The sequence below is a fragment of a genome, unplaced genomic scaffold (genome assembly GCF_019419815.1).
Source record: "Pyrus x bretschneideri cultivar Hongxiangsu unplaced genomic scaffold, Pyrus_bretschneideri_v1 Contig25, whole genome shotgun sequence".
Taxonomy (NCBI): Eukaryota; Viridiplantae; Streptophyta; class Magnoliopsida; order Rosales; family Rosaceae; genus Pyrus; species Pyrus x bretschneideri.
Window position 1 is genome coordinate 279,774 of NW_025999557.1, and position 64,395 is coordinate 344,168.

At 37.7% G+C, this 64,395-nt stretch overlaps 5 protein-coding genes and 1 long non-coding RNA gene across 8 annotated transcripts; 2 read left to right on the forward strand and 4 right to left on the reverse strand.

Annotated features, from left to right (window-relative positions):
* The first annotated feature begins 1,386 nt into the window (after positions 1–1,386).
* Positions 1,387–3,386, forward strand: LOC103966965 (CBS domain-containing protein CBSX5). The gene is made up of 2 exons (XM_048587035.1): positions 1,387–1,851; positions 2,165–3,386. The coding sequence occupies exons 1-2, from the start codon at positions 1,493–1,495 to the stop codon at positions 3,039–3,041; spliced, it is 1,236 nt and encodes a 411-aa protein (XP_048442992.1). The 5' UTR covers positions 1,387–1,492; the 3' UTR covers positions 3,042–3,386.
* Positions 3,387–6,963: 3,577 nt separating this feature from the next.
* Positions 6,964–11,835, reverse strand: LOC103966963 (ultraviolet-B receptor UVR8). Of its 2 annotated transcripts, none has more exons than XM_048586775.1 (7): positions 11,383–11,835; positions 10,713–11,059; positions 9,801–10,010; positions 9,120–9,230; positions 7,969–8,337; positions 7,771–7,878; positions 6,964–7,539 (listed from the first exon to the last, which is right to left on the reverse strand). In XM_048586775.1, exons 2-7 carry the CDS (start codon positions 11,049–11,051, stop codon positions 7,198–7,200), a joined length of 1,479 nt encoding a protein of 492 aa, XP_048442732.1. In that variant the 5' UTR covers positions 11,052–11,059; positions 11,383–11,835; the 3' UTR covers positions 6,964–7,197. The 2 variants fall into 2 exon arrangements, with proteins under 2 accessions (XP_048442732.1, XP_048442733.1); XM_048586776.1 differs by having other exon boundaries at positions 10,713–11,034; positions 11,561–11,834.
* A 687-nt stretch (positions 11,836–12,522) lies between these two features.
* On the reverse strand, positions 12,523–20,325 carry LOC103966964 (general transcription factor 3C polypeptide 6). Its single transcript, XM_048586777.1, has 5 exons — positions 19,991–20,325; positions 19,816–19,866; positions 18,722–18,773; positions 12,962–13,145; positions 12,523–12,855 (listed from the first exon to the last, which is right to left on the reverse strand). The coding sequence occupies exons 1-5, from the start codon at positions 20,090–20,092 to the stop codon at positions 12,816–12,818; spliced, it is 429 nt and encodes a 142-aa protein (XP_048442734.1). The 5' UTR covers positions 20,093–20,325; the 3' UTR covers positions 12,523–12,815.
* Positions 20,326–29,528: 9,203 nt separating this feature from the next.
* On the forward strand, positions 29,529–31,329 carry LOC125478582. Its single transcript, XR_007259395.1, has 3 exons — positions 29,529–30,522; positions 30,644–30,764; positions 31,158–31,329. It is a non-coding gene; the product is annotated as an uncharacterized LOC125478582 (long non-coding RNA).
* A 1,426-nt stretch (positions 31,330–32,755) lies between these two features.
* On the reverse strand, positions 32,756–42,138 carry LOC103966961 (plant intracellular Ras-group-related LRR protein 6). Of its 2 annotated transcripts, XM_048586884.1 has the most exons (22): positions 42,039–42,138; positions 41,771–41,930; positions 41,546–41,609; positions 41,294–41,430; positions 41,127–41,213; positions 40,104–40,179; positions 39,738–39,812; positions 39,519–39,588; positions 39,348–39,425; positions 39,174–39,234; positions 38,920–38,998; positions 37,932–38,022; positions 37,331–37,391; positions 37,181–37,248; positions 36,799–36,869; positions 36,457–36,594; positions 35,754–35,858; positions 35,380–35,504; positions 35,119–35,215; positions 34,232–34,306; positions 33,781–33,836; positions 32,756–33,154 (listed from the first exon to the last, which is right to left on the reverse strand). In XM_048586884.1, exons 2-22 carry the CDS (start codon positions 41,833–41,835, stop codon positions 33,079–33,081), a joined length of 1,755 nt encoding a protein of 584 aa, XP_048442841.1. In that variant the 5' UTR covers positions 41,836–41,930; positions 42,039–42,138; the 3' UTR covers positions 32,756–33,078. The 2 variants fall into 2 exon arrangements, with proteins under 2 accessions (XP_048442841.1, XP_009378474.2); XM_009380199.3 differs by lacking the exon at positions 42,039–42,138 and having other exon boundaries at positions 41,771–42,002.
* Positions 42,139–44,424: 2,286 nt separating this feature from the next.
* LOC125478460 (uncharacterized mitochondrial protein AtMg00810-like) lies at positions 44,425–45,445 on the reverse strand. The gene is made up of 2 exons (XM_048586638.1): positions 44,756–45,445; positions 44,425–44,520 (listed from the first exon to the last, which is right to left on the reverse strand). Exons 1-2 carry the CDS (start codon positions 45,443–45,445, stop codon positions 44,425–44,427), a joined length of 786 nt encoding a protein of 261 aa, XP_048442595.1.
* Between the last annotated feature and the right edge of the window lie 18,950 nt (positions 45,446–64,395).

Sequence of the window (64,395 nt, forward strand, 5' to 3'; positions counted from 1 at the left end):
TATGTATATGGTATTTATATGGGAGTATTCCTCTTTATTTATAAGTGAGAGATTTTATATTCGATTCTTATAAAAAATGAATTTAAATCATATTATTATTAATTTATTATGAAACTTAACCATTCTTCCACCTCTCATCGGAGATAATATCCATTAGAGTAGAGTTTTCATTTGATCAATGACTCAATATCCATTTAGTAGCCCACCCTCAAACCAAGAAGGAAAACGGTGCTGCGTGCTTGGAAAGTGTTTTTTTTAGTACATTAATTTTTTTACATTAAAGAGAAGAAAAGTTGGGTAAGCCACATAATAGATAGTCTAATTTGATATCAAATTTCCTATTCACGAAATTCGAATATAAAAACTTTCACTTTTAAGTAAAAAAAAATACTACCTAACAGTAATACTAGCAGTTTACTTGAAAAGTTAAAAGTGATGTTTTTAAAATGTAGTCGTCTTCTTTCTAGTCAAGATCCGTACCGACTCAGTGTTCTGTCAAAAATTTGCAGGGCCCATGGCCATGTGTCATGGACTGGACATAAGAATTGTGCTACCATGACACTTAGGAGTATTATATATAAGGTTTGTCAGCGTAGGGGCAAAGTCCCGAGGAATCAAATTATGCGAGAGATTATAAGTAATTGAATTATTTTTTATATAACTAATTAATTTTATGATTAAACAGAATCTCAACTTTTTCAAAGTAATAGAGTAAGTTAATTCGCATATAAAGTCTAACAATTATATGTACTCCACTTCCCTATATTTGTCTGGTTCACAACTTAAACTTAAAAATTTGTCACACATGAATAGACGTGTGAGAATAACAAATTCCCACATTGAAAAGTGACTAAATCATACAAGGACTTATGAGTAATTGAATTACATTTTACATTATCAATTAGTTTTATAATGAAACCTTAACTTCTTCACATTTAACCGTGCAGTCAATTCCTATCCCCACTTCAAGCTCAGGGTCAGCTTTTAAGCTTAGCATACTTTCTGCCCATTAGGTTTCAAATTATACATTAGTTTTTCATTAATTATATCGTGGTCTACCGTGTCATAATAATGAAGAAATATACCACATGATAAATACTCGTCACATAACGTTACGATTTTATTTAACTTATATTACCCATACTTATTTTTCATTCATACATTAAAACATGTGACATATGAATCATGTCATTTATTTGAATTAAACATATAATTTAGATACTCATAAAAAGTATTAATAGAGTACAGTATTCTAGATTTTCGATTTGATTTATTGAACTTTTGTGTACTCTACTTTAATTTATTTCTGTTGTAAGAGCACCCCAACATTTTCCTAACCAAACTATCTCCACACGCCTACCCCTGTCCTTCTCTTATAAATACTTTCGTACCCACTTCACACCACCTTCACCACAAGAGTTCTAAAAGGTTCTGCCTCTTTTAGCTCATCCCTCCTCCGCCTCTCAACCATTCTCACTTAACTTGTACTTGCATGGCAGTGAGCTTCTTGAGGTACGAGGTATCCGACCTCTGTCTAGCCAAGCCGGCCCTGAGGTCCCTCTCTGCCTCCGCCACCGTCGCCGATGCCTTGGAGGCCCTGAAGACCTCCGACGACAACTTCATCAGCGTCTGGGACTGCAACCACTCCAAACCCAAGTCCCTAGACGGCGTTGGTGGTGGTGGTGGCGGCCAGCTCTGCCGCTGCGTTGGCAAGGTCTGCATGGTTGATGTCATCTGCTATCTCAGCAAAGATGACAGCTTGACGTCTCCATCCGCCGCTCTCAAGGCACCTGTCTCTGAGATTTTAACCAAAGTTCCTGGCCATGTTATGCACGTGGAACCTTCCTGCAGGTACTGAAAACCAAAACCCATGTCTTGAAATTTCTTATATTTCTCAATTTATTTGGGTTTGATTTGCGTTTTGTGATGAACTTGGCATTGGATTTTCTTTATTTTTCAGTTTTGTTTGAGTAATTGACAAATTGGAGCCAAAGTTTGGTTAAATTTCACTTCTTGACAAACCCATCGACAGAGTGTTCTAATTATTTTTTTAAAAAAAATCCCAGATCAGATAAATTTTTCATCTGAATTTTGTTTGTTACTGTGAATTAGCGACCAATTTACCCAAATACTTAAATCCTTTTACTTTACTCTTTATTTTCAGCCTGCAAGCAGCCATTGATTTGATCCTCGAGGGAGTCCAGAACTTGGTGGTCCCAATCAGAACCAGAAGCAATTCGAGAAGAAAACAGCACCCAAAACCCATCTCCGCCACCTCCGCCACCACTATCCACAACGGCCAAGAGTTCTGCTGGCTAACACATGAAGATGTGATCAGATTCCTCCTCAGCTCAATTGGGCTCTTCTCCCCTCTGCCAGCCATGTCCATAGACTCCCTTGGCATCATCAGCACCGACATCCTTGCCATCAACTACCACTCCTCCGCCAGCTCCGCACTCCAGCTCATATCCCGCTCTCTCTCCCAGCAGACCTCGGTGGCGGTTGTCGACACCGATGGGGTCCTTATTGGAGAGATCTCACCCTTCACCCTTGCCTGCTGTGATGAGTCAGTGGCTGCCGCCATCACCACCCTCTCAGCAGGGGACCTCATGTCCTATATTGACTGTGGTGGGCCCCCTGAGCACCTGGTAAAAACTGTGATGCAGAGGTTGAAGGAGAGGAAGCTGCAGGGGGTGCTGGAGAATTACTCTCTGAGCTCATCAAGTAGCTATGCACATGCATTGATGATGACATCATCTTCTTCCTCCGACGAGGAGTCATCGGTGTCTCCGAACACGGCTCTGCGGCCGACTAGGTCCGGGAGGTACACCCGGTCGAGCAGCTACTCGGCGAGAATGGTGAGGAGGGCGGAGGCCATTGTCTGCCACCCGAAAAGCTCACTGGTTGCTGTGATGATTCAGGCAATTGCTCACAGAGTAAACTATGTGTGGGTTATTGAGGATGATTGTAGCTTGGTGGGAATTGTCACTTTTTCTGGGATGCTGGAAGTTTTCAGAGAACATTTGGAAACCATGGGTTAGAAAGTAGGAAGGGCCTGCCTCCGCCCGGCCCCTGACATTGTATCATTGGATCGAGACGTCACGGATCATTGGAGATCTGAAGGATGTAGGGGGTGTATTTTCTAGAAATGTTTTCTGGGAGGAGTTTGTAAGTGTACAAGTTTTGGTTTTGATCATAAAATGAGGTCGGAATGAATAAAACCATGGGGTAAAAAAAAATATGAAAAAAAAAAAAAAAAAATTGAGGTAGTGATGTGAATAGGAGGGGGAATCTTGTGCTCTGAATTTCAAAGTTTGGTTTTGTAATGTTTTTGGCACTCGGAGTTTGTATGATATCTGAAATGTGATCTTTTCTTCTTTTTACAATTTGATGTTGGAAATTGTCTCTTTTGGCATTGGCATGGAGTTTTGCAATTTTCATATTTTACAAATAATATTTCACGTTAGAGAGATTCGAATTCGAATGTGATTGAGAACACAAGCACACAACTTTAGTCTACTAAAACTTGAACGTAGAGTGAGAACACAATCATACTACGTAGTGACTCGATTCAAAATATGTGTCAAAAGTACATGTTCTCGAACCCTAAACCGTAAATATACATTTTCAAAATATGTGTCAAAAATACATGTTCTCAAACCCTAAACCCTAAAATATGTGTCAAAAGTACATGTTCCCGAACCCTAAACCCTAAATATACATTTAGTTGATGGGAATGATTTGTCGAACTAATAAGAAGACAGGTCATATCCGCACTACGCATACTGACGTCATGGCATGTTATTTATTTATTTCTCACTGTCGCTTTTTAAGTACCATTTCTGTATGCATTTACATGTATACCAACATAGCAACACAAAAGCAACCATGAAATTATCAGTTTTTATGCTCTTTTATTTATTTATCGACGAAAACCAAAAACTTTTCGATTTGCCACAAAAGGTGCTTTGGTTCTTGACTCAACCCATGACTTGTTTTTGTTGATTAAATTTTCACTGGGAGAGAGAAGAAAATTACAAACTTGGAATAGTTGAAAAAAAAATACATCGTATTACTGATTGTATATTATTATTTTAAATTAAATAAGTCTATAAATACAGTGCGTTATGCAATTGAGAATAATTATAATTTTCCTGATGAAACTAATAATCGCATATGAACAACTCGATAACAAGAGAGATTAAAATTCTCTGTGCAGAACGTAAGCAGATTAGGATTATGACTTTCATGTTATCTACAATCTTGGTAAATCCATCTCTGTCAAACTTATCTGTCACCAAAATTGGCATCAGAATATCATATGCTTATCCCCTGCCACATAACATGTAGAGCATATGCCATGCTGATCCAAATTACAAGGGTGTCCAAAGTTCTACTGATCATTTCTGCTTCTCCACTGCTTTTGCTTTTGGCTGGTAGCCGGTACAGTAGGCAGGCTTTCACTGATCCCTACCCCAAAACCTGCTTGTCAGTCAATTCACCTCTTTCCATACATGCTGTCGAATATTCAAGCATTTATTTACATCCGTTTAAATTTGGATATGTTTAAATATCATCTATGTCCATATAGCCCGTTGAAGGCTATATGTCAAATTCACCCAATTTTGGTAAAATGATCATTTGGGAACTGTTTCGAAAGCAAATAACGAAGTATTTTTATCGTAAATAGTTTTTGAAATTAAAAATCAATCAATGTGATCTCTAAAAGTTGATAGCACAAATTATTATCATCATTCTGTTTGAATTTCGTTAAAAAATCTGTTAGTATGCTGACATGACACAATATAGGCTCCTCACTTTATGTCGTGCCACGTCAGCATACTAACAAATTTTCTAATGGAATTCAAACAGAATGACGATATTGATTTGTACCACCTATTTTCAAGAACCATATTAATTGATTTCCAATTTCAAATACTATCTTAATAAGCTGTGTCAATTTCAAAAATCATTTGTGATAAAAACCCAATAACAAAAAGTGCATTTGAGTTACGACAAGAACTCCACGTGCTTTTTAACAATCACTTACATCTCAATTAAAATTATCATGCTCTTTTAATAAAAATAAAAATAAAAGGTTTATGAACAGAAGTATCTCGGATGTGGTTGTGGACCTGTGGTTCCAGAAGAATTAAAGAAAATGTTAAAAGCAGATGAATGGATAGGAAATTAGCAACTCTTTACTGTAAAGTATAAAGGGCATTGCAATTAGCTTAAAAATTAAACAAATAAAAGGGCAAAAGAACAAATTAAGATTTGCAAAAATGGGCCAGGGAAAAAAGTCGTCCTTTAAACGCGGTTTTGTTATGATTAAGTTATATACAATAGAGGAATTTTAATCATCCACTTTCACGTTATATAGTTTAAAAACATAATTTTTTTAGCATTTTTCTTTAAAAAGATAAAGTGACCTGGAGTCCCATAACTAAAATAGTAAATAAAGAAAGAAAATGGTGATTAGTGGTTAGAAATTATTTTTGAATTTTTTTATTTAAAATTGAACACAAATAGTACTTGACAAAAAAAGAACACACGACGAACATGACAAAGTGAACTTCAGGATCCTCACAAAAAGGATCCTCATCCATAAACTTGAAAAAACAAATCTTTACCAAAAAAAAAAACTTTGGGAAAAAACATCCTAGCATTTTAGTTGGCAAAAGAGATGTGCCACCATGATCAGTATTATTTATGATATTTCCAAGCTCAGGGTACAGAAAGGGAGAAAAAATGTGTGTTAATAAATTGTCACGTGATAAGAGATAGTCACACATAAGTATTATATTTGGAGACAGTGTAGAGACACATGTACTAGTAGAGAGACTTAAATAAAGTGGGGGCGTTAAGTTGGTCATGTTTCAAATTTATCACGTGACGTGTAGCCATAATTTTAATTTTCTTACATAACAATGCATAATTAGTTAAAACACGACCACTTTGACGATCTTATTGTATGCAAGTTTTTCTTATATGCAGTAGTGGAAATAGAGCATAAGTTGCACTTTTGTGGTTGGAATTTAGAAAGGAGGAAAACATAGCTTGTTCTCCTCTTTTGATAAAATTGAAGCAAAGTTCCTGAATTTTGGCCAAATTGGATCTTTGCACCTCTAACTAAAAGTCAATAAAAATTGGTGCTTTAATTTGTCACAATGTGAAGCACTGTGTTTTTTGAGGTAACTCCGGTAAAACTTCCGTCCAAATTATGATATTTGAAGCGAAAAATCTGGATAAAAGTTGTAACTGAACTACCTTCCGCGTTATGACAAATTCAGAGATCAAATTTTACGTATTTTTTGTTTAAGGACTCAAACTCCAATTAAGCCAAAATTGAAGACCAATGCTCCAATTGTCTCTTCCTCTTGCAAACTTCCAACTACTTAACAAACAACACAAAAGGAGGCACGCTTGTCACATGGATCATATCTTCTCATTTCACTCTGCTTCCAACGTCCCATTTAGAGGAGGACAATTGACATTAGAACGCTGTCAGAAAAGATAATAAATATTTCAATTCTTTATAGTTTGATGAAATCTGGCAAACTTAGAAAGTAGGTAGTGTCTCGTACTACAAATATATTAATGTTGACCTGGACTGCCAACTAAATTTGTACCCTTACTAATTCAAACCTCAAATCCAAAAGACGTGACTATGCTTCGAGAAAGTCCGTTCAAACAAATATTGTCCACCATATCGGTAGGTACGATTTTTATGTTACCGACACGGCTACGATGGACTAATGATTATTTTAAAATCCCTGTTGGCTGGCCGGCCGGCCGCACGTACTTGCATTCTACGGCATAATGACGCTTATTATGTTAGCATCAGTCGTGCATGAATGGTATCACAGTCCTTGATTGATGCTAGCATAATATGGTATCAGAGAAGTAGGCATAATTTGAAAGAAGCATCGTTGACAAGGCAACCTGGAAACTGAAACAAAATGAACACACAACGTAGCTGTACTTCTTATATTATACGCAATCTAATTTCCCACAACAAATATCACACACAAATTATCATGTAACGCCTTCAACATTTTCATCTCACAGATACACAAAAGCTATTTACCCTATACTTAACAAATTCGATTCAAATTATGGCAGGAAATCTCATGGTGTTTGCTAAGGTCATAAGAAATCATACAACTCCACAAAGCAGATGGTTTTTCCCTGAGGTCAGAGGCATTCTGTAACACGATCCATGTCATCAGCCGTTTCTTGTATGAAGATTTCAGTTGGTTCAAGGCAACATCGCAATGTGTCGTGCCCGAGTTGTGCCCTTTCATTATCTCCAAATCCAAAGAGTTGTCCGCGGTTAGTGAGAACAACAGTATGGTACAGCCCAGTGCTAATCTGAGAAACATGATGAGCTCTTAAGCTATCGAGGATTCGAGGGCTCAAGATCTTATCAGATAATCCCCTGTCGGGAAATCCAAGGCTACCAAAGCTCATCCAACCACAACCATATACTGAACCATTGTCGCAGAGGAAAAAGGTCTTCCGCTTTCTAGCACATACCTACAGAGTACAGTAACTGTTATAGCACACCTATGGATTAAAACGAGAAGTTCCACATGAAAAGGGAAAAAAACAGGAGAAAGATGCACAGATTTGTATGCGAGTTTCACAACGCCAAAGTTGTAGTGTTGGAGCATTGCATCTACTCTTAACAATTGAGGGCAACATAGAACAATGGACTTAAAAAATCATAATTTATTAGAAATGATAAGATGAATGAAAAATCCAAACCTGCACAGCGAGGTGGCTTTTGAGCTTGGTCAAGAGTTCTGGGGTGGTCTTGTCAATCTCATCCCCATGGCCTAATGCACCGCAGTAGCCCTTACCCCAAGTATGTACCTGCAATTTCCATGGTTTTTGACAGAAGTCAAATACATGCCAAGCACAACAATAAAATATTGAAATTTTGTCACCGGTTAGGAGACTAACAAATCCATTGGAATCAAGTGCCACGGCATGCTCATCGCCTGCAGAGACTCGAACCACATGAATACCCTGTCTTTTAAATTTTTGGATTGCACGTGGCTGAAACTCATCATGCTGCTCTCCGTGGCCAAGACAGAAGTTAGAACCTGACCCAAAAGAGTACACTAGTCCATTGTCAGTTACAGCTAAGACGTAATTCGGACCAGCAGCAATCTGAACAATGGAACCAATGCCCTCGGGCATTTCAATCATTTTGGGAGTTGGGCTATCTATGGTGTCTCCATGACCAAGTTGACCATGTGTATTGGCCCCACATGTATAAACACAACCTTGTCTTGTAAGAAACACGGTAAAATTAAGCCCTGTAGCAACCTGAAACAAGTTCCAGCTATTTAATGTCCAACTACAAGTTGTATAAATAGGCAAGGAAAAAAGAATTGGAGTGAAACAAGTTCCAACAGATAACTCATGAAGATATAGTGATACACATCGACATCAGAGAAGATAAAGAGTAGAGTAATTATCACCTAAGAATGGAATAAAGCATAAGATCCATTTACAACAATGGAGAACGAGAACTTGGGCCATTCATATCTATAGTTAATAGTTTTTCTCGATGAAAAAGAGGAATGTATAATTGGAAGTGGTCCGAATCAGACCTCTAAGACTGAGCACATCATCAATCAAAGTATTTAGCTTCAAATTCCAGAAGCCTTCAAAAGGCTTCCTAGTTTTTGTTTTCTTGAGCAAAGAGTTATATTTCTATGGTAAAGAAAGGTGATGTTTATTTTAACCTACAAGTAGAAGAATCCAATAACTAGACACATCATTTAAAAGTAATTCCATAATCCAGAAATCATAGTGCAGGGGTTACAAATTAAAGGAAAACAGAAGAACAGAAATTGTAGTTCAACAACTATATAGTCTTTGAACAGGGATATTCATCCTTAATACTACACAATGATTCGGTGATTCGTTTCCCAAAAATCCAACAATTCCTATTGTTGACACAATGAAGGGAAAAATTCTCCACAAAAATCTCCATTAGCTTTACCCAGAAGATTGTATAATATCCACCGATTCTGACACTTATTTTATCTATTTGAAAAAAATTCATTGTCATTTATAATACAACAATGAGGATATAAGTTTACCTGCTTGCAAGGAAGTCCTTTCAATGCCTCAACAAGCCTAGGCCTAAAAATTGGCCGGTTTGTATCTTTATGCCCACAACAAAATGATGAATTATCCCCACATGTGAAAACCTGTATCAGTAACCAAAAAGCGTCATTACATGACTAGAAGGACGGTCATGCATAATATCTAAAACGCTTTGCAATGCATATTCAGCTTCTATAAGAGTGACAATTGCCAACACACGAGCACAAATTTAATGCATCAAGGCAACTCTTAGAAGACTAATGTGAGAGTGACCTACTAAGTTTTGAGTATATAAGATATGGGAAGTATAAATCGTACATAGGTGCAGAAAGTTGTGTGTGTGTGTGTAGATAGCCAGATATATCGATGGTGGAAATCAGACCAAATTCTAAACCAGGTTTCATGATGGGATCACGGAGGCTTGCTAAACCTCGACAATAACTTATAAGTGCCTATCACTGCCAAAAAATCAACAACCCATGGGTGTCATAACTTGCAAAAAAATCAAAGGAACATTGACAAAGTCGGCGGCAGAATTTAAATTATGAGTGGAAATATTGAGCACAAAATGATGGAGAAGTATTTCTTATGTATTCACATCTAAGATACAAAAGAAAACTATTTGTTCATCTCAGAATAAGGTATACCATGTTGAGGTATAAGCACGTACTAACCTCTCCAGATTGCATAACAAAAGCAGCATGGTTGTGGGAGGCTGAGACTTGGACCACCTGCGCTGGAGATGGAAAATTAATCCGGGTAAATGTTACACATTGCTTAGTCTCAAAGCCATGACCAAGAACACCACACAAGCTGGCACCACATGAGTACAATGATGAATTGCTGATTAGCAATGTGTGATACCGTCCAGTTGTAATTTGCATCTGTTGATAAAAAAAATCTTAATTAACCATAACTTTTAGCCAGCAGCTATCAAGGACCAGAAAATTGTACAACAAACTTAACACAGCATAAAACAACAAAAAAAAGTTATCAATATATCAATAGGTCGATCTAGCTAGCAAACCTCTAGAAGACATTATATTAATATCTTTGTTCTATTAGCAGATAATCTAAATAATGTCATTTTCTGCGAGTCTTCCAAACGGTTAAGTAATGGAAAGCAATCCTATATATTACAGTATCAAGTTACTTTAAAATCTATATCTCATTTCTCATTTTCCTTTCAACCAGAAAGTACTTAAAAATAGTTTCTACTGCTATGCAAATAAGATTGCAAAAATTGACGGAAAAAAAAAAAAAAAGTAAAAAACTACTGGCAAAAGTTTATTAGGCAAAAGAATTTAATACCACACAATTCAGGTTGGTTTTGTACTTACACCTTAAATATAGATACCAACTAATCTCAATGCAAGAATTTCAAGAATCTAAATAAATAAAGGATTAAATTTCCAACAACAAAAATCATTTCATGTAAAATGGGTAGTTTATGATTGACTAAATTAGAAAACCCCCAAAATATATTATCACACACATTGGTGTTCTTTCCCATAACCAGTACTCCAAATTGCTGATAAAGTTCATTCATGAATCATAAGAAACTGCAAACAATAATGAAATAGTACATTGCCTGCTGAGGTCTCAACCATGTCAGATGATTGCTCCACCGATTGCAAGAACCTCAAAACCCGCTTCCATTTCCCACCACACCGATTAAATAGCTCACTCTGAGCATCCCCTTCCATTTTAGCATATACAGAATGGGACACGCATAGCTGATATGCAGCAAAATCCACCAATGACCGAAACTTGTGAGGGTATAAGCACTGACTCCCTCCAAATGTCCTAGAAGTTAACTCTAAACGTAGAAGATCAATGGCATTAAGCCTTCCCGAGCTCAAGATTTCTAAAACCAAATGTGACGGCAAGTCCTCCATTGACACCGGCCTATACCCCATCGCCATTATGAATCCTTCAAATCCACCAGCACCAAGAAAATACCAAATAAAATTGTATAACTATAGTCTTATATATATCCAATTAAAAGGAATTGAGCTTCACTATGATGATTGATGAGTGTCAAAGTTTTAGGCGAAATCGGAGGCAATTAAAGCAACAGATGAAGAACAAATCAGAAGGGAGGAAAATGCAGCAAATGTAGTACAACAAGGGGTAACTATCAGATGAAAATTTCAAAGGATTTTGATACAGTGATTGGAAATAAATAATCAGACGGGCCAAATATCACAGCCCTTTTCCTGCAATTATCGAAAACTCGACGAACAAGGCCTTTACCTGCAAATTGTCGAGCAAAAACCGATCAAAGAACAGTAATTAACCTTTCACAGCAGCAAAAAAAGTGAAATTAAAAACCAAATTGAATCAAATGAAGATTCTAACTACAAAGCAGCAGTGAAAATTTACCAACAACAGAAAGTGGAAATTTGGAGGCTTTTGGGCGGCGATCTCTGACTTGTTCGTACGAATAATTGAGAAATTCAATCTCTGAGCTAAAAGTTGGGGCTTCCACTTTCCAATTGGAGAAGAAACGACAGAAAAAAAAACACAAAATAAAAGCCCTAATTTCCAAATTATTTAAAGGGAAAGTAAAAAATTAATTTGAATATTTAATTTGGGTTTTTTGGGGCAGAGAATAAAAGAATGGAAGCTTCAGCAAAAGCAGTAGCAGAGAAAGTAGGGGATGATGGAACGAAGGAGAAACTGGCACAGCTGGCTGGCTGTGATTGGACTGGTGGTGGTGTCTGCTGACTCTGATGTCGCGGATTTGCTTCCACGTGGAAGGGCTAGATGCTTCCTACTTGTAAGCTTCCAAATCACCAAGTTGGAGGGAGTTGTACTAGGAGTCATATGGCACTTGTCTAACCTTGCCTTTATGAAATAACACATAGATCAATATTATCATATTATCATGTAGTGTTATTAATTTTAGTTATAATATAATTAACGTATCGTTATTTTGTTTTATTTGTTTTTAAAAGAGCCGAGTAATATGAGTTAATTATAGTCATGATCCCTAAACTAGTACCAGAATTTTACAATAATTCCTCCATTCAAATATGTTGTTACTATATTTTGTCACGTGCTATACTTTAATCCTTCGTCACCTCCTTCAATTTTTCCATTGTTCAATTCATGTATTTCATCTTGCATTGATCTAACCACCCATGAATTGGATATTTATGAAAGTTCAAGGAGGAAATTGGAGTTTAAGGGTAAAATCAACGAAATAGAACCATCCTTAAGTTTGTAATACTGACTACTCATTAGTCATTACTTTACTGTTGTAGCATCCAATCATTCAAAGTATACACATTGATCTGAAAACATGGTCTCCTAACAAATTCAATGATTCATTTCATCAGATTGAATAAATCATAAAAGAATAACAAAATTAAACGAAGTGCAGAAGGTCAATAGAGGAAGGGACAAAAGGGTTCCAATATTACATTTGTGCCAGGCCCACCAAGGTAGGAGTGGACGAGTCATGGAAAACAATATACAAAAACAAGATATAAATTTAAATTGTTTGGAAGCAAGCAAATGTGGAAGCCTTACCGAATAAGTAATTCTCTTTTCTAATTTTCTCTGAAGCTCATGGCGCCACCCAAGTCAAAAGGGAAAGAAAAAGTCTAACCAAAAAACGACCAGAAAAGGGCTGTACAACAGCATTGAGCTTTTAGCTTCGCGTGCAAGTAATCCAATCTTGGTCATTCGGCCACTGATTGCACCGTATGTAGCACCGGATCCCTGGCATTTTCAAAACCAGGGAATAAGCTTGTCTCGACTAAGGAATTCAGAAATCAGATACATAATTCAGCGGTTTTGTAACAAAACATTAGTAGACCTTACTTACCGAGACTGTTCAGGTGGATCATGAGAGTCGAGATCGGGTGCCAATCTAAATTTTAAAATCCGTTGAAGGCTACTAACTGGTTTTACTTGCTTGCCTGGAGATTGATTTGGATCCATTATGCATTTGCCTGCAAAAGGGTTTGCTTCTGATGACCCCGTTTCTTCATGAACCGCAGCGCTAGCATCTACAATAGGGCTCGCTTTAGTACAAGATAAGGTGCTACTGATGCAAGCAGATACAAGGAAGTAAATAAAAGAAACAATAAAACTTGGTAGGTGGCTTCTTTTTTCCTGATTGATTGATTGAAAATGATCTTTGATAATTTATGTACATCATAATGAGAAACTTAAAAGAATAGATTATGAATGGCTTTTGGCTGTCATAACCACCTTCTGCAACAATATGACCATTTTTTCTTTTCAAGGAAAATTCTGTGACTCCATGAAAATACAGTGAGGCGAGAGGTTTTGGGGAGAGGGGGTATCCAGTAACAGATTCTGGATTAACAACAGTTTCGAATGGTATGTCTATAGATATCTAAACCGAATCTGGGTCTTGTTGAGAGCTCATCTCAGTCAGGGTTTGCCCCTATTTGTACTCAACCCAACTAAAGGTGATCGTGAGGCACTTCGAGTTAGGGTAGCGCTGCGTAATGCCCTACCTTCCATCGGCGAAGGGAAGTGGTATAACCTGAGTTTTCTATAATCTATCCAAAAATCAAGATCACCTTTCAATATCTATTCGAGTTCCTCACTCTTATCAAAGCATGTACGGATTTAAGAAACATGCAAGTCAACAGTGAATACTAAAAAACCTTCAATGGAAGTAATCACAACTCACAAGACGAAATACATTGCCTATGATGTGCCCCTCTTGATGCCAATGAACTTTAACCAGTACTTTCACAGTACACACAAACCGGTGCCTAGAAATTTGTTGAAATGGAATCAAGTCTTTAGGGAAACAAACTTCAAAACATATGCTATTACCGCATTTGAGCATAATTGTACTAATTTATATGTTTGAGATGGGTATGGGCTTTACTATATAAATACAGTAAAACTGTGACACTTTGGCTATCAATATCGATGGGAACTCGAAGCTGAGAAGGTCAAGTTCTCTACCGTCGACTCGTATCTGTGCTTCTTGATCGCATCGGAGTTGATCGACGCCATTGATTTCATTGCTACTAGTCTTAAGAAGAAGAAGAAAGGTAAGAAGTAGCTTTGCATTGCGATTTGTGCGTGATGATTTGACCGTACGTATAGATTATCTCTCAGTTGATTTTGATCAAATCTGTGTCGTTTTGCTATTTTAGTCTGCGTTTTATAGTTTTACATTGCTAATCGATGAGACGGTGCTGAAATTTGTTGAAAGTAGTCTTGTATTTTCTTTCATCAACTTTCCTGCATTTTCTCGGAAGCCAAACAAGTCTTTAGACTCTCTTTGTTTGCTTTATTTCCCTAGTTTGATCAGTAGCACAGGTTAATTAGTTAAATAATCGTTGTACGTAATCAATTCCTTATATCACTGAGTTGAATCTGATCTTATCGTTGTTTCAATCTTTATGTTAGATTGGTGAAATGCATTGAGAGATTTTCTTTTCTTTTCTTTCTTAATTTTCTCAACGTTTTCCCAAGAAACTAACAGGGGCTCATAATTGGCTAGTTGGCTTGAACAAAGGGGTGGTTCCTCAATGTCCAACGAGCGAAGGTGCAACCACACCTCCTTGCGCCCACGTAGCTTCACCTCCTGTTACAAATGGATGGACGTTTTTGGCTATTGGGAACTTACAAAATTTTAAGGGCATGCAACTAAGAGAAAGTTTGAATCTTTTGGCTATTGGGGCACTTATCAAATTTTAAAGGCAGGCTTACGCTGAATCTTATCATGTGTTATACTTAGGATAAATTATGACGTGTATGATTCTAGGATCTAAGGAGGATCATCTTTGTATCGATGTTGGCAAAAATACGGTATTGTGAGGTATGATGTCCTAAAATTCTAAAACCGCTAAACGTCCACCGCTCGCCGTAAAATAACCATTAAACTTGCTGAACAAGCCAACCAGCCAATTATGAGCTCCTATTTGTTTCTCGAGAAAACGCTGAGAAAATTGAGAAAGAAAAGAAAAGACAATCTCTCAATGCATTTCACCAATCTAACAGAATGATTGAAACAACGATAAGATCATATTCAACTTAGTGATATAAGAAATTGATAACATACAACGATTATTTAACTAATTAACCCGTGCTACTGATCAAACTAGGGAAAGGAAGCAAACAAAGAGAGTCCTAAAGACCTGTTTGGCTTCCAAGAAAATGCAGGAAAATTGATGAAAGAAAATACATTACTCTACTTTCAACAAATTTCAGCACCGTCTCATTTATCAGCAATGTAAAACTATAAAACGCAGACTAAAATAGCAAAACGACACATTTGATCAGATTACCAAAACTGAAATCAACTGAGAGATAATCCATACGTACGGTCAAATCATCACGCACAAAACGCAACGCAGAGCTTCTTCTTACCTTTCTTCTTCTTCTTCTTAAGACCAGCAGCAGTGAAATCAATGGCGTCTATCAGCTCTGAAGCGATCAAGAAGCACAGATACGAGTCGACGATGGAAAACTTGACCTTTTCAGCTCCGAGTTCCCACCGATATTGATAGCCAAACCACTCAACCTCATTCTCAGGCCAAACCACGTCCATCTCCTTACCAAGCACCACATTCGTCAACCTTTCGAGGTTATAACGGCCGAGATCCAGGTCGTCACTCTTCATCCCCTTCACTGCTAGCTCGTTAAGGTCAACGGTGTTCCTGATCTCGATCTGGTTGTGAGCTTTGAGCCTCCGCGAGACGGCGGCCATGTCGCGGCCAACGACAAAAACCCTAGGGTCTTGGAAGGAGATAAGGGAGCGCGGCGTGACGTTATCGTAGGTCCAGGTGAAATGGAGGTGGTAGATGAGGGTGTGGGACCCGATGTTGAGGGTGAGGAGTTGGTACAGATATTCCTCGAGTCCCAAGCTACCGGTGTACTTGTCCTCCGCCTTGAAACCGACGAGGACAACGCCGTTTTTGGTGTTAGGGGACTTTAGGACTTGCTTCAGGCACTCTGTGATGACGGAGGGGTCGTAAGTGACGACAGTCAGGATGCGGTGGGAGTCCACGTAGACAGTGAAGGCGTGGGTGCGTTCGAGCTCGACGGTGACCTGCAAAACCATTGCAGCGGTGGTGGTTTTCTCTCTCCTTTCTTTCTCTCTCTTTGTTCTCTCACTCACTCAATTTTCAGTTGCAGAGAAAATAGAAAATGAGGTGGCAGTGGTCAGTGGGGCTTTATATAGTAAAGCCCATAGGACCAGAGCGAGTCACAATTTTACTGTGTTTATATAGTAAAGCCCATACCCATCTCAAACATATAAATTAGTACAATTATGCTCAAATGCGGTAATAGCATATGTTGTGAAGTTTGTTTTCCTAAAAACTTGATTCCATTTAACCAGTACTTTCACTTTGCAATCCTTATAAGTTATACGATCTCCCCTTCTCATTAGAAAAAAATCTATGTGTTTTTGACGATCCGCTCTTGTAGGTGATCACATGTTCTTTTCTCTTCTTAAGAAGGTGTTGGCTAAGAAGAGATCGTATGCCATTACAAAATCCAAGATGGCTTCCCCATCCTCGTTTCTCTCCCCAAAACCATGACCACCATGAAAACCTCCATAGTTGCCTGTTTCCTTGCCCACATGTCCATTTAAATCTCCTCCTATAATTACCTTCTCTGTCTGAGCGATTCCTTGCACCAAGTCTCCAAGGTCTTCCCAAAATTTCTCCTTCAAACTCGTATCCAACCCTACTTGAGGTGTGTACGCACTAATCACATTGATGAGTTCTTGTCCTATTATAATCTTGATTGCCATAATTCTATCTCCTACCCTCTTAACATCTACAACATCTTGTGTCAAGGTCTTGTCCACGATGATGCCAACACCATTTCTCGTTCTATTTGTGCAGGAATACCAAAGTTTAAAACCTGAGTTTTCGAGATCTTTGCCCTTAAGACCAACCCACTTAGTTTCTTGTAGGCACATAATATTTATCATTCTCCTCAACATAACTTCCACTACTTCCATAGATTTTCCCGTTAAGGTCCCTATATTCCATGTTCCTAAACGCATTCTACTCTCTTGAACTCTACCTTCCAGTCCTAGCATCTTCACCCTCCCCCGTCTAATAAAGTCAAAGTACTTTTGCGTGTCCTGTGTAAAGTTGATAAGGGCAGATGCTTCCAAACAAATTTGAGTGGAGTTGTTCAAAAAGAAGTTTCTATGGCCCCCTTGCTCATTTAACACTGCATCCGGGCGCCGATGGAGATACAACGACCCTTGCTCACTTATCACTATGCTCGGGCCACACGGCACGCCACTTACGGGTGACGACCTAGCTTTAGCACAATTTCATTCAGGATTCATTATCATAATGATTCAACGTAAAATAGGAGTATCGGCTATTGAACACCTGACACACTCCCCCTCCTCCTTTATCCGAACTTGGGTCCAGCAATGTAAGATAAGCTTACACAAACGGAGTTTCAATTGGAGAACAATAGAATAAAAAAAAAGTAGAGAATGAACAAAGAATGGGGAAGCCCTCAATTTACTAACAGAACTAGAGGACCCTAATTTAGAGGGATCAAACCAATCTTAATAAAAAAAAAGGGGTAAAGTACAAAAAACTACTTCAACTATTGATGTCACGACACTATCATACCTCATCTTTTAAAATTGACAATGTCATACCTCATCTTTAGAATTTGGTTCAATGTTATACTTTCCATTACTTGGCTGTTTATTTTTCAGTAAATGCTGACGTGGCTTGATTCGAAACTCATTTTCTATTAAAAAAAATTATTTAATATTTTTTAAAATAATAAAGAAAAGTAAAAAAAAAAAATTAAAAAAAATCCCTCTGTTCGTCCGTTCCCCCCCCCCTCTCTCTCCCCATTTTCATCCTCTTCCCTTCTTAATCTTCAACCAAAAAACAAAAAAAAAAATTTTGAAAACCCATCAACCCCCCTTGCGGAAGAAGAAGAAGAAGAAGAAGAAGAAGGAAAAGGAGAAGGAGGAAGAAGAAGAAGAGGAAAAAAAGGAGAAGGAAGAAGGAAAAAAAAAAAAAAAATTTTGAACCCACCCCACCACTTGCCCCGCGGAAGAAGAAGGAAAAGGAGGAGGAAGAAGAAGAAGAGGAAGAAAAAAAAAATTTGAAAACCCATCAATCGCCCCTACGGAAGGAGAAGGAGGAAGTAGAAGGAGAAGGAGGAAGAAGAAGAGAAGGAGGAAGAAAAAAAAAAAAAAAAAATTTGAAAACCCATCAACCCCCCCCACCCCCACCCCCCCCCCCCCCCCCCCCCGGCGCAAGAAGAAGAAGGAGAAGGAGAAGGAGAAGGAAGAAGAAGAAGAAGAGGAATAAAAGGAGGAAGGAAAAAAAAAAATATTTTGAAGCCACATGAGCATTTAACTAAAAATAAACGGCCAAGTAACGGAAGGTATATTATTAGACCAAATTCTAAATATTAGGTATAACATTGTCAATTTTAAAAGATAAGGTATAAAAAAGTTGTGACACCAATAGTTGAGGTAGTTTTTTGTACTTTACCTTAAAAAAAAAATATGGTCCAGTACATGCATATACGACAGTTTTCCAGACATAGTTTCCTACAGGTGTATTCTGAGTGAGATAGAAGTGTAATTTACCTTCTTGTTTGAATATAAGGCACGTTCCAACCGTTTCTTGATATTCTCCTATCTGTAGGAAAACAAGAATTAGCGAAAAGAAATCATGTCAGCCCACAACTTCAACCTCCATGCCTTTCCAGTGATGCAGAATTTGCCTTAGTTCTTTCAAGTATAACATACCAATTACTAATAAAAATGAATGAAACGGCTCAAGAGGCTCAAAAGAGAAAATCAAAGCAGGAGTTACAGCAAGTACTGAATAATAAAGAAAACTACCATCCAACTGCCATGAATGTCTAAACTCAAAGTATGACATAAACATCTGCACGGTATCACTAGTCATAAACAATACAAAGTGCCAGGACAGCACCAAACACTCAGCAAGATAAACAGTAGAAAAATCGGAGTTAAAACATTTAATTGCCACTAAAGCATTCGCTGCCAATGTTTTAAAGAGTGAGGGCGATGCCAAGGCATTTCATGTGCTGCGTAAAACAACATGAACTAATTTCATAGGCTCAATGCTCCAAAAAAATCCAAAAAATACCAAGGTAAAACAATATGAAAAAGGTGCAAAGCAAGCACAATCCAATCTAAGAGTCTCCATGGTAGTTTTTACTCGCATACATTAATGTCTACATAAAAGACTCTGCTAACTAAATGTCATCTAAAAGCCTAAACCACAGCCAGGTAATTAATTTTGTCAAATTCTTCTACAAAACACACAAACAGTTCCCAGATAGCATCAAACCCTCAGCATGATATCAGTGCAAAGTTCGGAGTTAAAACATTTCCATTGCCACGGAAGACATACAATGTCACATAAAACCGGCATAACTTAAGACCAAGTTCAAATGCTGCATAAAACAACATGAACTAATTTCACAGCCTCAACATTCCTACCAAGTCCGGGAATGGGTAAGGTTAAAAAAAAAAATTTTAAAAAAAGGAAAATGTGGCATTGACTGCATAGAAACATGATGTCGGTTTTATAAACGAACAAAGCTGAGAGAGACAGAGAAAGAGCGGAAAACAGCATAGAATCATTGACTGGAGAACAAAACCATTGAATTTCATACAGAATTTCATTTTTTCAGGCTGTTAAAACTCACCAACTTGAGCTTGTCACCTATACTCAATACTGGATGCTCCGTGTTCAGACCCTGCAAATCAACACAATTCAATTTTCAACATTAAAATGGCATCACACAAAAAAGAGTTTCAAATGCTGAAAATTGCAGGGGAAAATGTTAAAAATAACGAGAAATTGAGAAAGTTTAAACGTACGGAAAAAGAATAGGGTGCGTTTGGCAGAATTTCAAACTGCGAGGAAACGGAATCGAGATCGAGCAATACATATTCTTCTTCTTCAACAGTATTTGCCTCCATAGCCTTAATTCAGGAATCATGATACAAAATCTGAGAAATTGAAGTAAAAATTGCTGAAGTAGCCCTAGAAAGAGATAGAGAGAGGGGGGATAGTTTTTACCGTGAACCAGTGGGGTAAGAGTTGAAGAAGCTTTGAGAGGTCGAGAAGTAGCAATAGCAGCAGTCAGTGTGGTGAGTGTAGAAGAAGAGGAAGTGATACGCGGCGTTTAGAGATGCAAGAAGTTTGTTAGCCCAAAGCTTGATGGGCCAGTTGAGAAAGGGCTAGGGGGGGTTCTATGTACACCCACCCATTGGATTAGAGACCTCAACACCCAGAGACAAAATTTGTCGAGCTTCAAATGATGATTGTATTAAATCCATGTAAGTCTCAAATTTCACAAGATAAAATGAAAGGTGGTGTATCCTATACTCGTAATAATTTCTTTTGATATACATTGTAGTGATCGCTTGCATCCCAAATACATGTAAGTTTTTTTGTTCAAGGTCTGAATTAAATGGAAATTAAGAAAACGCGAAGACAGGAATTATCAGGGGGAAGGGCGAAATTTAAAAAGGTAAGGGGCACCAATTTGTTTCATTATGAGATCTTCATTTTAATTTTGAGAAACCAAACAAAGACGCCAACTTGTTTCATTACGAGGAAGTGCTAGCATCCTGCAACTAACAAAGAACTCACATTCCTCTAAACAACACAAATCAAATACCTAGCTAACCAATTATATCTCCAATTCATGATGCTGTAAAGCATTTTGTGCCTGGCAAACGAAGTACTTACGTTGCTAAAGCTACGCAAATCGTAAGCAAGAAATTTACTTTTCATGGCAAACAATCGTATGAAGGGCAGAACCATGAATTTATACAGTCGTTTGCATATGAACATCGAAACAGGAAACTCCAAAGTGATCAGCTGAGAGAGTTGTTTTTCATTACAAAGAACAAAAAAGGAGTTATGAAAGTTGTTGACAGATGGGTTCCATTTCCCAAAATCACATATTAGGGATTTAAATAACTAAAATTTGAAAAATTAGAGATTACCTCAAAATTGACGGTGGTGATTGGACGGTGGCTGACGACGGCGTCGAGTGTGGAGGGCGACAGAACGTGACTGACGGCGGTGGCCTACTGTGCTGGGAGTAGGGAGCCTGAGCCGTTCGTTGGTCACTGCTACTTGCTTCCAATTCCAATGGCAGAGAACGTTCTGCCTTTTCGTCCCCGCCCCTAAGTGTTTTTTTTTTTTTTTTTTTTTTTTTTGGGGTGAAAAAAAGGATATTATCCATATGAGATTAAGACCTGATTTGGTACTGAGGTGGTTCTGAAAAAAGCTAGTATCAAAAAAAGCTGGGAGCTGTTTTTGTGTTTGGTAAACATTCAGCTTCAGCTTTTTTTCACAGTTTTGGGTGAAAAAAAGCCAAAAACAAGAAGCTGCAAAACCCAGCTTTGAAAAATCGGCTTTTTTTCACATCTGTTTTACATAAAAGTTTACCAAACACTATAATACTATTTTTTTTTTTCAAAAGCACTTTTACAAAAAAGTTTACCAAACACTCTGCTGCTTTATTTCACAGCCGCTTATTCTCCCAGCACAGCAGAATCAGCTTTTTTTCAAAGCACAGCAATACTAAACCAACCCTAAGGTTGGGTTCGGTTCTTAGCAGTTCGGGCCCCTAAGTGTTTTTTTTTTTTTTTTTTTTGGGGTGAAAAAAGGATATTATCCATATGATTAAGGTTGGGTTCGGTTCTCAGCAGTTCGGTTATTTCCCAAAACTGAAATTGAATCGAAATTTCAGTTCGATTCGGTTCGGTTCAATTTTTTTTCGGGTTTTCCTCGGTTTCGTTTTTCCAGTTCAATTTCAGTTTGGTTTCGGTTTTTTTTTTTTCCTACTCCAAAAAATAAAAAATTTGGAAATATGAAAGTTCACATTCAAAGTCACTTCAGAGTCATCCACATAAAAACCTACAAGTATGAAATCAATTTTACACATCTACATTTGATAGAAAAGGAAAGATATGTCATTTGAGAAGTGGTACTACTGTTATAACCTTAGACCATATTCAACAACAAAACCATTATGTGAATCCAAAGCTGCTCCATGGTCCACAAACTTCGGGAAATAACACTGCAACAAAGAATAAGGCAACAGATTGACATATGCCAACGTTACTGACAAAGTTTAAGTCTTCCAACTAGAATCACCAATCAAGTCTTCCAATTTCCAAAGTCCAAACTTAAATAAACATCAAAGTTTAAGTAGATGAGTTTATTTTTTCACGGGAGCTATTTAATGATCTCATTGAGTTTGAGCTTGAGCTCAAGGCCTTTGATGCACTTGACTTCATCTAATTAAGATACAAAATATATAATAAGCAAAGGTAGGATGCACATGCAAAAGCTACGAATGCACATAATAAACCGAACTGAAAAAACAACTTTACAATATTGAGTATATATGAACTTTGGAAAAAATATCAGCATCAAAATATAAGGATTACAGATAGTAGATAACAGATCAAAGACTACGGATACAAAACATATATATATTGTCATGAAACCATTAGCTACCATAATGACTCCATATGGTCCTCACAATATTATAAGAACATATTTATAATTAAGTTTTCTAATCCCATTAACATGAATTATAAAACAATATGTGGCCATGATGCCATCAACGGATGACTAACCACCAAAGAATAAAAATTAAAAGAGGATGTGAGGCTTTGAGATACACGATACTAGCAGTGTGGCACCTGGTGGGATTTTTCTTTTTTATTAACAGAAATATCAGATCATAACTTGATCAGAGACAAATAGTGCATTTCTTAAACACTAAAAGAGAATATACAGACCGATGAAAAATAATTGAAGAATGCATAGATAAAGCAAACATGTTTCCTCAGATAATATATCATCAGGCATCAACAAACCGAGTCACAAAGATATGCACATAGCAGAACAAGCATCACTGATCAACTAAAGCTAAGACAAAGAAAACGAAAGTAACTATTGTTCTAAAGACAAAAGATACAGAAAATAGTTCACATGTAAGAATATTTCAGTTTCTCATCCTGCATATCAAATAATGAATTGATCCTTTTTTATCCCTTTCAACCTTCTCCCATGTATGAGAATAATTCAATGACGCAACACTTTCCCCAACAGCCCCAATTTCCCCACATTGACAGACACTCCCCAACAACCCTAATTTCCCCAACAGCCCTAATTTCCCCACATCGACAACAAACACTCCCCAGCATACCCAAGACAAATTGCAGTGCAGAACCAAAAATTCTCACAAATTAATCAAACCTCAAATAATAGTTTAATAATGTTGTTTAGAAATGAAATTACCCAACCAAATCCAGCATACCCAAAACAAATTACAAAATCCATGAAATCGAAAAGCTACATGTCAGAACCAATGAAATTGAAAAAAATAAAAATAATAAAAAATAAAAAACTGCAAAACGCATCACGAGGGTGACTGGGTGAGAGACTAACCTTGCAAAGGAGGAAATTTATGGGTCGAGACTCGAAACGGCAAGAGGAAGTCGTGGGTCGTGCGCGGGTCACGGGGGTGAGAGATTGAGAGTGAGACGACGTCGTGTCGACGAGATGTGTGAGACAGGTCGAAGGTCGCAAGTCGTTGGGAAGGAAGAAGATGAAGTGGAAGAGCGGCGAAGCTGGGAAGGAGATAGTCTAGAGTGAGAGTACAGAGGAGAGGGATAAGGGAAAGGGAAGGGAATCGATCGATCGATCGATTTGTTTAAGGTTTCAGACTGAAGAGAGTGACTGAACGACGCCGTTCAAGGAAAAAAACAAATCATTAATTTATAATTAAATATAAAAAGACATTGTTTTGCCTATACTTTGGTTCGGTTAGGTCTGATTTTACACTTTTTGTTTGGTTTTTCCAACCCACCCCTATACGAGATGGAGTAGACTTAGCCTCACAATGGGCTAACAATAGTATGATTCGAATTCACCTTTGACAAGAATCGAACCTAAGACCTCTTACAAATGAAGAAGAATACTACTACACCGTAGTATTAAGTAACTGGACCTGGATATTTTTTAATAAAAAGAAATCCTGCAACAACAACGTAGGCTGCATAACTTCACTTTCTCCGTCAAGCCCAGAAACAGAGGGGCGATTCCTCAATTTTTGGCGAGCAGAGGTGTGACTACACCTCCTTGCACCCACGTAGCTTCACCTCCTGCTACAAATGGATGGATGTTTTTGGCTATTGGGAACTTACCAAATTTTAAGGGCATGCAACTAAGAGAGAAAGTTTGATTCTTTTGGCTATTGGGGCACTTACCAAATTTTAAAGGCAAGCATACGCTGAATCTTATCATTTGTTATACTTAGGATAAATTATGAAATGTATGATTCTAGGATCTAAGAAGGATCCTCCTTGTATCAATGTTGGTAAAAATGAGGTATTGTGATTGGCAATGTATGATATCATAAAATTCAAAAACCGCTAAATCTTTACCAACTTGAATGTAAATGAGGTGAAATGACTCGATTTTAGAAATTTTAGAAGATAAAATGAGACAAATTCAGTTTCAAAGATAAAGTGAGATTAAACGATAATTTTAGACCATCTCCAATGGTTGGGCTAAAAGTCAAATTTTTTAGCCTGAAAAATTTAGCTTTTAGCCCAAAAACAGCTTTTCTACTCTAACCGTTCTATTCTAAAATTTTAGCCCGGAATTATAAAAAAATGAACTTAGGCTATTTTTTTTGTTAAATTAAATTTAAAAATATATATATGTAGACTATCGTAAATTAATTTTATGAACATTTTAATCTAAAAAAATTTAAATTCCGATAAATATTGGGTAGAATCCATCCCGATTTCTGGGCTAAATTTCGGGGGGAATTTGGCATTGGTTTAGCATTTAGCATTTAGCTCAAAATTTTCCCTTGGGTTAGAGTGGGTTTGGAGGGAAATTTTGAGGAGTAATTTGGCTTTTAGCCCACCATTGAAGTTGGTCTTAGGAGGTAAAGATTAATAAATATGGCTGAATTAAAAATGATGAAAAACCCAATCGGGAATTCGAAGCTTCATGGCTCATCCATGGTCCAAAGATTGGACAGCCCATAAAGGCCCATTATTTTGTCTTTCAAAGATAAATCCGATTGAATTCGACCTTCGGCGCGTATCCATGTACCCCCAATCTCGGATAACAATATTCATTGCAACGACCAATTTCAAGAATCGTGTAACAAGTCACACGCCTTGGCGCGTATCCATGCACAGACAACACTCGTCTGGCTACAAATTCAGTGCCACCAGTGGCGCTGACCAAAAATACATGTCGAGCACGGTGACATCAAGTCCTTGGCTCACTGTAATCTCTACTTTCCTTCAAATCCGAACTCGATGGATTCTCTTTTTAACGATTTCAGAGATTCTTAAATCATCTTCAGAAATTATTTTAAATATTTTTATTTAAAATTAGATACAAATAATATTTAATAAAAAACTAATTATATGATATACGATAAACGAACACAATATACAAATCATCACTAAAATGATCCGAAGAGAATATTGTTTGCTTTCTTTTGTCAGTTAGTTTTTTTTTTTTTCTACATAAAGACGACTTTAAAAATCTTAAGACTTAATATTAGTAGAAAGAATAAAACCCCGTGCTTTGTCAAAATAATTGGAGAGGATCTTAAACGACTTTTGGGGGCGAGTTTTGGGGGCTCTTTCGTCAGTTAGTTTTTTTTTTTTCTACATAAAGACTTGACTTGATTTGTGAAGACCATTTATATTGTTTTTTTTTTTATAATCTATATAAAATGTTGAGTTGGAAATTGAAAAAACTATATTTCATTCAATTAATCTTGAATCTCAGTAAATATAATTGAATCCTTAAATTGAGGAGGGGATGAGATTCCATAAAAATAACAATAAATTAATGAATATTATTGAGTGCATTTTTTTTACATAAAAATAGATTTAAAAGAATTTATAAAATACTTAAATTAAGAATATATCTGAAATATAAAGTTTAACTAAAAGTAAAAACATTAATCAAAAATTAAAAAATAACAAATATTTAATTAAAAAAATCTAAAATAAGGCATATAATTCTAATTACGAAAGCACATCCCTATCTCCCCTCCTAGCTTCCCTCTCCTTCCTTTCTTCACTTTGTTTTTCCTTTTGCTCCTTCTGCTCCACTGCCCATTTTTCTCTCTGCGTTTTTTCTTCACCGTTTTTCCTTCCCCCATCCACGTTTCTTTCCCTTCTCTTCCACCATGTAGGCACTGCTCTCTCCTCCCTCCCTTAACGTTTTGTGCGCTGCTTTGGGCGTTGGGCCTCCATCCCATATCCGTTTGGTGCCCTTATCAAGGTTTTCTCTTTAATTTGGGTCCGATTCGGGGTTTTGTTTTTGGTTTTGGGGCTGTTGGCGGGTCGGAGACACTTCTGCCATTCTTTCCTGGTGCTAAGGTTCTCAAATCGAAGTCTGCCATCGACTTTTCTGGGGAACTTTCCACTTGTGCGCCCAGATCTGGTTTGGGGTCGTTTGGTGGGTCAAAGCCATTTTCATTTTCATCCTCCTTATACCAACTTCAATGGTGGGCTAAAAGCCAAATTAGTCCCCCAAAATTTTCCCCCAAACTGTGACATCCCACATCGTCCAGGGGACTGATCCTTATATGTATATTATCATCTCTACCTAGCACGAGACCTTTTGGGAGCTCACTGGCTTCGGGTTCCGTAGGAACTCCGAAGTTAAGCGAGAAGAGGGCTAGAGCAATTTCATGATGGGTGACCCACTGGGAAGTTGCTCGTGAGTTCCCAAAAACAAAACCGTGAGGGAATGGTAAGCCCAAAGCGGACAATATCGTGCTACAGTGGTGGAGCGGGCCCGAGAAGTGATCCGCCTCGGGCCGGGATGTGACAAATTGGTATCAGAGCCAATCCCTGGCCGGAAATGTGCCGACGAGGACGTCGGGCCCCTAAGGGGGGTGGATTGTGACATCCCACATCGCCCAGGGGACTGATCCTTATATGTATATTATCATCTCTACCTAGCACGAGGCCTTTTGAGAGCTCACTGGCTTCGGGTTCCGTAGGAACTCCGAAGTTAAGCGAGAAGAGGGCTAGAGCAATCCCATGATGGGTGACCCACTGGGAAGTTGCTCGTGAGTTCCCAAAAACAAAACCGTGAGGGAATGGTAAGCCCAAAGCGGACAATATCGTGCTACGGTGGTGGAGCGGGCCCGGGAAGTGATTCGCCCCCGGGCCGGGATGTGACACAAACCCACTCCAACCTAAGGGAAAATTTTGGGCTAAATGCTAAATGTTAAATCAATACCAAATTCCCCCCAAAATTTAGCCTAGAAATCGGAGTGGATTCCACCCAATATTTATTGGAATTTAAATTTTTTTTAAATTAAAATGTTCATAAAATTAATTTACGATAATCTACATATCTATTTTTTTTTAAAATTTAATTTAACAAAAAAAAAATAGCCTAAATTTATTCTTTAATAATTCCGGGCTAAAATTTTATGCTAGAATGGCTGGAGCAAAAAAATTGTTTCTGGGCTAAAAGCTAAATTTTTCGAGCTAAAAAATTTATCTTTTAGCCCAACTATTGAAGATGGTGTTGGGGGTCGAATATTGTTTCTATTATATTTTAAAACATTTGTTCGTGAAATATTGTACCTGTTATATTTTTTAATATTGTTTCTATCATGTTTTGAATATTTTTGAAGTCTGCCATCGACTATAAAACATTTGGCTTGTCAATGTGTCCTAGTTGGATGCCATTTGTTTGTGAAATATTTTACCTGTTATATTTTTGAATATCGCACCAAATCGTGCGCCTCTCTCTATACTTTCTGGTAAACACCTCTCTTTCAATTGTTTTAATCAGCTTCAAGAAAGGGCGCTGCTTCTTCTCCTCTCCTCTCCTCTCTCCCATCTTCAGACCTCTCCCACCACCTCCAAAATCCACTTCAAACCCCCAACCTTCAACCCGAAAACCCGAAAGAATTCCAAAAAACCCAACTATCAAGCGACATCGGCAAGGCCCGCTTGTCAAAAAGCATCACATCTATGTAGGTGCTCACATTCCCGAAGGTGGCTAGATAGATAGATAGATAGATATTTGGAGCGTTAGTAAGCCCATACAACTTTGTCTTCGTATTAGAGAGCACGAACCCATTTGGTTTGGTTATTCTTGAGTCAACCACCACGAAAATAAAATTTTCTCCAGAAGTATGCAAAATTTAGAGTGCCGTGGGCACCCTTTGGATACTCTGAAACAATATGAGTACAATTCCTAAATAAGAACCAACCAATCTTTAAACATTCCAACTAAACTCAAACTTCAATGGAAATAAAATAACCTATTATTTCAGGCTAGATGTATGAAGCTTATATACGGCAGAGAAATATATGGATCAATTTGGCTATTTTGGATGGGGTGGCCATCACGGTGCAGTGGGTTTCCCAAAGTATTTACTTCTGTGAAACTCCGAAACAAGCTGAATTCCTAGTCCTTGGATGGAACCGCAAAGTGTTGTGGTCGTGTTGAGACAACACTAGGAAAATATGATCAGGGGTTGAATCCTCTCAAGGTAGGATCAGTTGCCAATTTGTGAGTATACCAAATGCAATAGTTTTTCTTCCTAATTAATCTTTTTATTTATTTTATAAAACAAACTATGTATCTGTTGGTATATAAGAATTGGTAACTTTGTATTTTGCACCGGGGTCGTTCATCAACTCGGAACTGTACTTAATGAAGTATTCTCCTTCTACTTTCGGCCTACAATTGTTGACACTAACGCATGAGGACTTCTAAAGGGTAATTTTTATTAACTTATAATTCTTTTCTTTATTTTTTTTTAAAGAAGGGAAAAAAAATTTACTTTAATTTTTTTTAATGCAGGATATAGATTAGGTAGAGAGACCGGGATGGACCTCTGGTATTCCAGCTTTATAGATTAGTTTGTTGTGTACCCTTTGTATTAGGTGGAGAACTATAATTATGTTTAAGTTCATTGGATTACAAATAAGGAACGTATGTTCTTTTACGATTGTTTAAATTTCATACCACAACTAGGCTAGTAGTTGGTTAAGTTGAGAATTATAATTATGTTTAAGTTCATTAGATTACAACTGAGGCGTGCATGTTATTTAATGGTTGTTAAAATTTCACACGGACTAGGCTAGTAGTTGATTAAGTTGAGAACGCACACATGTTATTTTATGTTTATTAAAGTTTCACACCAACTAGGCTAGTAGTATGTTTATTAAAGTTTCAAAGTTTCACACCGACTAGGCTAGTAGTATGTTTATTAAAGTTTCACACCGACTAGGCTAGTAGTTGGTTAGGTAGAGAACTATAGTCGTATAAGTTACAACTAAGGCCACATTGATGGTGAATCCCAGTATGACACGAAGATGATTAGTACATTTTACCTTATACAACACTTTGAATGTACCTATTATATTTTATTCGGATGTTTTTGAATAATTGAGCGCCCAAATTTCAAATTAAAAACTGAAAAATAAATGAAAAAGTTCAGACCGTTAATGGACAAAAAAATGTTCATACAAGGGGTTTATTAATTTCCTAGCAAATGCATTTAGCGTATAACACGCTTCCTGTGGATTTGGACTTATGCTTAAGCAATAATTATATGATAGGGTTCTTAATAACACTGCTGGTTTGTACTAATTGCATGCACTTAGCGTTTAATTATCACCTAAGCTTCATACGTCCAGCTTGAAAGAGTGCTTAGTACGCACTACTACTTGTTGCCTAAGGAAATTGACACACCAAGACAAATATATTAATAAAACATAAACTAGTGAAGGTGAGAAAACAATAGAAGGGCTGTGGCATATGTTATAAATTATCTGATTTAATAGGTTACTTTTTATTTCCATTGAATTTTGAGTTTATATGGAATGTTTAAAGATTGATGGGTTTTTATTTAGGAATTGTGCTCATATTGTTTCAGTCTATCCGGAAGGTTCTCATAGAATGTTAAATTTTGCATACTCGTGGGAAACTACATCTTTGTAGTGGTTGATTCAAGAACCACCAATCCATATGGATATGTGATCTCCAGTACGGAGAATAAACTGTTTACCATTCCTACCGTTCCAAATATTTATCTGGTCACTTCCGATGACATGGGCTCCTACATGGATATGATGCTATACCTGAAAGATCATGTCACTTTTGCCTGTCTGTTTGGGATTAGCATCACCGTGCAGTGGGTGTGCCAAACCATTTACATGCGTCGAACTACGAAACCTGATGGATTCCTAGTCCTTGGATGGAACCCAAGAAGCGCGGAGCCACTGATGAACAAGGTTTAGACATCACAAAACGGATATGATCAGGGGCTTAATTCTGTCAAAGCAGGATCGGCTGCTGATTGGTGAGTACTAAATGCATTTGTTTCTCTCTATAATTAATCTTAAAAAAAAAAAAAAAAAACTAGACTAATTTGTACTTATACAATATTGTTTATGTTTCTCTTGGCATATATATCAATGAAGGATGGATGACTTCGAATTGTCAATTGGGGTCGATCATCAGCTTGGAATCGTGCTTAATAAAGTATTCACATTCTGCATTCCACCTGCAATTGCAGCCCAGCCGCGGGAGGACTTCTTAAGGGTTTTTTTTTTTTTTTTTTTTTTTTTTTTTTACCTTATAATTCTTTTTTTTTTTTTTTAAAGGAAAAAAAAAATTTACTTTAAATTCTTTTAATGCAGGATTTATCCTAGGTAAAGAAACTAGGATGGATTATACCTTTTGTTAAAAGTTTACACCTACTACGCTAGTAGTTGGTTGAGCTGAGATTTGTTTCAACAAATTTCAGCACCATCTCATCAATCAGCAATGTAAAACTATAAAATGCAAACTAAAATAACCAAACGACACAGATTTGGTCAGACTACTAAAACCGAAATCAACTGAGAGATAATCCATATGTATGGTCAAATCATCACGCACAAATCGCAATGCGGATTTACTTCTTACCTTTCTTCTTTTTCTTCTTAACACCAGCAACATTGAAATCAATGGCGTGGATCAGCTCCGAAGCGATCAAGAAGCACATATATGAGTCGACTGTGGAGAACTTGACCTTCTCAGCTCTGAGTTCCCACCGATATTGATAGCCAAACCACTCGACCTCCTTCTCAAGCCAAATCACATCCACTTCCTTCCCAAGCACAGCCTTCGTTCCCAAGCACAGCCTTCGTTAGCCGCCCGAGATCAAGGTCGTCTCTCTTCATCCTCTTGACCGCTAGCTCGTTGAGGTCGACGGTGTTCCTGATCTCGATCTGGTTGTGAGCTTTGAGCCTCCGTGAGACGGTGGCCATGTCGCGGCCAACTATGAAAACCCTAGGGTCTTGGAAGAAGAAGATGAGGGACCGCGGTGTGACCTTGTTGTGGTTCCAGGTGAAATGGAGGTGGTAGATGAGGGTGTGGGACCCAATGTTGAGGGTGAGGAGTTGGTACGGATATTCCTTGAGTCCCAAGCTACTGGTGTAATCGTCCTCCGCCTTGAAATCGGCGAGGACGATGCCATTTTTGGTGTTGGGGGACTTGAGGACTTACTTTAGCCACTCTGTGATGACGGAGGGGTCGTAGGTGACGACGGTCAGGATGCGGTGGGAGTCCATGCGAACAGTGAAGGCGTGGGTGCGTTCGGGCTCGACGGTGACTTGCAAAACCATTGCGGCGGTGGTGGTTCTCTCTCTCCTCTCTTTCTCTCTCTCTGTTCTCCTACTCAGTTTTCAAGCCCATAGGCCAGAGTGAGTCACAATTTTACTGTGTTAACTTTTACTTTTACCCGTGTTATTGTGAAATTCCCTTTTTTTTCAATTTTATTTTATTTTATTTTTTTATTTTAGGAAGAAGGAGATTAATTTAAGGAGAATCCTCAGTAACACTCAAGGTCTCGAGAGTCATACAAAAGAGCGTTTTTTGCTTGGGCAAGAACATACCCATCCCAAACATATAAATTAGTACAATTATGCTCAAGGACTATAATAGCATCTACTATGAAGTTTGCTTCTCTAAAGACTTGATTCCATTTCACCAAATCCACGATACCGCATATTTTTCCGAAGCTGCATCAATAACAATCTTCGAGTCGCCTTCCACCACAATTTTCCTGATTTAACGTTGATTGGCCAAGAGCAAAGCATCCCGAAGAGCTTGAGCTTCAGCCGATGTTCATAAATGTCAAAGCTAGAATAACAACTTAGAGGATAGTGCAATTTCAAAGTTGGAATAACAACTTTGAGGATAGTGCTATCCACACTTATTTTACCTCTCACGCATCAATTTACGATCGTTGAATCGAATAAATTAAAGAAAATTAATAGACAAAAATTAAAAAGAGTGAAAGGTGAAAAGAGGTATGTGAGTTGTACTACGCTTCAAAATATACAAAAGATGGTCACCTATTTTTCCATGACATTAACTTGAAAATCACCAAAATTCAAAGTAAAATCACTTTCCTTAACACCTAAATTCCCTCTTTAAATCCCGTCACATTGAAAATTCCTTAGCATGTCAAAGTACCCATTTCTCTATATTCCGTCTTAACATCAAGTTAAGTTGTCGTGCGAGTCCGTGCTACAAGAACAGGCAAAATATATACTCCGCTGTCAATAATATTATTTATCTGTAAAAATTAAAATGTGTGTATTGGTAAAATTCACATGCACCCACAAGTCAAGGTCCAACGAAAGCTCCAACGACAACACCCAAAAAACAAACAAACAAACAAACATACAATTGATCTGGAATTTAATTTGGCGGGCATCCGAAAGTGAAGAATACTAATCATACACTCAAATGATACAAAGCTGCGATACACCGAGCAGTACAAGTGTTGCGGTCTTCAGATCAAGATCTTGGTCACATGAAAAGAGTGGAACGAATCTGGACAAGAAGGGAGCGAATGCAAAAGATGCTAGTCTTCAACAATTTTGTCCTTGAGATATTGCAGAACAGCTTTGGTTCCTCTATCTAAAACCGTCCTCCGGATGCTGTTCAAGTACATATGAATAACATGAGAAGGGCCAATGATGCATAGGAACAGCAAGGAATTTAGAACTCCGTTAATCGTTGAAATGAAGTATATTCAACAGGTATCATTCTATAATCAATGGATTGACGTTTCAGTAGGAGCCCGACTGATTAGCACGCAATTGGACGGAATGTATTGCCTCGCTGACATTTTTACTGTTAATATCTTTTTTCTTCTTAGAAGAAAATTTCAACTTCCTAATGAAATAAAGAAATTGATAGCAAGAGACTATCCAGGTTGCATCATTGTAAGAACTCAAGCAGACATATTTTGAGCATGGGATCACGCCTCCAGCTGTCTTAGGCTAATAGATGTACTGTTGCCTTGCATTTTTGTCCACTGTAGATCAGGCCACACACAGGTGATTTCCATACATACTTAACCGCATTTCCCAGATAATTAAGGAGCTAGGCATTGAGCCAGCGACAATCCTAAAGTAACTTGACTGACCTAAAACTTATCTCCGAGTCCTTTTCTTTTATATGCGCAGCAAAATTTTGTACTATTTAAGTTCAACACCACAAAAATACGGAATGACATCAAACCCTCCAGAAACTAATAGGAAATGAGGAAAAAGTAGCATACCTTCTTAATGGATTCCCATCAAGTCTCAAGGCTTGTAAGCTAGGCTCAAGCAACCCCTGATCAAAGGAACGCTTTAGATTAGAATAAATCAAATACATTATGTGAGCTAGTAGACAGCTTAGGGAAGACGTAAGGCAATCCATTAATGAAGAAAATCTTAGCTACAAAAGAAACAATTCAATCAATTATCTTTTAGTTACTTTCATCAGGACCGACCCCAACCATTGCAGGACCATACTTCTAGTAACATAAGTTCTGGTGCAATGTTTACATCATTGCGACCAGGGCTCGAAATGAGAAATCTCCCTGCAAGTTGGGTAAAGCTCTATATCCGATCTTTTTATATAGTCAATCATATGAGTCTACAGAATCTTTTGTTCTCTATAATCAAGAAGTCAGTTGTCACAACCTAAGAAATCAAAACATTTGTGAAAGATCTTCATGTACTGACCAACTCCGGGGGAAGCGTCGATATGTTATTGTCAGATAGGCCCAGCTCAGTGAGTGAAGTAAGATTTTTGAACTCCTGCACACCAATATTAACAGGGATAATCAAGAATTCAGATCACAATTAACGTACCACAAGAAGGAAAGAAGTTCTTTGAAGGACATGATATATGAACTGAGAACCAAAATCTGACATTTAGAGCATTTCCTTGGACTGCCAAAGGCGAGCCCCAGGATTTTGAGGTGTCCATTTTTTCTGAAGTGCATAAAAACTTAATTTGTACTATATGCGACGTGAAATATGGAAATACATTAGGTGAATAAAAATACAGCTTTTTCTTTTATCAGATGAGACTTGAACCTAGGACCTAAACTTTTACCCAACTACTCACAGTGCCACATGAACAAAGGCTCTTGGGACAAGAAAATGACCTAAAGTTAGAGATGTCATTTTAAGAATACCTCCGTTTATTAAAATTTAAGTTCTAAAGAATGATTGTTCTTTTTTTTGTATACAATAATATTTCATCGTTTAACAAGTTCTTATTCCTATTTTATAAATACTAATTTGTACATAAAAACTTAATTTGTACTATATGCCCTAATGACAGCCACAGCTATTCCTCTCAGGGTGCCTCCAAGACTAGCAGGCATGGTTACAACAATTAGCTTTTTTTCTCTTTTATTTGCTTTCAAGTTCTTTTAAAGAAATTTTATGCAAAGGGATAAATCCAACCCTCCCTCCTATCGCCTCATGAAATTATGACCCCCCTTTAAACTCATAAAGTATCTACCACTAATATCATAAAACCTCTACAGCAGTCTGCTTACACACTTTTAAATTTCGAGATATTACATGTATATTTGTTTCTTAGGCAAGGAATATATTACCACTGGAACCGATTGGAGGGAATTTTGGCTTAAGTCAAGGATCCGCAGTTGCTGCAAACTCAAGACTTCCGATGGAACTTCTCTCAGCTGCATTCGTCTATCAAGTGAAAAAAGATGTAGCTTAGCCTAAAACAGAAACAACGAAAATAGATGTATGCAAACAGCAGTGTATGTTATTAGGAACTTCAATATCTACAAGCACGCAACACATTCATATATTATCTCTATGTGTGAGTGTGTGTGTGTCATAAGTTCACTAACCTCAGGTAAAGCTCCTGCAAATGTGGTAAGCTAGAAAATGCAGGATGCTCTGGCAATGAAGCCACGTTACCACTTAGATCTAGAATCTGAAGCATAGGGGCTGCTTGAAATCCATCTGGTGGAATCTACAAGTCAAGAAATAAGGAGGGTACTCACATCTTTTCGTTTGATATACAATGTTTGACCCATTACTTGACAGATTAAGATTTTGGAATACATTGGTCATATTATATATCATGGTATAAAAAGGTTTGTCGCGAGAATTGTATTTGTCATGAACCACATCCCTTCTTTGTTTACTAAAACTCTAGTAACTCATGAAAATATATTGACAAGACAAGAAAATGACGATTGGACCAGCTACATGTATTTACCTGTCTTAGGGGATTATTGTCCAGCTTCAAACACAAAAGATTAGGAAGCGACTGTAAAATTGCACCTGGCCAGTCTGTAATCTTGTTCCTGGATAAAATTAATGTCTGCACATTTGGACAAATATAAGGATGACTTACAATGCAGATTTAAAAAAAAAAAAGCAAGTTGTATGATCAATTACTATTCACACAAAGATAAAGTACTTAGAAAGGAGAAACAAATATCAAATTATGGAGGCCTGCATAACCACATTTGTATACATCAAGCAACTGGAGTTCAACTAATACGAAGATCTATCAGTTGCTCACTATAATTTTTTGTATACTCTGAAACTTTTGCAACCAAACCCTATCCCTCTTATCCCAATTTAGAGTTCCCTAAACAGCCTATCTATTACTCTCAAGATATTTTTCACATCCCCGGAACAGTGGCCCAAAGCTTAGTTTTCTTCACGATTTCAATTTAAACCATTTGCATCTTCCTAAGCTATCGCTTAACCTTTTCCACCATTTAGCCTTACACCTAGACAATGGATAAAGCTTCAGAAGTCAAGCCACAAAATAATTGTAACTAGTAGTATCTCTAAGTCAGGGAAAAACTTACCAGTATACATGCACTTCACTTTATGAACTTCATCAATCATTCCCTCACAAGCAGGCAAGCGATAAGTATAAAGACACGATAAGTATAAAGATACTTTACCTGAAGGTTGATACATGATGAAAGTTCAACTGGGAGCTCTTGGATGGAATTCCTAGAAAGATCAACCTTCATGAGCTCAGTCGACTCCCATACCTCTGATGGGACAGCACTCAAACCCACCCCTTCCATCGAAAGTTCCTGAAAGTAAAACCATTTTGAAGTGCAACATTCCAGCATCAGAAAGAAAGATTACAAAGAAGGGTGAATCTGAGCTCTATACTAGACATCTAGAACAACCAATACAAATATCAAAGGGAAAAAGGGTGGACATGGACAGCAAATCAAGCTATAAAATGATCATTCGTAAAAAAGCTTATCTTAGAAAAAATAAAAAAACAGCACCTTTGAAGCGATAGATAGTCGAGCTGCCATGGCAATCACGTCCTCTTTTCTTGTACTTGTACCTTCAGCATCTATATCACAAATCTTGAATTAAATTTACTTAAAAGACAAAAGTTGGTTGAATACTGTAAATCATGGTGGCGAATTTTTGGAACTCATACAATGTTGTAGATTTCTATGTGATATACTTCCAGAATTGAATGCTTATTATTAGTTGTCAAATTAGAATTAGGATGTTTAATTCTTTCCAAGTTTCATACATTCAACCAGTAAAACTAGTCTATAATCCCTTTTAGAAAGGAAAAAAATTGTAAAATTAGCATGTTTGAGAGGCAAAAAAAGAAAAGAAAATGGTCATGCATGTGTTTTCAAATGAACATACCTTCATTCTCAGAAAGTCTACTTCGAAGATACTTCAGTAGAGTAGGAGTTGATCCTGAAACCAATGTGCTGGGAGAGGAAAAAATCTGTTGGATAACACTTACTTAACAGAAGCACAAAATGATATGGGCCAAGATTGAAGATGCCTCACCTACGAAGAGTTCGTATTGGATTTCCGGTGAGCAAAAGTTTCCGCAGCGTAGTCATCTTTCCTAAACAATGAATAATTTTCATCAGTTAACCATAAGAATAGCAAAATTGGATTTAAAGATAACAGAAGGTAGGTAGTAGAGTTTTTCTGAGTATAATATACATAAACATCCAAGGTTTACTCATCATTCTATTTGCCCACCCTCCGCCATCCCACTAGCATTAGAGTTTCCTGAGTTATATGTAACTAAACTTCATCATTTCATTATCCCATCCGCCCACCCCCACTCTGCCAGACGTGCAAATATAGTTAAGACTAGTGCACTCTAACTTGTGCCACTTTAGTATTCTAAGATTTCTTTACCAAAAAGAATTAGCCCCAATTTTTGGCATAGTCTAATATGTTTGGCAAAGGTATGAGAAGTACCACTTTCTTTCTTATATGATTATCAAAAATATCAATTCTTTTAACCAACTGTAAATTGCGTCAACAAAAGTAGAATTCTGATCCCTTCATAACTTCCAAAGTGAAATTACCAAGAGACTTTTTTTACAGCATCACAAGTCATACGGGATTAAATGGTATGAATTGTTAACCTTACCCAATTCTGGGGGCAATCCAGACAATGAATTGTTTGAGAGATTCAACAAAGAAAGACGCAATTTACATGCCTCCACTGGATACTCCTTTAACTGCATGAAGTAGTTAGCACAGAATTCAAAATTTGTTATCCAAAGATGATGCAGAACATGCAACAGAAGAATCGTGGAGTAGGTTGGAGTGTCAAGCACCCAAAGGAGATCCCATTATTAATTCGAATTGCCTTTTGAAAATTACTGAAGTCACCTTCAGTCAATTCCAGCTTACTTAGGATCTTAATTAGTCTCTCTACTAACTTAGCTAGGGTTATCCATATCATCTCCCCCCTCCCCCCCCCCCCCCCCCCCCCCCTCCTATTGAGTAGTTTCTGATATGATGAGATTATTTCTCTTGCATCAGAAACCAATAATCACTGAGTTTTTACCTCATCTGTAAACATGCCTAAGTGGATTTAAGTTGTCATTGTCTGTGATTGTAGCACTGTTCCACACTGCCTAAGATGGATGGTATATTAAACCATGGGCATCCTTTCCTAGTATGCCGATTTTAAGGATAAGTTTGACCCGCAAATTTTACATGGTATTAGATAAGGTGTGCCTCATGGATCGGTCGGGTTTGTATCTCCTACGCAGCGTGAAGGGGGAGAGTCAAGTCTCCAATTCTGGCACTAAGGGGGAGTGTTAGAATAGTCTCATCTCACCTTGGTACCTTTGTAGTACAGGTGATTAAAACATTCCAAAATATTGCCATGTACATGTGCTGAAAAATGTATTCAGATCTTAGTTTCTGCAAAATTAGTGTGATCTAAAAAGAAAGGATGGCTATTAAAATGATCACTTCTGAATAGACTCATACAAGTAACTCAACAAAACATTAATTATAGAGAGATGCAAGAAAATCATTTATAAACACGTCTTGTGGGCATCAATTGTTTTAAGAAAGACAATCTTCACATTTCTGAAAAAAGATAAAAATGAAATTCTACCTACCTGGTTGGATTGAAGATCTAAAGTTCCTAGATGAGAAAGTGCGCTCATCTCAGCCGGTAAGGTAGACAATGCATTGTTCCTAAAATTTGATGTATAAGTGCAAGTAAATCTCAAAAGATGCAAAAGTTATCTATAAACTCCATAACAACAACAACAAAGCCTTTTCCCACTAAGTGGGGTCGCACTAAGTTACTGCAAAAGTTATCTATAAACTCCATATCCTCAAAAAATTAAAAGGATCATGTTACTGCTACCCCATATAGATCTCCGCAAGAGAAGAGCAGCCCATGATTGAAACTGGGATTGATGAAATTTCTGCAAAATTCGTAAACATTCACAACTTATAAAAAAAAAAAAAAGGTGAACAGATTGGCCATATCATGCCAAAAAATGAATCTTTATGGTACGTCCATTAAAAAATGACTCACTGTTCTGATGAAGGTCAAGACGAATGAGACGAGAAAGACCTCCAATATTCTCTGGTATTCCACCCAGCAGATTTTTAGCTGCATAGGTTCCAATAACAAACAATTTTTCAACATATCCAAAGATGTGCAACAAGAAGTAAGCACTGAATTAGCAAATCTGTAAATATTTACATGCATTGAGTTCTGTAAGCTTGGTCCACGATCCAACCAATTTCTCGGATAAGATTGTTAGCTTGTTACCCTGGCACAGGCAGATGATACAATTTCGCATTTTAGGTCCTAAAGTTTATCAAATACCAAATTACTAATGATTACATAAAAGAACAAAAAAATAAGAAAAAGGCATTAAGTCATCATCCCCAGGAGCTAAAGTTACAATCTTGCTCATACCTCCATGTCTAATTTCATCAATTTTGAACAGTTCGCCAGATCTTCTGGCAAGCTGATTATAATATTATTTGACACCTGAAAAAAGATTACCATATAACTTACTTTATATCAGAATCGGATATGATGTTAAAAAACAAATGAAATTATCCTTCCATACTGAAGGCATCTAGTTTATAGAATAATAAAATGAAACAAATACAAAAACGTATAAAATTCAGTCACATGCATATAGATTCGGGCAAAGGGCATAAAGTTAAACAACCACACCACAAGATTGTGGACAAGGCTGTGGGACATGCTGTGTCAAATTTTACCCGCAACATGGCTACGCCACCACATAATAATCAACCTAATTCAAGCAATTACCTTGAATTCTGATAGATCTGAGCATCTTCCAAGTGAGCTTGGGAGTTCTCTCAGCTGATTGTTCGAACAATCAAATCTGGAAGGATCACACAACAACTTGATTAACCTAAAACTTCTGATAGGTTCCACTCTGAAGTTATTACTAAGAGTAATGATACCATAATCAGGAAATTGGATGCAAGATAAATAATATGTTATATGACCTCTTCGTACAATTAGTTTAGTGTTGGAAATTGAGACAGCTCGTTACAACAGATGAACAATCGTACTTTTGTTATGGTTTCATTTCATCCTAAAATCAGCCAAAAAATTTCTCTGATTATGAGGAATTACTTAAAATAGGCAAGTTCAGAAAAAATAATCGTGGATTTAAAAATACTAGGTTTCAATTGCACAAAAAATATCCTTCAATCAAAATAAAGTTGGACACTTTATTTTAAAAATCAAATGTCCTTCATGTAATTATGCTACCATCGACATTGAGGACTTAACAGTTTTAACACTCCACTAGAGAACGGTGGAAATCCTTTGGTTAAATGGTTTCAGATTTTCTTTCACTTTTTCCATTTCAATAATTGGCTATTTCATATTCATTTTTTACTTTAAAAAATAAAAATTACAAGAGCCTGATATGCATTTATGGCAATACTAGTCAAACAAGGACCAAGAAATCCATTTATAATAAAAAGCAGCTTCTTTTAGGTTTATGGTACTTGAAGGCCAGAAGTGGCCATAGTAGATAGTGATAGGTGCAGAACCTAATTTGATGAAAAATAACGATAAGCACACACACACACACACACACACACACACATATGTATATATATGTAGAGAGAGAGAGAGAGGATAGCTAGCTTCAATTGGTTGGATGCTATCCATAAAACTACCAACAACATAATCATGCACACAAAGCCATTTGAATCTTTCTTTCTTTCTCATTTGTTTTAGAATCAATTAGACATATTGGTAGTTTTTTCATGTGTTAAAAAAAAATGTAGGGATTGGAGAAGAAGAAAACCGTACTTGACAAGGGAAATTGCTGACCCAATTTCCTCGGGCAGTCGCTGAATTGAGTTGAACGATACATCTAACGATTTCAGCATGGTAAGCCTGCCAAATGGGATAGAGATTTCAACAAAACACAAAACCAACAACACATACTACTACAAATTACTCCAAACAAAACTCACTCCCCAATCGCAGCCGGAAGTTCGGAAAGCTTGTTGTGGCTGACATTCAACACAGTTAACAGAGGCAAATTTCTGAGCTCATCTTTCAGTAATTCAATATTGTTATGAGCTATAATGAGCTTCTGTAGCTCCACAGCCTGAAATCAAGCAAATGGGTCCATTACTCTAATTCCGATCGAAAAGAATCAAACTTTGCGAATTCAAAACGGCCATTTCACGATTCAGAGAAAGAAATTAAACAAATTTAATTACCTCCCACCATTTCTCATCGTCCCCAACTGCACTCGTACTCTTATATACCTCATCTGGCACTTCCCTGACAATAAAAAAAAACCCAGTTCCCATATGAATCCAATGAATCTAATGTGATGGAAATTTGAATTATTGCAGAAGATAATAATTGGGAGCAAAGATAATGGGGGTGGAGATGGATGATATTTTGTGTCTTCTGTAACTGCGGATCGTTCGAAATGTTACCTCAGAGAGCGATTTGAGAGGTTGAGAGAACCGGAGCTTCTGGCAGCTTTGATGACCCGATCCATTGGCTGATGAACTTGGCGGAATGCGATCGCTTTTTGGATCTGCAGTCTCACTGACTCAGGAGCTACCTTTCAATCTGTTCCATGACGAACTGAGCCTGCTAACCAGGTTGCAGTTAGTAATTTGTCAGTCATCTGTGAAAATTTTACTTTGAATAAAAAATCGTTTACGACTTTGTTAAAATTCCATTATTTATCAGTCTCACATTTCAAAAATTGCTTTCTAAAATCAAAGTGGAGTGAAGTTGGATTCTAAAAGAGAATTGTGAATGTGTGTAGGCAAGTTAAGATTTAAGATGATTTAATACATCTAAATGCAAGGATAAAAAATTAAAATTAAAAGAAGGCAACTAATAAAAATGGTTTGAAAATTTTAAATTTTAATGATAAAGATAAAATAAAATGTAAAGTAAATAATATCAGGAATGACTTTTTAGTATAAAAATGTGATTTTTTGTTAAAATAAACAGTACCATAAGCTTTTCATTAAAATTCTCATTAAAAAATCTACACATGAATAAATGTAGTGAGAATGTTAAGGTTTGCTAGGATTTTAATAGATGAGGAATTTTCACGTCTGAGATGAACAATCTTTAAGCTTAGACAGAAGAGGAACGTATGGTTATATTATGTGGTTGGTTTCCCTCGGCTGCACCAGTCTCAGTACAACTCGGCGGCTTTTCCCTCCAGTCTATGCTGCCGGCATCCCAGCTTTGCCCTACACCTGTTGTCGGGTCAATCAGTCTGCGATTCTTACTCACCCCTCAACTCTGTTCGAACTTCAGCGACCATCCGTCCACTAAGATGACCATGTTTTTTCCTAGTTGTGATTACGAGCACTGGCTCATTGGAAAAGCCTGGCTAAAGTAGTTGGGATGAGTTCTTTGAAACGGGGTGATATGACATATGTTGTTATGTAAGTAGAGAAAATGTTTTTTTTTTTTTTCAAATGTCCTTTCATTTGTATGATATATGGTGTATATGCTCGTATTTCAAATATAATAAAAGATCTCTTGTGATTAAGATACCGTATCACCGTATAAGCACGATGATTAGTATGACTTTGAAGGAAATATTTACCAACGACGTTACAATTCTGCTTGGCCAATTTTTATTATTTGAAGTTTTATTTGATGTTTAATTTGTTTTTTCAAAAAGGAATTAGTAGGTGAGGCACCAATTCAGTGATAGGAAATCTAAACTGGATGAAATTAAATTAATTAAGTGGATTTCAACTAATTAGTGGGGAGCTGTCTCATCTTCCACACCAACCACAATGACAACGTGGAATGAGAATTTTATTATAAACTAGCCTCTCCACACGTGTGCGAAGGGGCTTTTTGTTTTTTAATCACGGGGGCTGCACGCCTTTAAAGATGTATCGTGTTAGCCGTTTACCATTGTTATTCACTGGTTATAGACATTAATAATGTCACTACAATTTTAACTTAAGTTACAAACAAACTAAAATCCTAGTTGGTCAAATAGTATTTCCCCAAGTTCAATGAAATTTGATTATTGTGAAAAACACATGCTCTTCTTCTCTTAACCAATCCAAGGTCGAATAAAATTGGCTCACTCTCTAGAGTGTTTTGTAACAGCCCACGTAGAACAATAAGCATGGAGATCATAGTTAGCTACAAAAAAAAAATAGCAATTTCTACCGTGATTAAGGAAAAAACTTAAACTTGTTCAAATGTTGTTATGAGTATAAAATTAACAAATAAATAAGACAAATGACCTAACAATTCAATCTTTATTCATTCCTTGATCCTCCCAAATTTTATTTCCATGGGATAATGGAGAGGTCAATATTATTAGTCTTGAAAGAGAAAACCATAAACAAAGTGAAGCTAAACATAATGTTCCAAATCAATCTTGCAAGGAAAAAAAAAAAGGAAAACTAGAAAATAAACCTAGCAACACATATTCAATATTTCTTCTTTATTTTTTTTTTTTGAAGGCTAATTTGATATTAAAACTGACCAAATTTGAGCCCCTAAATCATCAAGCTTGGCAGCATAATCTTACTAAACCAAGTCCACAGCCTTCCTGTGTTCTTCTTCTTTATTTATCCACTCCTCTCTCATTTTATTCACCTCTTCGTTCAAGCCACGACTTGAGCTATGGCCATTGCCAACATCCATGCTAATATTGATGCTTAGAGTTAGAAGGGAACTACCACGCATGATTTTACTTATGTTTTTCAACCCACTTTTTAAAATGTATATCAAACTTAAAGAATAGAGAATAAGCTAAACGCAAATATTCTATATGTTTACTCCTCCTCAATTTGGAATGTTGAGTTGAGATTCCAAGTATGATATTGGAAATTAACCAAGATAGTGAAGAACATGAATAATTAAGATTACAATTGGAAGAAATCAAATCTGTATAACCACAATATTATTTGACAAACTCAGTGTTAATTTTTGAAGTTTGTGTATTTTGTATTTTGTTCTCGTACTAGGAACAGAAACATGATACAAATATATAGAGGAGTTTGAGTGAGTTGCAAACTACACTCAACACTCAAGACTCTAACATAGAACTTCCTTGAATCAAGCTGAGAAGTCGGCATAGGAAACATAATTAAGCTCCTTGAATTAAGGAGCTGCCAATCAGCTGCCAACCAGCTGCCAACAAGATAAGACTCTTATACATAATTAAGCTCCTTGAATTAAGGAGCTGCCAACCAGATAAGACACTTATACAACTAGATAAAGCACTACTAGGGTTGACACAAACCCTATTACACAGATAGGACTTTCAATACTCCCCCTCAAGCTGGATCCAGGAGGTTGATGGATCCAAGCTTGCCGAGAAGCCGCTGAAACTGAGGTGATGCTAAAGGTTTAGTGAATAGGTCTGCGAGTTGATCGTAGCTCTTGACAAAATGAGTTTTGATGACCTGTGATTATACCTGTGCACGGACATAGTGACAATCAACTTCGATGTGCTTGGTTCTCTCGTGGAAGACGGGGTTGGACGCAATGTGCATTACCGCTTGGTTATCACAGAAAAGAGACATGGACTGAGTAGTAGAGACACCTAAGTCGCACAACAAACCTTTCAGCCATATTAGTTCACAGGCAGTAGATGCCATGGCGCGATATTCAGCCTTAGTGCTGGATCGAGCAACTACGGCTTGCTTTTTACTTTTCCAGGTAACAAGATTGCCTCCCACAAATGTGCAATACCCCGTTGTAGACTTACGATCAATAGAGTTACCAGCCCAATCAGCATCACAATAACCTGTGATCTCAGTGCTCTCATTCTTTTTCATGATGATGCCACGACCTATTGAACCTTTGAGATACCGAAGTAGTCTCTTGACAAGATTAAAATGCTCCATGGTGGGAGAGTGCATAAATTGGCTAGCAATGCTTACTGAATAGGCTATGTCAGGCCTTGTAATAGTCAAGTAGATCAGCTTACCCACAAGACGCTGATAATAACTGATGTTGGGCAGTGGTTGCCCTTCCAAGCTAAGTTTGAGTTTCGTGTCAAGAGGTGTATTGACAGGTTTAGCATCACTCATGTTTGCTTCCTTGAGAAGGTCCAGAACATATTTCCGTTGGCTGAGAAAGAAACCCTTGGGAGAGGTAGCCATTTCGATGCCAAGAAAATATCTGATTATGCCAAGATCTTTGATGGCAAACGCTGTTGCAGTGAATGCTTAAGCTTAGTTATTTTATCCATGTTGTCTCCTGTGATGATTAAATCATCGACATAGACAAGAACAACCAGTTTCCCAGCAGTGCCCGTGCATACGAACAATGAAGAGTCTGCATTGCTTCTTTTAAAACCAACCGTTGTGAGGACTGAACTTAGCTTGGCATACCAAGCTCTTGGTGACTGTTTAAGACCATAAATTGATTTGTGCAATCTGTACACAAGATCAGGTTCATGACTTTGAGGATGGCCTGGGGGTAACCTCATGAAGACTTCTTCTTCAAGCTCACCATGTAAGAAGGCGTTCTTTACGTCCATTTGAAACATAGGCCATCCTTTGTTAACAGCAACTGAAAGGAGTACTCTTACAGAGTTCATCTTTGCAACAGGGGCGAATGTTTCTTTGTAGTCCACATCAAATGTTTGAGTAAAGCCACGAGCCACTAATCTTGCCTTGTGTCTTTCTATGGATCCATCTGAGTTGAATTTAACCTTGTATATCCACCTGCAACCTACTGTCTTCTTTCCCTTAGGCAGTGTCTCAATGCTCCAGGTTTTGTGTTGATCAAGGGCATTCAGTTCATCTTGCATGGCTTGCTGCCAAACTGGTGATTGATTTGCTTCTTGGAATGACTGAGGCTCAACATGCTCAGATATAGTACACAGGAAAGCAGTGTGTTTAGGAGACATTTTGTCATAGGACACGTAGTGAGATAGTGGATGTCTTGGTTTGTAAGTGACAAAGTCTTGCAGTCTTGCTGGAGGATGTCTTTCACGAGTAGGGTTGCGTCGAGGTGCAGTCGATTGCAACTCGTAGGATGATTCCTCAGGAGCAATATTGTGGATTGATTCAGAATTGTTGGTATCATTACTTGAGGCTTGGTTGTCATTTTCAGTAGGGACATTTGTGTGATGAACAGGCCCCATTGCATCAGGTACTTCAGTGGCAAGGATTTTAGTTCTTGGCAATGGAAACAAATCCAAGTAATTCTCCCCCTCACTTGAACTATCCAGAGCTTGGCTGTAATAAGGGTTAGTTTCATGAAATCTGACATCCTTGGAAACAATTAACCTCTTAAGTTGTGGATTGTAACATTTGTATCCCTTTTGTGTGGATGAGTAACCAAGGAAAATGCATTTGGTTGCTCTCGGGTCAAGTTTGTCTCGATGCAAGGACTGAACATGGACAAAACAAATGCATCCAAAGACTTTAAGGTGTGACAAGTCTATTTTCCTGTTCTTTACAATTTCCATTGGTGATTTGAACCCCAAAACCCTGCTAGGTAACCTGTTGATCAGGTAAGTGGTTGCCATAACACTTTGAGACCAAAAACGTTTAGGTACATTCATTTGAAACATCAATGACCTAGTTTTTTCAAGGAGATTTCGATTTTTTCTCTCGGCAATACCATTTTGTTGAGGTGTGCCAACACAACTAGTTTGATGCATGATGCCATTGTTGCTCAAATATTGAGTCATGACTTGGGACATGTATTCGGTGCCATTATCAGACCTTAGAGTTTTGATTTGAGAGGAAAAATGGTTTTTAACAAGACTATGAAAGTCTTTAAACACTTCCATCACTTCACTCTTTGATTTTAACAAATATAACCAAGTTGCTCTTGAATAGTCATCAACAAAGGTTATGAAATATTTGTAACCATCAAAAGACTCACTAGTTGGTCCCCATACATCCGAGTGTACAAGTTCAAAAAGATGAAAAACTCTAGACAAAGATGAACGAAGGGGTAGCTTTGTTGCCTTTGACATGTGGCAAGTTTCACAATGAATTTGTTCTTTGTCTAAATCTGGAAACAATGTGGACAAAACATGTTGAGATGGGTGTGCTAATCGCTGGTGCCACAAAAACTGGTCTTGAATGGAGACATGTACGGGTATAGACTTTGCTTGTAATCCACTGGGAAAGCTTTTCGAGATGTAATAGAGACCATCTAGGTAAAATCCCTCACCAATCTTCCTCTTGGTGACAAGATCCTGAAAAATGACATTTTCTGGTGAAAAAATGGCTAAGCAGTTTAAGGAATTTGTGATTTTCCCTACTGAGAGAAGTTGGAATGGAAACGAAGGCACATATAAGGCCATGGACTCTATTTGATCAGATATCAAGTGAATTTTTCCCTTGCCTACAATCCTAGCACCTTCACCATTAGCTACAGACACATGTGATGGTTTATGAAGTTTCTCGAATTTATGCAATTTTGACACTTGATTAGTCATGTGATCTATGGCACCTGAATCTACAACCCAAAAATCATGCAACTCATTCATTTTAAGAGCAGTTTTGAAAGCATTCATGATACCTTTCATGCCTTGTTGAGGTAAACGATCAGCATCAGCCAGGAAACCAGCAAACTTGCCAAGCAATGCCGAGGTACTTCCATCTTCATGTTCAGCAGCTCGATCTTCCCTACCCTTCTTTTGATGGAGATAGGCTGCGAACTCATTTATAAGAGTAGCAGGATTTGCAGTGAACTGTTTGTATGGATCAGAACTGTTGAAAGATGAAGATGATGAGGTGTTGGCACGAGGATGTGCTCGACTTGTCTTCTGCGTGGTTTTGTCCTTCATGAAATCTGGCTTAAGTTCTGGATGGAGAATCCAGCACTTATCTCTCACATGCCCGATGTTGTCACAGTGTAGGCACTTTAGATGGGGGTTTTTTCCTTTGTATCTTTTTTCATTTGTTAGATACGCCTTAGCTTCAGTCACAATGGTTTTTGTACCATTGTTCATGACTTTTCTTCTTACTTCCTCACGTTGGATGGTTGCACAAATGCTAGTGAAGGATGGTAGCTCAGGATTCATGAGGATATGGCTTCTCAAATCCTCATAGTCTGAGCTCAGACTAGACAACAATTGAAATATCTTATCCTCTTCAGTTCTTTTAAGAAGCACCGCGTGATCAGTGGTGTGAGGTCTATAGACATCCAGCTCATTCCACATTCTTCTTAGAGAGCCAAGATGTTGAACAAAGGTTTTACCTTCTTGTTGAACGTTGGAGATATCCTTCTTGAGTTGAAAAATGCGGGCAGAATTATTTTGATTACCATACATCTCCTTCACTGTTGTCCAGAGAGTGAGTGACGACTCGGAATAGCTGAAGATTTCAGCAATCTTCCTTTCCATGGAATTAAGCAGCCATGACATGACCAGCTGATCTTTGCAAAGCCACCCTCCATATTCAGGAGAAGTGACTCCAGGAGCAGGAAAACTGCCATCGATGAAACCCAGTTTGGATCTTCCACCTAGTGCGAGACTAACCGCTCTTGCCCACGGTAAATAGTTAAACTCATTCAATAACACTGAACTGAGTCGTTGATTTGGATTAATATCCATTTCAGAGATGTGAGTGGAAGGAGAAGCAATGATGCTCTCTTCCTCCGAATGCTCATCAGCCATAGTTTTGTTGAAGAGAAATCACAACGTAAGATATTCAAAGACAGGCTTCAGAAGGATGCCTGCTCTGATACCATGTTAACTTTTGAAGTTTGTGTATTTTGTATTTTGTTCTCGTACTAGGAACAGAAACATGATACAAATATATAGAGGAGTTTGAGTGAGTTGCAAACTACACTCAACACTCAAGACTCTAACCTAGAACTTCCTTGAATCAAGCTGAGAAGTCGGCATAGGAAACATAATTAAGCTCCTTGAATTAAGGAGCTGCCAATCAGCTGCCAACCAGCTGCCAACAAGCTGCCAACAAGATAAGACTCTTATACATAATTAAGCTCCTTGAATTAAGGAGCTGCCAACCAGATAAGACACTTATACAACTAGATAAAGCACTACTAGGGTTGACACAAACCCTATTACACAGATAGGACTTTCAATACTCAGATTGTTCCTTCAAACATGCATAGAATCGTCTTTAGCCTTGCAAGATACATCACAGTAGCATATTATTACCCAAATTTCTTTCCCCAATGAAAAAACTTGTGTCAATAACATTAATAAAAAAAAAGGATAAACGAATGAAAACTTAATAAGAGAAACCCATCAAGTGTCAGCCTCTCCTCTCTTTCTGTGCAAAACCCTATGATTGTAATACTTTATAAACAATTGTGGCCTATAGTTATAAGAAAATTTGCTGGAAAAGGAAGAAGAACGTAAAGAAAAAAAAAATTGTGAGAGAAGAAAACCAACCTACACTTGAAGTACCAAATGTTTTCGTTTGCCCATTCAAGTTTCGCGTTACTTTTCCTCAACTCAACCCTACACGTCAACATCCAGTTTTTAGGGTTTTCAATCTCTGATCACGTACCACCAATCATCACATCCATGGCGATGGCTTCAATGTTTTTTGTTGCTAAAATTAATCACCAATGTCACTAACGTTTGGAAGAAAGAGTGCAAACTCTTTGTGGAAAACAGTAACGAATGCATTAATCACTATTGATAAAATACATATGTACAACATTGAAGAGTAAAAATAAACAATCAAACTACAAACAACAATTGTAGAGAACGTATATAGGAAATAAGAAAACTAAAGAGGAAGCATGAAGTAACTTTAAATAATAAGTGCAACCATCTGTAATTCATCATCCATCATCCCAAATTGCATACTTTGGACAAAGATTGAAACTACTATGACTTGTTGCGCTAAACATACATACGTCTTTTTTCTGCTTCTTCAGTACCGTAACCTTTACCAATGGCCTCCGCTGGGATATCTAAAGTTTGTGACATAAACTGATGGAATGGCCTCCTCCTATCCTCCTCGGCAAGGAAATCTAACAGTTTGAGAAAAATTGATTTGCAAACGTGGTGGAATTTTTTTCTTCCACGTTTGATTTCTAAATTGTACAATATTACTATTTTGTCCATAATTTGTTGTAGGGGTGGGTTCGGTTCGGTTCGGTTCAGTTCGGTTTTCTATCGGTTTGTGTTCAGTTTGGTTTGTATTCGGTTCGGTTTCGGCCCGGTTCGGTTTTTTTTTTTTTTTTTTTTGCTTTTTTCCCCAAGTAGCTTAAAAAAAGTATACGAAAACAACTTGCATCCATTTTGTAATAAGTCCTATTTCAACATAATCGTCAAGACTCAAAATAAGCATTCCAAATTTCTAATATAATCATAGTCTCAACTCAAAGACAATGAAAATAAACATTCAATTCAAAGTTTAATTATAATCAAGTGTTCCAAAGCCCAAAGTTAAATAAACATCAAAGTTTAAATCTTCCAAAAGTCCAAACTTAAAATAAACATCAAAGTTCAAGTATTCCACATCTAAAAGAGTAAATAAACATTCCAAATTTCAACTTTCAAGTGTCCCACAATGAGAGTGATCCACGTACTTTTTCAACGACAATTTGCTTGCTAACGCTTGGGTGGCCTAGGGGGCAACATATCACCTTTTTTTGAACTTCCACTTGTCATTTCTACATAGAAATAATAAAAGAAAAGATACTAATTAAAATGTTATTTAAAATAATCTAACAAAATCAAATGCAATAAAGGTTTAAGGGTTTTGTTAAAAAGATTAAAAAATTAAAAATAACCTCACAAATCCTGGAGGCATGAGGGTTCGAACCCATGCCTCCAGCTTGTAAAGTTTCATTGAAACCAACTTGGCAACAGATTCTGTGTTGTTATGATTGTATGACTAAATTATTTAAAAATATTCAAAAAAATTATATATATATATATATATATATATATCGGTTCGGTTCGGTTTTCGAGCCTCAAAAACCGAAACTGAACTGGTCAGATTCGGTTCGGTTCGGTTTGACAATTTCGGTTCGGTTTTTTTGCGGTTCGATTTTTTTCGGCCTCGGTCCGTTTCTGTTGTCGGTTTTTTTCGATTTTCGGTTTTTTGAACCCACCCCTAATTTGTTGGGTAGTTGTTAATTATTTTCTCTATCAAAGTGAGCACAAAAATTTTCTATTCCTTAATTACTATTATAAATAAAAACACAATGGAATGATATAATACACACCTCATAATTCACATATTCTATCTTCTCTCTATTTGCCGTCACGCCCTCTCTTCATCCCTTTATAAATCTTCAATTAAATATCAACACGCTCTTGCTGACACTAAGAAACTGAAGGTTTGTGGAAGAGGTTCTTCTACAACTAGCATTCAAAGACTTTATTTCATATACAGCAAAAGTAGGTTATTCAAAAACACATTATTGATATTTTATAAGTTCCTGTTAGCATGAAAACATTTATCAAGATGCATGAATTCTCAGTCTTATTATTATATATATTGCTTATATGGTTCAATATATATATACATGTTCATGCACGCGCAACTTAACTAAGGTTTTTAAAACTCTAAAACTGAAAAGAAAGAAAAAAGGAAATAGCGGCTGAGCCACGCCACCGTGCACGGCATGGCCTGAAGCCAAGTCGAGCCGCACCATCGAGCAGAACCAAGCCTGCAACTCCTGGGGATGACAATTTAACCTGTAAAATCCGATTCCCGTAAGTAACCGATCCAAATGGTTCGGTTTCGGATAAAATTTTGGGTATTATACAGTTATAGGTAAATTTTTTGGTTTTGGGTTCGGTTATGGTTATTAGGGTATCCGCCCCAAACCCATACTCGAAATCGAACCATTTCATCTATGAATAAAAAAATATATATATATTTATTATATGAAAAGGGATTGTTAATAATCATGCATTATTAAATATGAAATTAATTATTTACTTTTATATCATTAATAATAGGAATTATATGCTTATAATTTTTAAGAGTGTAAATGTTTTCTTAGTAATATAAATTTTAAATATTACTTATTTTTGAACGATTGATATTATCTACAATAAGAGGAGGGGGTGGGCTTAGCTTCTCAATAGATTAGCAATAATGTGGTTCAAACCCGCATTTGGCGAGAATCGAACCTAAGACATCTTACTTACAAGTGAAGAGGAATACCACTAGATCGTAGTACTAAGTGACAATATTACTTATTAGATGCATTGTATCAATTGTATTAATAATAACAATTTATTTAATATCTTTTTTTTAATATTCTTCATTTAGTTAATAATATAAATAAACTTATAAATATCATAATGGGGAAAACCGTTCCCCGATCAAAAATCTTTCACCCGACAGGTTCAGTTATGGGGAAAATCCATTCAGGGATTCTACGGGTTCGGGTTCAGGGAAAATAAATGGGTTCGGGTATGAGGATGACACATCTGAACCTAATCCGTCCCCTTGCCATCCTTAGCAACTCCAACTCTTGCTCCAAACTATGTAGTTTTGGCGTCTACTGTGCAGCCCATGTTTTGGGCCCGCTGTAGCGCTTTGAGCCCAAGCCCATTCCTTTGGACTTTCATCATTGCAGCCTGCAGCTGCCCCCTAGGCTTCTATCTTCTCGGCCCGCCCCATCTCTACAGGGCACTTGCTCTGCTGGGCGGCCTTTTGTCGGACCAAGCCCTATGCATGCCCTTTTTTGCTACGGATTTGGGCTTGTTCTACTCCTATGCTTCCTCGAGTGACAGCACCAACACCCTTTGTCCTCAAGCTGATTCTTCCTTTGTTGGTTATGATGATATTGGTTACTTATCTGACACGCACAGGGCACACTCTCAAACCGGTGAACAAAAATATTCCCTTCATTTGCAGCTTCTGGTGCTGCTGGATTTCTAGTTTGCAACTGAATACCTATCATGATAGCTGCTGTATTTGCACTTGTATATTCTTCTTTTGAGGTGCACGTTTGACATTTTCTTAATAAAACAAACAAGAAGAAGAAGGCAGCATAAGTAAATTCAATCTTTGGACACAGGATATTCAGAATTAAGAAAAGCATATCATTTTATTAGCTTTAGCTTTAGGAACGTTTATCTCCTTTTGGCGTAGGTTTTTGACTTTGTTCTAAAATCAAGTGGTTCCTTCACATTATATGCACACATGCATGGATCACATACTTGCCAAATAAAGGGCACAAATTGGTCCATCTTGAATGTCATCCTCTATCGTTGCTCACTACACTTTAGATTAATTCGACCGAGATTCGAGTTTAAAACTTCTTTTGATATTAAAAAAATAAAGCATTACTAGACCGAATTGTTAAATTAATTCTTCCTCACTCGCAGTGATCGCAACCATGCATGGCCTTGCATATACTGTGTTAATTTAGCCACGATAAATGGTATTGGTTAATTTCAAGAACCCTAGCTATGATATGATACGAATTTGACATGAACCCTTGATATTATGAAAAAACCTCAAAGCTTATTTATTGAATTATATCAAAGCTTATGTAGTGACCTTTAACCCTAGACTTTCTATTTTTAAGAGTACAAATAGAAAACGAATTATGAAAATAATATGATACTAAAATAACAAAGTATCCTAAAATCTTACCAACATAGTAAACCATAGAAATTGGCCTAAAATGCCCATATATTACAGTGAGCAATATATGAACTCGTAAAGACTTTAGCTAACCTCCAACCGAAGGCTGGCCTGAAGGCTCATTTTAGCCCTTTGGCCCTCCAAGATATTAATATCTTAATGAATAATACATGGCCATATTTGCCTTCATCTCCAACCGAGGGCCATAGGGCTCGTTTTAGCCCTACCACAAAAAACTGTCTCCAACTGAGGACCAAAGGGCCATAGGACCAAACATAATTTATTATTTTAAAATTACAACTTAAATTCAAATTCAAATCCAACGGCTAAGTACTGTAAAAAACTACAACATAATTTATTATTTAAAAACAACAACTTACATTAAATTCAAAATTTGTAAAATTGAAGTTATAGGAAAAAAAATATAATTTAGAAAAAATATAAAACAAATTTTGTAAAATAGAAGTTATAGAAAAAAAAAAAAAAAAAAAGAAGAAGTTATAGGAAAAAAAATCGTGTAAAAAAAAATAAAAAATAACAGCTAGCTGACGTTAGCTAACCGTCGCATTTGAAATTTGGCCTAGAATTTCTGGCCCAGCCCGGGGCTGGCTGGATTGGACCAGCCCTCTAGCCCTTTGGCCCTTTCAGATTCCTTGAGGCCCACGAGCCCTTTAGCCTAGTCCTCGGTTGGAGACGGTTTTTGAGCTATTTTCGACCCTCTGGTCCTTTGGACCCTTCGGTTGGAGATGACCTTATTTTCAAACGACAAGTGATTATGGGCCCAAATTGGACAAAAAACTCAAATAGGTAAAACTTAGATTTAACTGTAGAATTTGCCCCTTTCAATTTGACAATCGTTCTACCTGCAATTGACCTTTACCTAAACAAACACTAAAAGAAGAAGTAAAAAAAACAACTTGGACTGAATGCTTGTTAATATTATTGTTGCCCACTCAGAACATGACATGAACTTTCCACTGCTCCAATCACAAATCACCAATCACAAACCACTCAAAGATGGAATGCAGTAGTAGACCTGTAAACAGATTGGGTTTATCGGGTTTGGATCAGGTTCAATCCGACCCGTTAAGCTAACGGATCACCTGAACCAAACTCGTTAATCTAATAGGTCACCCGTTTCACTTGTTAACACCCGTTAACAATTTTTTTTTTTTTTTTTTTTTTTGCATTCCAATACAATTACACATATTAACTACAAGGATGTATAAAAGGGTGCTAACTTGGATATCTAATGAAAAGGTTACTGACTTGAATATATACTAAAAGAGGTGCAAATCTAAAAGGGTGCTGACTTGGATATGTAAACCTACAAGGATAAATGAGATTCTAAGTACAAAATGTCTACAGGAAGATCAAAGTAGTGCGTTGTTTGGATGAACACGTAAAGCAACTAATCATCTCTCTGTTAATCAAGTATAGATGCTGAGATTGTAGACTTCAGTTTCAAGGTTCTTGTAACATTTTCCTGACCACATTGGGTGCAAAAGTATTGCAATAATGTATACATTCCACCAAGACACTGATCGAACAAGTGTCATGTTACGCCCACGTGCTCTCACCCTCGCGTCTCGCATCTCTCATCGGACAACCAATGATAATGATCTGCTCGGTCAGGTGTGGTTCTCGCCACCCGCGGCCACCTCCAGGCAGCGCTCTCACTCATCTACTCCCGTCATCCCCCACCAACTCACTGCCCCCAAACCTACACCACTCTCTTCCACGCCTGTGCCAGCCGCCGCCGCCTCCAAGACGGCCTCTTTGCACCGTTACATGATCGCCCACAACCCCATCCACCCACCCAACCTGTTTGTCACCAACCACCTCATCAATATGTATGCCAAATTTGGTCACTTGGACTACGCCCACTAACTGTTTGATGGAATGCCCAGGAAAAACCTTGTCTCTTAGACCGCTCTCGTTTCCGGGTACGCCCTATGCGGGCAACCCCAAAAGTGTTTGAGTAGTACTGTTTAAGCAAGAGTAAAGTATTAAATGAGAAACATGCACCCAAAGTAAAATTACTCAAACATCCTCAACTAATGGGTTGACCCAAAGTGACCCGTTATTTAATGGGTTGTTAACGGGTTCATCCGTTAGTGACCCGACCCGTTAAGCATTCATCCAAATACTAATATTAACATATCAGGTCGGGTCAGGTCAGGTTAACGAGTCGAGTCCAAAATGACAGGTAGCAGCAGGAAGAATCGTTGAATTGGGGGTGGGGACTGTTAAGAATGAATTTCACATTCACGAGAAGAATGACTTTGCATGTGCTTATAAGAGGTTGTGCTACTCTCATATTGTCAATTGGTTTTACGGTCGAACTTCAACTTTCTTCAAGGACTTGGTCGCAAAAACTTTTCCATTTCACTCATTTATAAACTTTCTTGGAGCTTCTATGGCAGGATATGATTGAACACACTGCATCTCCATTAAATGATTTATTTCTTCACTTTCGTTAATTTATATTCATCATCATCAGGTTTGCTAATTTTCCTAGTCATTGCTATTAACATATATTCAAACATGTTTCTGGACCTCTGGTATTGAAGTTGACGTGAAGGTCACTTTTTTGCCTGGGATTTTGGTTTGACATTCGAAACGCGAGAGAGAGAGAGAGAGAGAGAGAGAGAGAGAGAGAGAGAGGTGTAAATGTGTGTAGTGGTGGGATGATGTATTGGTCAAGGAAACATGCAGTGGTGCATATTGCATGGAAGTGGACCAGCTGATCGGTCGACGGAATCGCCAGAATATGAATGAATGATCTCAGCTTTCACTGCTGTACAACTTTAATTTCTTTTTGGTCTTGGCATCTCCAAAGCTCGTATGAATGAAGAATCTACTGGTGAGGCCCATCTTGGTCAAAAGGCAGTCTTGCTGATATTTCTTCCCCATGCCATGCCATGCATTTCTAAAGTCCAAATCCTCTATTCTATTCTGTCTGAGGTTGGATATTCTTCGTAATATTTGATGATATGAAAATAAATAAATGACAAAGATTGAAAATAAAAATTTAAATAGTCATGAAAATTAAATTCAACGGCTAAAATACTTGTAGCATTGAAGCCGCAACCGATAAAATTTTTCTAACAATATTAAAAACATATAGGTATTCTCTAATTTGAACATAATTTTGTAGTGCAATCATATCAACGCATAATAGTTTACCTTGTCAGTAAAATAGGACGTCTAGAATGTTAACATGTATCTTTGACTTGAAACCAACTTTCAAGGGTAAACTACATAAAACTACCTCAATTATTGGTTTAAATCACAATCTCATACCTTATGTTTTAAACATTGCAATGTCATACGTCAACTTATGAATTCATTGCAATGTCAAGCCTTTTGTTAAATTTTCTGTCTATTTAGCTGTTAAATAATGACGTGGCAGTAACGAGACCTACTCCTTGGCCAACCAAAATAAAAAAAATTAATTAATTAATAAAAAATTATTAATTTTTATTTAACAATTAAAATTAATTTTAATAAAAAAATCCTCTTTCCTTATTTCTCCCCATAAATCGTCCCCTTCATCCTCCCCAGTCCCCTCAGTCTCTCCTCCGTCCCCCTTCTTCCTTGTCCTCTAAGCACAACCAAATTTCCTCCTCCTCCGGCAACGTCTGATACACCGCCGATCGCAAAACCCCGATCGTTCCCCTTCGAATGGGGGTCAACCGAGCCTCTTGTTGGAAATACAAATTAAAAGTCATGTGATTTGTCCATGTGATGCTAACCTTTCTTTACAGCTTGTTTCCAGCAAAATATAATCATCATTGCTCCTTCATTATTCAGCTGAATGGTGATGAAAGACAGCAAGTGTGCTGCCATGTGATGTGCTAGCAGAAAGACAGCAGTGTGCTGCCATGTGCTAGTTGAATTTGTGTTATTTGCAGCTGGAAAGACAGCTGCTGTGTGCAAGCCGAAAGGTGGTTATTACAACCTGCCATGATGTAATGCATGTGTATGCCAACTATCAAAGTTGCTGCATGTATTTGAAAGGGTGTAAAGATGTGGAACACCATCATTCATTATATGTATTGTTGGATTGTTTATTTTTTCTGTTTTGTATAAATAGGCCATCTTGCTAAGCCTTAAATCATCCCATCCAAATCCCATTTCCCATTCATTTAATTTCAGCTTGTAAGCTTTAAGAGTTGTAAACTCTTCTAATATTTCAAAGTGTTTGTTATCACCAAGCTTGCTACTTCTTTCCTTTCTTTGTCCAATTTTATTGAGAGTGAAAGTGAGAGGTGTGATAGAGTTTGTAAACTTATCACCCACATATTTTGGTATTGAGTTAGCAAACTCTTATGAATACCAACAATTGGTATCAGAGCCAGAATACCATTCTGGCAAGTGCAGTAGCTATGACGTCCAATTTAGTGCAACTCCAGGTTCCCACATTGAAGAAAGAAAATTATGAAAGATGGTGCATCCAATTCAAAGCATTGTTTGGATCACAGGAGCTATGGGAAGTTGTCAGTAGTGGGTATGTTGTACCCACTGCCGAGCAAGAAGCTGCATATACTGCAGAACAAAGGAACACTCTCAAGGACTTACGAAAGAAGGACCAGAAGGCACTGTATCTTCTATACCAGGGTCTAGAAGATTCAACGTTCGAGAAGGTTACAGAAGCAACAACGAGCAAGCAAGTATGGGACACACTCAGTACAATCTACAAAGGAGTAGATCGGATCAAGAAAGTGAGATTACAGTCACTTCAAGCAGATTTTGAAACTGCTCACATGAATGAAGGAGAGAGCATCTCCGACTATCACTCAAGGCTCATTGTGATAGTAAATCAGATGAGGAGAAATGGCGAGAGACTCGATGAAGTACGAGTTGTGGAGAAGATACTCCGGTCACTCACATCTAAGTTTGAGCATGTGGTGACTGCCATTGAGGAATCCAAGGATTTGGAGGTGATGAGCGCAGAGGAGCTACTAGGATCCCTCCTAGTTCACGAGCAACGCATTCAGAAGAATGCAAGCCCCACAACGCTAGAGCAAGCTTTGGAGTCAAAGTTGAATATTGACAAACCAAATAAAGGTCGTGGGCAGTGGAACTCACGTCATGAGAGTTCATCTAACCGTAGTCGAGGACGAGCTCGAGGAAGAGGTCGAGGCTATGCACAAAATCGAGGTCAGTCTCAAGAGTGGAGATCTACTCGAGGAAAGGCGCATATCCAATGTCACAATTGCAAGCAATATGGACATTATGCCAATGAATGTTCACATAAAAATGGTTAGCATGTCAACATGGTAGAATCAAGTGGAAATACTGATGAAGAACTTACAGTCTTGCTAGCACACCATGATTCCAGTAGCCAACAAGATGTTTGGTATTTGGACTCTGGTGCAAGCAATCACATGTGTGGAAAGAAGGAGTTTTTTGCCGAACTAAAAGATGGGGCCTATGGATATGTAAGTCTTGGTGACTCCTCAAAGTTGCCAGTTGAAGGCAAAGGGAAGATCAAGATCATCCAGAAGGATGGTAAAGAAGAATACATCTCCGATACCTACTACATACCAGGTATGAAGAGCAACATTCTAAGCATTGGTCAACTGCTCCAGAAAGGGTACATTATACATATGGAGAATATGTTTCTCACTCTCAGGAATGCAAGGAGAAAACTTATTGCACGTGTTCAAATGTCAAAGAACCGAATGTTCCCGTTGAAGTTGAACACAAAGATTGGGAGTTGCAGCATCGGTGTGATGGAAGATGAGTCATGGAAATGGCATCTTCGATTTGGCCATCTTCATTTCAATGGCCTAAAGTTGTTGTCAAGTGGAGGAATGGTTTGTGGTTTACCCCAGATTGAAGCTACACGCCAAGTATGTGAAGGTTGTGTGCTTGCCAAGCAAGCACGACTATCGTTCCCTGTTGGTGATACATGAAGAACAAAGGCACCATTGCAGTTGGTGCACACAGATATATGTGGTCTATTGGATCCCATGTCTTATGGAGGTAATAGGTATTTTATTACTTTCATTGATGATTTTAGTAGGAAGACTTGGGTTTACTTTCTCAAGAAGAAGTCGGCTGCCCTAAGAATCTTCAAGGAGTTCAAGGCACTCACAGAGGCTGAAAGCAACCACAAGCTTGTGGCTGTGAGATCAGATAGAGGTGGAGAGTACACCTCCAATGCTTTCCAAGCATACTGCAAGGAGCAAGGAATTAGGCATCAACTTACTGCTGCCTATACCCCATAGCAAAATGGGATAGCCGAAAGAAAGAATCGAACCATCCTTGACATGACAAGGTCCATGCTTAAGGAGAAGAATTTGCCAAAAGAGTTATGGGCAGAAGCTGTAGCTTGTTCGATTTATTTGTTGAATCGATGTCCAACAAAGAGTGTCAAGAGGGTGACACCACAAGAGGCTTAGAGTGGATACAAGCCGAATGTTACACACCTAAGAATTTTTGGGTGTGTTGCATATGCTCAAGTTCCAGAAGCCAAGAAGAGGAAACTTGATGATAGAGGTGAGAAGTGTGTGTTTGTGGGCTATAGTGAAGAGTCCAAGGCGTACAAGCTCTACAACCCACTAACTGGCAAACTAGTGGTTAGTAGAGATGTCATCTTCAGTGAGGAAGAGGCATGGATGTGGAACAACAAAGAAGTCAGTAAAGAGAAGATCGTCTCCACTGATTTTGAAGAACCAGAAGTTGTACCACCTGTTGAGCAACAACCTGCTCAAACAATCACAACAACTCCAGTGCACAGAATTGCAAGGAGTGGTCCTACATCTAGTGAGGAAAGCAGCTCCTCAACTCCAGTGAGGTTAAGGAGTCTCACAGAGATTTATAGACAAGAAGAAGAAGAAGAAACCAATTTTTTCTGCTTCTATGCAGACCATGAGCCTCTCTCATTCAATGAAGCTGTGGAAGAAAATTGTTGGAAAAAAACCATGGAAGAAGAGATCCATGCCATCGAGAAGAATGACACTTGGGAGTTGACAAAGCTCCCACCAAATCAGAAGGCTATTGGTGTCAAGTGGGTTTACAAGATCAAACGCACTGCAGATGGGAGTGTGGATCGATACAAATCAAGGCTTGTAGCAAAGGGCTACAAACAGAAGTATGGAGTGGACTATGATGAAGTCTATGCTCCAGTTGCAAGACTTGACACGGTAAGATTGTTAATCTCTCTTGCCGCTCATCATAAATGGAAAATTTATCAATTAGATGTCAAGTCAGCCTTCCTTAATGGAGTTCTTGAGGAAGAAGTGTACGTGGAACAACCAGAAGGCTTCCAAGTACAGGGAAAAGAAGATAAGGTGTATCGTTTGAAGAAGGCTTTGTATGGCCTCAAGCAAGCACCACGAGCTTGGAACTCAAGGATTGACAACTACCTTCATCAAAATGGATTACAGAAATGTCCATACGAGCATTCAGTTTACATGAAGAATGGTGCAAAAGGGGAGTTCTTAATTATTTGTCTCTATGTAGATGACTTGTTGTTTACAGGAAACAATGAAGCAATGTTCTGTGAGTTCAAGCAATCCATGTTCAGTGAATTCGAGATGACTGACAATGGATTAATGTCATACTTTCTTGGCATAGAAGTGAAGCAAGGAAGTGATGGTATCTACATTTCTCAACAAAAGTACATGAGAGATATATTGGAGAAATTCAATATGGACAAGTGCAATATTGTCAACACTTCAGTTGCAACTGGATTGAAGCTGTCTAAGGAAGGAGAAGGTGAGTTTGTAAACTCAACCGTGTACAAAAGCTTGGTTGGAAGCCTAAGGTACCTTACAATCACAAGACCTGATATAGTTTATGGTGTTGGACTCGTGAGTCGATACATGGAAACACCAAGGGAGTCTCATTGGCTGGCCGCCAAGAGAATTTTGAGGTACATAAGAGGTACTCTAAACTATGGTCTGTTTTATAATTTTGGTGAAGATACAAAATTATTTGGTTATTCAGATAGTGATTGGGGAGGTGACCAAGATGAAAGGAAAAGCACAACTGGCTATGTGTTTTTTCTAGGATCAACAACTTTCTCATGGACTTCAAAGAAGCAATCAATTGTTGCTTTGTCATCGTGTGAAGCCGAGTACGTTGTTGTAGCCTCAACCGTGTGTGAGGCAATTTGGTTAAGAAATCTGTTGAAGTCAGTGTGTCATCCACAAGTGGAATCGACTGTGATTCATGTGGATAACATCTCAGCTATCAAGCTTGCTAGGAATCCAGTCCAACATGGAAGGAGTAAGCACATCGATACCAGGTTCCATTTTTTGAGGGACCATGTGAAGCAAAAGACAATTGAGCTTGTCTATTGTCACACGAAGGAACAAGTGGCAGACATCTTCACTAAGCCATTACCAGTTGAATCATTCCGGCTGTTACGTGAATTGCTAGGCATGAAGGCGTTTTAATTTGAGGGGGCATGTTGGAAATACAAATTAAAAGTCATGTGATCTGTCCATGTGATGCTAACCTTTCTTTACAGCTTGTTTCCAGCAAAATATAATCATCATTGCTCCTTCATTATTCAGCTGAATGGTGATGAAAGACAGCAAGTGTGCTGCCATGTGATGTGCTAGCAGGAAGACAGCAGTGTGCTGCCATGTGCTAGTTGAATCTGTGTTATTTGCAGCTGGAAAGACAGCTGCTGTGTGCAAGCCGAAAGGTGGTTATTACAACCTGCCATGATGCAATGCATGTGTATGCCAACTATCAAAGTTGCTGCATGTATTTGAAAGGGTGTAAAGATGTGGAACACCATCATTCATTATATGTATTGTTGGATTGTTTATTTTTTCAGTTTTGTATAAATAGGCCATCTTGCTAAGCCTTAAATCATCCCATCCAAATCCCATTTCCCATTCATTTAATTTCAGCTTGTAAGCTTTAAGAGTTGTAAACTCTTCTAATATTTCAAAGTGTTTGTTATCACCAAGCTTGCTACTTCTTTCCTTTCTTTGTCCAATTTTATTGAGAGTGAAAGTGAGAGGTGTGATAGAGTTTGTAAACTTATCACCCACATATTTTGGTATTGAGTTAGCAAACTCTTGTGAATACCAACACCTCTCACTCTTATCATTTTCCCTCTCTTCGAATCCCATCATCACCCACTGGGGCTTTCGCCCCACTGCCATTTCTTTAATCTCCTGGCCGTCACCATTTTTCTAGGAAAAGCCACCAAACAAAATGGCAAAGGGAGAGTTCCAAAAAATCAAAATGAAGAACCCCACAAAAACAAATCCCAAAACGAAAAACACAGATATAAACCCATAAAATTCAAGAAATTAGAAAAATTAAATTTCAGAAATTCAAGAAGTGACCATTTGAAGATTTGCCGAGCTTCGGATTTTTGAAATCCTCCGTACTTTCATTTGCTGGAATGGAAGTTCAATACAGTCCAATTTTTTCCCTTCCTTTTCCCCCATTTCTGGGTTCATACCAGGACCACCACCACAATAATTAGCAGAGCAACCATCATCATCACCATCACAGATTCGCTTCCTCGACGCGTGCCAACCTCTACACCTTCTCCTTTATGTCATCGTCCGTCTGGTTCTCCATCAACAACCGTTCGATTTCTCCATCAACAACCGTTCGATTTCTCCATCAATATCAATGTATTTAGTAGTGAATTATAATCTGTTTATCTGAACTCTTGACATAATCAAATAATTTTTCATGGTTATCTTTACGAGCTAGTTGAAAACCTTATCTTCTACCATCCCACTACGTCCTCACGTTCCATTAGCTGTAGTGTCGGACTTTTGTCACCGTCAACCATCATACTTTATATCCCAGAATTTCAGCAAAGAACAATAAAAGGTTTCATTCCTTTTTTGGTCACATCCCAAATTAGCAACAAACCATTCGTGCAGGTTTCTCATCTCGCTCTGAATCTCTTGGTGCACAGATGCAAAGACAACTTTGACCAGAATATTATATGTCAAAAGGTAACGACGAAGTCGACGAGAGATTAAAGATTTCATCTGATGCTTCTCATCTAATTGCTGCTGCAGCATGGGACTTGATTAGTGTTCTGATGACATGCATTAGCATGCAAATTAAAACCTACGTCAACCCAAAGCTATACATATACTTTACACATTACTAATCCAATAAATTGGAAAGAAATCCTTCTTTAACTGAAAGAGAAGATTCAAATGGGTAATATTGCTCCACAGACACTTTTGATGCAGATTGCAGTAGTGCCGAAAAGTATCGAAGAGTGCAAAGAATTTCATATCAGAAAATTGACAAAATTAAATACAGTTTATTTTGAATTGTTTCACTTCTAGTTATAAAAACATCATACATGTTATGCTGTTTAGGTGAAAAGATGTGAGTTGGGGGATAAGATTGGCACATTTATTAGTAGGTGCTTGGTGCGTCTTTATGAAATCTTAATTTGGTATCAGAGCAGATATTTGATTAGGCTCAAATTGTGTAATGATCTTGTCTTGCATGACTTATCGGGTTTACTAACTTGCCTTGCTTCCGCGCTTGAATGATCAATGCGGAAATAGTACCACTTGTAGCCTACT

Bases quoted from the DNA above. Each gene is read 5' to 3' on its own strand.
- LOC103966965 (XM_048587035.1), top strand. From the start codon at position 1,493: ATGGCAGTGAGCTTCTTGAGGTACGAGGTATCCGACCTCTGTCTAGCC. The intron at 1,852-2,164 runs GTACTGAAAACC...CTTTATTTTCAG, and splicing joins CACGTGGAACCTTCCTGCAG to CCTGCAAGCAGCCATTGATT.
- LOC103966963 (XM_048586775.1), bottom strand. From the start codon at position 11,051: ATGGCGATGGGGTATAGGCCGGTGTCAATGGAGGACTTGCCGTCACAT. The intron at 8,338-9,119 runs GTAAACTTATAT...AACTTGTTTCAG, and splicing joins AAGGACTTCCTTGCAAGCAG to GTTGCTACAGGGCTTAATTT. The intron at 7,540-7,770 runs GTTTGGATTTTT...TGTACTCTGTAG, and splicing joins AAAGCCACCTCGCTGTGCAG to GTATGTGCTAGAAAGCGGAA.
- LOC103966964 (XM_048586777.1), bottom strand. From the start codon at position 20,092: ATGGAGGCAAATACTGTTGAAGAAGAAGAATATGTATTGCTCGATCTC. The intron at 18,774-19,815 runs GTGAGTTTTAAC...GTTTTCCTACAG, and splicing joins TAGGTGACAAGCTCAAGTTG to ATAGGAGAATATCAAGAAAC. The intron at 13,146-18,721 runs GTAAATTACACT...GCCCTATTGTAG, and splicing joins CCTTATATTCAAACAAGAAG to ATGCTAGCGCTGCGGTTCAT.
- LOC103966961 (XM_048586884.1), bottom strand. From the start codon at position 41,835: ATGGATCGGGTCATCAAAGCTGCCAGAAGCTCCGGTTCTCTCAACCTC. The intron at 39,589-39,737 runs GTATGAGCAAGA...TGCCTGTGCCAG, and splicing joins TGATGAAATTAGACATGGAG to GGTAACAAGCTAACAATCTT. The intron at 36,595-36,798 runs GTGCTGTTTTTT...TTTTACTTTCAG, and splicing joins GACTATCTATCGCTTCAAAG to GAACTTTCGATGGAAGGGGT.
- LOC125478460 (XM_048586638.1), bottom strand. From the start codon at position 45,445: ATGGCTACCTCTCCCAAGGGTTTCTTTCTCAGCCAACGGAAATATGTT. The intron at 44,521-44,755 runs GTATAATCACAG...TCTGGTTGGCAG, and splicing joins GTCACTATGTCCGTGCACAG to CTCCTTAATTCAAGGAGCTT.